A 72,089-nucleotide genomic window follows, 5' to 3' on the forward strand; every position below is an offset into this window, starting at 1 on the left:
TTTTTCATTTCACCGGGTTTATTTTCTCTCAGGTTTACACAATCAAAGGAAAAAAAATTCACCCACTTCATATCAATTCATTAATGACAAGGGTGGCAGACAAACTTGTCTTGATCAGGTACCGACTTTATTTCTTTATGTTAACACTATAGTCCAGGTAAAACAAAACAACAAAAGATCTCTGCATGTGATCAAATGTTTTTGTGGTAAGCTAAGCACTGGCATAGTTTAAGATGAACTGAAGACAGAAATTTGTTATTTTAAAGAGCTTTAGCCAGTTAACGCAACAGACTGTCTTCAGCTGTGATACACTGCTTTTACAGCCAAAAGTACCACCTGAAATACCCATGTGTTCACTAAAACATGCAAAAACCGTAACTCAACAAACCATTGTATTAAGTGTGCCTGTCTTGATGTCTGTGAAAATTCATAACACACAATTGTGAGGCTACCAATGCCAACTACTTTCTCCTCCAGGAAAAAAAAAAAAAAAAAAAAAAAAGTGGATTTCGTGCTGGCAAAGATGCCAAATTGACAACCAATCACTCTCCTGGCAGCCAGAGCATAAACAGGTGGATGTAGCTGGAACACACTCACCCAGTGACAGCTCAGAGAGAACCTGGCACTCCAACAGTTATAAGGGCTGGCAAATCTCAGAAGTAAAAATCATCAGCTTAAGTCTCTTGACTCCGAGCAAATAATCCAATGGAATAAGAAAGGTTAACAAAGTAAAATATGTCGCAATCCTTCAGAATGACGCCAGTGCTAAAATAATCACTTACTCTTCCTAAGGCAAAGTCAGCAAGGTGGCAATCAGCTCGCTCTGGCATATACACACCAGCCACAGAATGCTTCTGGTAACTAAAATACTCTGTCTGAAAACACCCTCTCTCTTTATTGCCTCAGGAAAAAGGGCAATAGAATGAATCCACTGAGAATTTATCAAATCAAGACTGAGGACTTTTCAGGCATCTTCCCAGTTTGTTAGTTATCAATACCAGCTGTCTGTGCTTGATGCTGTACAGAAGTGACCCAAGATGAAAATCCTCCTTTAATTCTAACCTAGACATGGTGCTCTGAAAATACATGATTCACATAAAAATCACATGCTGTGCAAAGAAATCCAAATCTACATGTGGAAAGGGATCTATTACATTAAATAGAATAATTACTAACTGGATAGTTATTTAAATGCCTTAGGGAAGAAGAAAAGCAGTCAAAACAGTTTTACAATAATTTGGAAAAAAGTAGCTGGTCAAAATTTTCATTATCTGTTTACCTTCAAGGCATGCTGCAAGGTAGATCTGTTTGGTGTGGCTGCTGCACAGGTTGCTTTGAGACAACGAATTAGTGAAGGATGTTTATGTTCTGACAGACATTCACTTAAATATATATCTAGTCACTCTTGGACAAGTGCATAAATGTCAAGTTTCATGCAGCTAAACTTTCGGTATTTTACTTAAGTCAACTATGTATAACCAGCACATAATTTGCAAAGTGAAGTTTAAAAGAGACTTTAAAATACTGGTTTTATAGCATATTTCCCTCTCAGGCCTTCTCTGTAAAGCAGATGTAAGATATATTACATATCCACAGCTGAAGGGCCACAGTCAGGTTGGGAGTGGACAGAAGTAACATGGAGTCTCAGCAGATATGAATTGCTAAGGAGTGTGAAGAGTGGTGAAATCTAGGAAAACATGGAGATAGGAAATCAACATTTCGCTCATTTTTGCTTCTCCCTCTATTCCTGGTTAGCATATTTCCTGTGAATAACAGCTTTCAGGAGTTCCTGTTTCTCACGCAGTTTCCCAATTACCTCTTAATAACTTGACTATCAGCCTGGGTATCCCTTGCTCCATGCAGTCTACAAAATTAACAGCAGAGGGAACGACCATTCAGCACAGAACGCAGAGAAGCAAAGCTATTGTTATGTGACAGGCAAACTAAAGACATGGGAACAGCTAAGAGATGTAATTCTACAAGATGTCTATTTATCACTAGACAGGCATAGAGACAACACAAGTAAATGCGAGAATGAGCAAAATACATGCACAAATACTCCAAAATCATAATCAACACTGGTAAGGTCAGATGCTGTTACATACTCAAGGTTTTGACTGAAGGAGCAGCCTGCTCTTGTACAGCCAAGGTACTAGTAGATATTTATTGCCTGTAATTATTTTAATAAGAAATAACCTTATTCAGAAATAATGTGTTTCTTTGCAATTTGTGGATGTCTTAGGATCAAGACAATATATATCAAATATACGCAAGGTAGAAAAGTATATTTGTACCTGTTGAGTACAGATGACCATTAGCAAATTTCTTTGCTGTAATTGCCCCATCTGCTAATGAAACACTAAGCAGACACTGAAGAAGTTGTTTCCTGCATAATCCCTAAACTCCAGACGCTACTCTTTTAGACTTGTTACTCACGTTTCCATAATTCAAGAGTATTACGGCTGCTTTGTCTTTTCTAACGCACAACTTGGTAAGAGATGAGCTCTCATCTCTTCCTCTGTGTGCGTATGCATATACAGAATTTTGTTTGTATGTAAATGCCTGAAAAATTTGGAACTAAAACCAGTGACATGTAAAACCCTGATGAAAAAAGTAGCTGCTTCTGAGAAGTGGGTTTTGATGAATTTTGTATGATCTCTTTAAAGATTCTCTAATGCATATTTCAAAAGATGTTTCAATACTGTAAGTTTCAGATCAACTCATAACTGATAATTTAGATTTTTCCAGGACTATTCTCCTGTGGTATCTAGCTTCCAAACTGAGATTTAAATGTATAGTACTTCCGAATGAAATAACAGGCAGAATATTAGATTACAGCATATAAAACATCACAAAACCCTTTGTTAATGCAAAATTAAAGCCTCAGCTAAGGCAAACTTACTAAAAGTATGTAAGAATACCAGAAATAGAGGCCTTCACTGCTTCACAGTTTTCTTGTATGACGTGTTTCTACTGTCTCTGTATAAAGAATGATCAAACATTACCAATGACTTTAGATCCTAAGACATCCAAAACCTGCAAAGAAACACATTATTCTAAATAAGCTTATTTCTTATTAAAATAATTCCAGGCAATAAATAACTACAAAATTTCATCATTTTATGGGTGTGTAGATTTTAACCATGAAACAGTTACTGGATATTTTAGATAATTTAATACTGTTAAGTGAGCTCTAGGCATTTTAGTGACACTAAACCCTCTGGGCCCCATACTGCAGCATATCCTGCCCCCTTCCCCAGCCCTCGATGCTGTGTGTCCTCTGTTCCACAAGCTGAAAACAACTCACTTCACCCCAGCATCAAAAGGGCAATTTCCTTCTGCTGCAAAACCTGGCACAAGGGAGCAGTGGCTGGAAGAGGGGTGCGAGTACGAGCTCCCACGTGAGGCAGCAGTGATTAATCAGACTGGCTGAGCTGCCTGCACAATTACAGGCTCCGTTCCCCACCCCCCGGGGATCAAGAGGTTGACCTCTTTTGTACAGTGCTTTGAGGACTTCAGATGGAAAGCACTGACTGAGGGCCATGCCTTGGTCTAAGCCCCACATTAGCATATAGTCATAGTGCAATTGCAATACAAAAAACTAAGTAATAATAATTAAAAAAGCATAGGATATTATTACCTTTGTACACAAAGAAGTTAAGGCTCAAATTTCCAGAAGTGCTTAGCTCTCATTCAGGCACAGAAACAAACGGTTTCAGCGGGAGCTGAACTCCCTTGGGAAATCCTGCCACACATGCGGCAGGGCTACCAGCAACTGAAAATCATTCTTGGGCATGTTAAAATCTGTTGCATCACATGAGTAATTGGAAGTAAAAGGGAAGTTAATGGTACCATTGCTTTTTATCTAACTCTTGTTTTGTCTTCCAGTATGACAACAAATCAGCTTCAAATTCTAGCTAACGTCAAAAATGTAAATTAGTTTTACACTCTCCTAACCCCACATTTATTCACATCACACTATTTTGATGTGCCTAAAGCCTGTATTCTCCAAAAAGTTGAAGCACGAGCAACAAAAATGACATACGGTTGAGGACAAAAGTACTTTCAAGGCATCATGGTAAATCTTTCCCAATGTCTGTCTGCACCACAGAGAACATATCTATGCAGCAGTGGTCTTAGCCATAGCATGTATACCTATTGCTTAGTCTATACACATCATATCTATTAGCTCCATTTGCTGTGCTCACAGGATGAGTGCAGAATATGCAATGGAGAGCTGCACTGCAGACAAGAAATTTCAAGCCCAAAAGGGTAAGTCTGCTTTATTTCAGAATCAAGCTCTTAGTCTCTCAGCTTCACAAGCATCTTATCATTCACTGTAATTATATATTTAAAAAATAAAAGTGATAGGTGTATTTGCTCTGTCCATTAACAAGCTGATGCTCAGAGTATTTGTCAACTATTTTAATTCACGCTTTAGTACACACAAAATCAGGATCACAAGTAAATCATAACTGAATGCAGAAATGTGTTTGTAAATCTTAGCTCCCCTGCCATGATAATTGCTTAATATCTGGCATTAATGATGTTTTTTCTAATGCCAGATAACTGACATTTAAACATATTTAAACATTAACATGTAGGCATTCATGCAGGGACAGGGGATTATTTAAACAGGAAGGAATACAGTATTAGAGACAATCAAATAAAACATTTGCTGTCCCCCTACAAAGGCCAATCTGACTTAATCAAGGTTACATCTGTAATACAGTTTCATGCTAAGCTTTATAGCTATAGTAAATACATGTGTATATATACGTATATTCAAAAGGTGAATAATTTAAAATTTAATTTTGCAAATTTAATATGCCCATACCAGGCCAGTATGTTTCACACTTTCGTGGAACATCCAATATAGTTATAGTTAAATAAATTATATTTGTTTAATTTGCCTTAGTTTCCAACATGAGTTGGAAAATACTTGCTCATTCAAGACACACCCATGTAAAATTCTTAAAGGTGAAGTGCTGCACTTGCTTCTATCGGGACATAATGTATTTTTTTAACCCTTGATTCTGTTACACCAAGATTAAGAAAAGCATTCTCAAACTTTCCTTGTAACTAATAATCAATCTTTCTTGTCCAAATGACAAGCTATTTTCTGATAACAGTGCTTGGCCAAGTTTGCCTGTCTGCTGCATGACAATGCATTGCTTTGTGGTAATGTTAATAAAGACTAAAGGATTGTGTGTTGGGCATTTCAAAGGGCTCAGAAGAAAGACATTCTTAGCTGGGGTTCCCTGACAAAGGAAGATCGTGACCCATGCAACCAGTCTCACAAAAACCATGTGCACAAGATTAATTTAATTTAATCTCATGCTCTATAGGGCCATTTATTACAGCAGACACCATGGTTCATACTGCAGGTGCTACAGGTAATGAATGTAGGAGATAAGAAAAAAAAAAAAAATTAATCGATTATATTGGATTTTACTGAAACAAATAAAGTATAAACTAGAAGGTAAACCACAAAATTTTTTCTGACCTTACCCTCCTATTTCAAGAAATCAGAAACACTTATGTAAAAGCACATAATGAAGTCATAATAGTTTAAACCTTTTTGCTTAAGCATAGGGCAAAATTGCTAAGGGACTTGCATTAGTCTCTATGAGAGCAATGGAAAAATCCCTCAACTGGAATCCACATAATTACCAAGCATAAATGGCATCAACAGGAATTTTGATCTTTATTTATTTTAGACAAGCACTTGGCCTTCAGTGCATAATATTTCTAAGAAAAGTCACCACTGCTTCTGAAATAATCTGGAGACTGTACTCACTACAGACCTAAAAGAAATACCCCATCAGAGCAAGGGACCTTATAGTCTAAAAGATCTGGCACAGGCCCTGTCTCTCAGCTAGGGGAGTAAGCTCCAGTGACTTCTGTCTCTGAACAATAATAAGGAACCAGACATCAGATTCAATGCATATTGTTTTGAGCTAATTCCACTAGAAGATAAGCTACTCTTAAGACGCAAAGCATTTTTTCAGGCAACAATATGAACATTTAATATCTGAAACTCTTATTTCCTGTGAAACCATAATACCCAATTGTTACAGCTCTGTGAGTGACTCATTTAAATTTCTTAATTATTGCAAGCAACTTTGTCAATACTATAACATTTTCAAGAGATTGACTTTTTTTTTTTTTTTTAACAATAAAAGCTTTTGTGCCAGCCAGTAAATCCTTAAAGGGTTTCATCTGTTTTGCATTACTAAATGGCCAGAGCAACTCAATTTTCACAGACAAAAATAAAATGTTTAAATAATGTAATGGTTGTGACACTGACTGAGGAAATGTGTGCAATTCTCTGTTTGCTTTCCAAGCCTCAATGCAAAGATTTTTGCATTATGTGACGGTATTTGCTAAGGCTTTTTTTACTCACTGCATGCACAAACTGCGCACTGAAAAACAATAAATTTAAATGTATATTTGAAGTGTATCCATTTCTTTTGCACACTGATAACACAGATAAGCTATGAAACATAATGTTCCTCTAAAGTATTGTAACAGCAAATAAAAAGGCTAAATCTAAAGTCTTTAATATTGCCTCTTCCATTACATTTTCTAAATATAGCTCTTCAGATATTCTGGAAAGAACAATGCTCCATGGTTGGTAGCAGAGGCAGTTTTCATTTAATTAAAACATATAACCTTTACATGGAATTCTGTTTTCAGAAAACAGAATTAAGAGTGCTTATTTTTCATCTCTCTCATCATTGCACCAGTTCTTCAAGGAAGCAGGGGTTTCTCAAGATTGCTTTCTTCTCTAGATATTGAATACAGCTGAAAGAGCTGAACAGCACCTTGGACCCAACAATCAGAAAGTTCTGGAACAGCATGCCTGCCAAGGGCATCTGGGACCTCTGAAGACTCTGGGTCCAGCCACCTTTGTGCCTTTGCCTACCAGGCCTTCATGATCTATTTTGGACTTGTTGAAATATCTTGGTTTCTGAAGAGCATACATAAGCAACTTGATCTTTTCTAGCAAAAAGCAGAGTTTTGCATGATACACAGACATTTTGCAAATATTCGTATTAATTCACTGAGCACACATGATTAGAAGTATCAAAACTTCCTTCTTTTGAAGACAAAATCAGCAATTTTTGACTGTCCTTGAAAAAAATCTCTGATGGGTGAGACAGTGAATTGATATTCGTCTGTCACCAAAAAATAAAAAACTTGTTTGGGAAATTTTAAAATACTGAGGGTAGACTTGACAGACTGTCATCGATTTGCTGCAGACACGAAGGAAGCATGCCCTAACTATGTCCCTATGTTTCAGTAAGCATATCCGGAAACGTACATACATGTAACAGAGGAAGAAAGAGACTGCTACGGAAAAACTCTTCTATTTTGCCTGCCCTCACAGCAGGCTAAAACTGTAAGCACACTTATCATATGACACAATATATGCATATACCTATACGGGTATTTCATTACATGACTACGAAAAAATTGGATATGGCATAGCTAATATACATATACAAGACATATTTTTTAATATATACAGACACACGTATGTATAAATACCTGAATAGCAATGAAATCAAAGATTTGATTTAAAATTCCATTTTTAAAGTCCAGAAATTCTAGGTTCCAATCAAAGTAACTCTTACAAAGAACTACTTCATAGAATTTAAAGAAATTAACTACTTCAAAGAAATTAAGACCACTGTGCAAATAAGAATATAAATACCATGTTCCTTCTTGATTTCAATACATTCAGAAATCCTTAACTCTATACCAGAAATCTCAGCCAAACAACCTAACATCACTGTATCACAACTTTAAAATAAATCTGCTCTTAAAAGATTGCATTTGAACTGGTTACAATTTAACAAGTGCCATTAAATTTCTATTACTGCTCATCATTCAATGCCATTGTTGATGACCTTGCTGTTTCCAAATACCCCAGCCTCATGACAATTCTTCAGCTATTTACACCTGATTACCATATGGACTGGTGCTATATAACCCCAGATTACGCAAACTAGAATATAATCTAAATTGCAATGATATAAAGCCACAGTATCCAAACCAAGCCATTCCATAATCTCACCTGTGCAGTAGAGACTACAAAAATTCACAGACTAACAAGTGAATTAATGACTTCTTGTTCCTTTTGCACAGAATGCAAATGCCCATAAACAGCAAGTTTGTGGAAAAGGAAACAATAAATTCCTTCTCTTGCAAAACAAACAGGTTCAGTCACAGAAAGCTGCTGCTTGAAATGATGCCACCATGACAGTTGGTCACTACAGTTCATCTTGAAAGAAATACTGATTAATATTAAAAACATCTATTTTTGAATTTGCAAATGCAACAGCAAGAGTGACCAACAAAATACATCAGCGCTATACAAGAGTTTGCATTAACACTATTCTGTGCTCTGCTTTCTGGTTTTGGGTTTGTTGGTTTTTGGTTTTTTTTTTTTTAGAAATGGCACCACAGTTAGGCAAACGATCTGATACTTGAAACTGTCAGAAGTTTCCTGGATCCCTAACTGAGGAATTATCGGGGGGGGGGGGGGGGGGGGGGGGGGGGAGGAATTCATCATTGTCAAAATACTAAAGTCTACCAGAGACTTAAATATAACACAGAAGACCCACTGTGCTTAAAGGCCTGTTTATTAGTCATTCAGTCTTGAAAACTGCCACCTTATTTGTAGCTTGACTCGCTGGTCTGGCAACCAGACTACAAGGTTTCCGTTCAGGTCATGTACATTCTGCAAGGAGAATGTTAATGTCTAATGATTAAACTTCTTGTCTATTCACTGCCACAGAAGGACAAGGAACAAAGGCAAAGATACATTTCCCTATTAAAGTGACTTCTAAATATTTCTATTCCTATGGACCCTCATTTAAAATCAACCTGTTCAGTTTACTGTGTTATGAATCCCTTTTCAGCTGATTGGTATGTTATGAGAAAAACTATGAATGTGTGGACAATTCTTTTATGTCATGATATTCACTAGGCTCTGACTCTCCCGTTTGTGTAGGATGTAGATCTGCTAGGCAAAAATATAATAAATCTAGCTTGCAGGTGGTTAAATAACTGAATTGATAAAGCTGACTGAGGAAACTGGCTCTATTCAGAGGTTTCACTTTTAAATCTTGTTACTGCTCATCGGTGAGGATTTGCAAACACTGTGCCTGTCAAGCTCCCTGATCAGTGATAGCTTTGAAACTGAGCTAAAGCAGCATGGAGAAAAAGCCAAAACTGGATTTAGTCTCATTTCAACAACTATTTTAAACCTGTTCTCACTCAAAGAAATAAACTTATGATATTTTCATACTTTCAGTTTACTGCATACCTTTAGCAATAACTTTTGCCTGAAAAATAAAATTCCCCAAAGCAAGTACAGAAGGGAAATGTCCTGACTTTTTTCCCCTGTTAATTTCTGGGGATTGTTTTGGGCTGGATTTTCACTGGCAATCAAGAGAGCTGAATCAGGCATCTAAATCTGGAGAATCATTATATGCATGATTTTCCATAGCATGGTCAGCCCTAAAATTTGCTGGTTTCACAGCAAACTGTTCAGACAGGTGTTACAGGTCGATTTAGCTCTCACCCTTTCCTCACATTTCCAGAGTAAATGAACGTGTCCCTCACACAAGTGTTAATAAAAAATTACTTATAGAATGAAATCTAGTATCATCAATTACAAGATAAAAAGTATGGGAGGATATGAGTGAGGAAATGTACATGCTCAAATGTGTGTAATCAGCACATTTTGCAAAAGTGTTAATTAGGATGAAGAATATTACTCCACCCCAGAGAACACTGGCTTATCCTTAGATTTCAGAGATAAACAAAGGAAACAAAATTTTTGAGTGAACAGCAGGGTTTGAGGGGTACATAATTACTTGCATATCTTAATGAAACGAGGATTCTTGAGTGCAGGAAATGTCCTATGATATAGCCATTACAGCGAAAGAAAATAGTGTAAAGCTGCTTTTTTCTGTGCAAAATTTTACTTGTATTTTCCCTGTTCTCTCTCAAAGAAGTGATGGAGACTTATCTTCAACTATAGGCTCATCCTCCTTCGGGGGTACTGGCGGAAGGGTGAGCATTTTGCTTTTCTTTGAAGTGCAAGCACACATTGGAGATGAAAGCAACTGCATTATTGTCTTTGATGTTTTTGATACTGAATTTCTCGTTTGATTTTTCTTTGTAGACGTTCAGAAAGTAGATTTACTTCCTCAATCAACCTTACCCTAAATCCTCACTAGGTACTTATTCCCTTAAATATCTGAAATTGATATCACTATTTTTAAAAGTTTGAGTTTGGAATACTTTAATAAATGCAATAAATTCTAAGTCATGCCACAACCTCTTTATTTGTACTAAGTCCTTAATCACACTACATGCTATAAAAAGAAAAGAGACAAAGGAAATTCTTATAACTTTACTTCAAGCATGTTTTTGTGACATGAGACATCACAAAAACAACATGCTTGAAGTAAAAAAGCCTTATTCACAGCAACTCTTTATGCATAGCTCTTAATGTTTGGAAAAGTGTATTCATTAGACAAAACTAAAAAAAAAACCAAAAACCAAAAAACAAACCAACAAACCCCACAACCAAAAGCTGCTCTTCCCAGCGGTCAAGACTTAAAAGATAATTCCTTGAAAATTATATTTATGCCTCAAGTGGATCACTCAGGTGAGTAAGGACTATCTGAACAGTGGGTTCTAAGATTCCTTGACATGAATAGCAAGAAACAAAGGACAGCTGTAAGGAAACGGATAGCAGATAGGATAAGGATTCATATGATATGAGAATTCACATAGGGATTGCCTGCATTGCATGTATATCTGGTTAGCACCTTTAAAAATCAGAATTTTCTACTTTCGAACGAGAATTTTACACTTTCAACTTTGTTTCCTGTAGATATATTCCCTTTTGCATATATTTGGAAAGGTAGTTGAATCTTAAAGCTGAGTCATTATTGTTTCTTTCAAAAGGTATTTTATTTTGATGTTGCACACAAATGTATCAAAGTGGATGAAATTTTCCATATGATTTAGCACCTCCTACTTCAATTTCATATTGGCCAGATACATTCTCCCAGAAAGTAAAGAAAATTTAAACCCACATGTAGTCACACCTGGTTGAGAAAAGCCTGCCAAGACAGTTGGCATTGCTTTTCCTCTGTGATCAGAACAGAGTATATCCTGCAAGTATAGCAGGAACAGGAGAATATTTAAAACTCCAGTGTGCTTTACCTCACTGACTGTAATTTGAAGGCACAAGAGGGAATCACACTACCTAAAGACCAGCGGGAGAAAGAAAAAAAAAAAAAAAAAGATGAAAATATTAACAGCTGTGGCAGGAGCTGGCAAATAGAGAATTTTTGTTATGAAATACCCTACAGGACTGTCTAGTTAACTTACGATATTTCTAAGTAGCAATGCCAGTGCTATACGATTTTTACAAGCTCTTAATATAACTGAGAAATAACATGAAAGTTGTAGTTGAGGATGTTTTCATCTTTATGAAAGGCTATTTCCAAATTACAGATTTCTCAGATAAAACTCTGTCTCTAGTGTGGTGTATAGGAGCTTTGCTATTGACGAAGAAGCTGGGATTTCATATTTAGAATGAAAAACATTACAACAGAGAACTGCCCAAAAAAGCTATCTAATATTTTGCTGAAAATCCTGGTCCTTCCTTTCAGAACTACACAGACCTCCTCATAAGTGCTCAAGCCTAGGTAACAACTATATTAGCTACTTACACAGAAAGCTAATTCTGTCTGAAAGTATTTACAGGCAGTTCCTACACCTGTGTTGTGCTTAGTTTGCTTATGCTACATAAAGTTCAGAGTACTTCTCCTTGTCTCTTTGAACACATTGTTCCTATCAAACATTTGTAATTCAGGACAGGTGCTAAAAGAGTGACTCAACATTAAAATCTGCCTACAGTAGTTCTCTCCAACTGGCTCTATAGATTTAAGTCAGCAGTGGCCTCAGTCTAACTGGATCAGACACATTCGAAGTCCACCACCAGTAAGGAAGACAGTCACCATCCTCTCAAAAGCTTCCATCACCTCTGACAACTGACTTGCCCCAAGTTCTGAATGCTCTTCCCTGTCAAGGCAGTAGGGAATAAACAGCCTCCGTAAGGGAGCTGCAGCCTCTTTCTGTAGCAGTACAGCTTCCCTCAACCAACTGTTCAGACACTGGATTAACTGGGCAATCTCTTCACATCATTTTGGACATAACGGAGAAATTGTTGGTAATCCCAGAGCACCTGCATACAGGGAACTCTGTGATTCCTTCCACTGTGTGGGAATCCTGTGCCAGAGCACACAGGAGGAACTGGCAGCAATTTCTCTGTACCGAACAGCAGCTTATCCAGTGAATTAATAGTTTGTCATCCTGGACTAAATGGAGATAAAGTAGAAGCTAGTTTTTAAACACAACTAGATAGATGTGTAGAGAGGAAAAGACTGCCAAAGGAATTGAGACAAGACAAGCAGTCTACTGCAATTCATCAAATGGCTCCCAGTAAAAATACAAGTACTGAACATGTTTTGCTGAAGCATCAGTACAAGGATGCAAATGTAAAGCAAATATGCTGCTCCACAACTCCCAAACAGACTCTGGGTGTACAACAGTACAGTCAATACTGCCACTCGCAGTGGTGCACTGTGCAACTTCGAGATGGCACAAAGCTTTCTCTGACAAGTTCTAAGTTCTCAGCCATCCTAGCTTTGGATCAGCAAAAAGGAAGGCTAAACACATCTTCTACTGCTGCCACCTATATAGTCTTTCTACTTCTTCTGCCACACAAACTGATTATCTGCCCTGGACTGCACTTCTAACATCATTTAGCAAGCAAGAAGCTAAGGAGAAACACTAGTTCCATGTGACACATTGAAATCCTCTTTTCTGGATCAGTCCATAGGAAAAAATATGCTAAGCTTAATGCCATATTTTATTACCTTTTCAGGATCAGACTTAAGAGGATGCAGTTTTACTGACTGAGGAGCTGTCCCTTGAATGTTCTTACATAAAACTGTATATTGTACAAAACAAGAAAGGTTCCCAGTAAAACCAGGGTAAGGTATGTGATTAACAGGACAAAGTTTTTTGTTTATTTACAGAAGATAAGCACAGTTTAGTTTCTTTATCGTCTCTTATTCTTAAAAGCTGCTGAATTTCAGATTGCAGTTGTACGCGCATACAGCAAAGACAACAGATATAGAGTTATTGGCCCTTTCAAGAACCAAAATGTGATAAATTATTTAAGACATCCTTTTCTGGAGACAAACAAAACTTCCTCTTTTATCTTGAATCTGCCTTATATAAATACAGATCTGATATTTCTGGATCTATGTCTAAACCACCATGTTGTAAACACATAGTCATATAAATATACACAAACATATTTCCACCTTTCCCTAAATATACAAATTACAAGTCTAGTTCCTACTGTTTCTCATTACACATTCTGTAACCAAAGCATTTTAATAATTTTCAATACTTCACCTTGCATTCTCCTCTATACTCAGTAAACCACTCTGGAGAACTCCATGCTCTTTGAACTCTGTAATTAAAATTCCTTGTATTTATTAAGAAAAGTGAATTATTTGAACTCTTAATTGTGAGCCACAATGATGTTAGTTAACCTTGACTTTATACGAAGTCTGCACCTTTTAAAGTAAAAGGGTACAGAATAAAACTTTTAAAACATCCCGGACATGGGTATTTAAGGGTGTGTCTCGTTGTCTCCTACCTGAAAAAAAACCCCACCACACACTAAACTACTGTTTTTTCAATGGTGGTGAGAAAGGACTCAATTGACACTGGATCTGTAAACTATATTTAGTACATTGCTTCTCTCCAATAATTTGTACTCCATTGGCATCAGGATAAAGATACCACCCTCTCAATACAAGAAACACTGGCTAAACTGGAGCACAGAAAGGAAACATTCTATTTCCAATGTCAAGAGACGCTGACAAGGTGGCGTAGCATGCAAAATGCTTGTTACCTCACTTCTGCCCAACATGACTGCTGCTATCCAGCAGAAACAACTGAATATGTGAGTGCATCGCCTCTTCGTCAGTCAAATGAGAGACTTCAGCTTCAAATCATGGGGAAAACTGGTTAAGCTAACCTGGCTGACATTGCACTGGAAAGAACTGGAGAATGCCCCCCTCGCCCTAACAATCAGATGAATTAGGCAGGATGTTTTCTTATGCTAATGGGTTTAACTGATGCAGAAGAACATGGCTTATGTTTGCAAACAAAGGTTTGCATTCTTTTCTAAAAGAATGAGCAAGCAACTCCCACTTTCCAAATTAAATATGCACCACAATGGCAAGGCATCAAGTGCCTGCAATGAAAGAAAACAGTAACCATCATGTTCTAAAACAAACTAAACAAAAACCAAATCCAAAACTCAACAAGAGAAAGCAATACTGTGCAAAAATCACTTCACATCACACCAATCTTTAATCTGTACTAGAGCTGAGCTACGCTTTAAAAACTGAGCAGCAATTCATTGAGAGAACTGCAACCTAGACCTCTACGACATGTTGACCACTCCAGTATTCAGCTACAGCCTTCCCAACGAGGACTGCTTACATATTCATTTCAGTTACTATTTTCTGACAGCTACTGAAGAAAATAGAGCTGAATGACAATTTTTTTCCTAAGACATGAAATAGTAAATGTTATGTGACATACTAGATTAATGTTGTTAGTAAATCTGCCAAAATCTGGCATAAAGAGCCCACAAAGTAAGTATTTACTAAAAAATGACAGAAGTTTTCTTATTGTCTATTATAGTTCTTCACAAACTTCAGAAACTGCCCGAAATAATCTTCTTGAAATAACTAAGTGTCTGGTGACTTTAGCAAAATTTTCAATCCCTTACAAATAGCATTAAAATAAATTAAGACTATCATTGATGTGAACATCATAGTGATAAAAACCAAAAAGCTAGCCACATATATTGGCAAAAAACCCCCATGTACACTTGCCAGCAATGAATGCAAGTGAATTAAATGACTGAAAAGAAGGAAAAACAGAGCAAGACGAAAGGGGAGAGATGTAAAGAGGCAAAATGAGGACAAGCAGAAAAAGATTAAGTGACAACAAAGAAAAATATAAAACTGGTAGGTGGAAAAAGAAACATAATGAAGGCAGAACAGAAATTTAAACAGTGAACACAGCCCAGCATACACATGTAAAAACACAGCTAAATAAACTGTGTTAATAAAAGAATTAGAAATAGAATGAAAGGGGCCAAAAAGTACATTCCTTTTATGCAAAATTTATATGAAAAAATATATGTAATATAGGAACAACTATTTAATGCCCTAGAGAGCAGTACATGTATGCTATCTGACAAACAGATTAATTTTATTTCCCTAGCTGACAAAAACCTGCTTTCTATGTATCTTATGTATCTGACTATTTCTCCTACCTTTTTGGGTGTGTCCCCCCCCCCCCCCTTTAATCCTGATAAATCATCCCAAGTTCTTGATTCTTTCCAGACCAATTAAAACTCTTGGCTGGGTGCAGACCTGGAAATAATAGTCTGGCTCTGAAGCAGATCTTCTTCTTCCTAATTAAAATATGTGTTTACAAAAAAGAGATTTTCCATACTTTATTTGTTATTGTATTCAGGCCAAATTGCTTTGCTATGCAGCTTCTAGAGTTAAATTCCTTTATTAATTTTCTATTCTTTTTGTAAAAAAGGAAAATGCAGCAAAAGGGCAAGAGAATTGCACATATCACTTTTTTTCTCCTCCGTTTCAACCTTGAGAGAATACAAGAACTCCCTTGGCTTTTGGTGCCTCTCCTGAGTGATGATAGGCAGACTAGACAAATCTCTAAAAGAACAGGTATGTTGCAGGATGCAAGACTCACAGATGCAACTCGATCCAAGCCTAAAATTACTTTTTGCAGCTCACTGGAAAGAAGTCAGAAAGTTTAAGAGAGGTCCCAGCCATGTTCCTAACTTCTTCTGTACACGCTTCTTGCACTTTCAGCTAGGTCCCAAGGAACACGGCACTTCAGTCTCTCATCTGTCTGCTACCACTGTGCGGTGACACTAAGTCCGTTTGGTCCTTAGGGTCTTTTCTCTCCCCAGAGAACTGGAGAGTCTGTATTTCAGAAACTGTTCATGCATACATATGCAGTCTGCCCAAAATTCCAGCATGTGGAGTACATAGAAGAAAAATTCTATCACGGTAAACTCCTGCTTATAGCAGAGCTGTTCTTTGGAAAACGATGGTTTCAGCATAACACAGCCCAATTGTCCCTAGTTTGAAAATGAAGAAGATATCTCAATGAAAAGAAACTGTACACACATTATTGTTAATCAGTTTATTTTTTTTTCTTTGGCAAACATAAATGCGTTTTTCACAATGAAGCTGAGGGAACAAGCAAACTTCTAAAACTCTCTTAAAGTAACAGCCAATTTGATGTGGCGAAACCATTCGAGTCAGTCATTTTACTAAGAGCAAAAAAACCACAATAAACAAAAGAATTCTTAAAGAGCTGCCTGCCTTCAGCTTTGTTAAGCTCAATGAGGTTCGTTTCAAAACTTTTAGCCAAAATTGTTTCTGCGTACGGAGGTCCTCGTTTTTCCAGCTTATTCCAATAAATTAAGGGAGTTATTTCTTGTCTTTTAAAAGTACAGAGACTGGAACTAGAACAAGCTATTGCTCACAGCAGGAGCTCAAAATACACCCTAGGCACAGTAGAGGTAGGACCTCTAAGGGTCTGAGTGCTGTAAAGACAAAATGAGAGCTACATCTGGGGAAGAGGTAAGAGAGACAACACAAGAAACTCCTATGAGAGCACAGATGAATGAAGTCCCACGTGCCTATGCACAGAATGGGATCTCCCATCATTCTACCCACTCCTGGCCATTTCTTGAAGAAATTATTTAATAGTTGCTAAATAGTCACTAAAACACAGAGGGATACTGATGCCAATTGGATACACCATTTTTATTCCCAAGTTTAGGAATGCTATTGGTACTACCAACTGCTAGTTAGCACTTCCACTATCCCCTTTCTTGCAGAGGCATAAGAGGGTGACAGGAGCTACTCCCAGTAACTCTGTAATTTACTCAGAAAAAAATTACCCACTGCCATTCACAACGCTCTGTTAGGCTTTCAGTCCTAACAAGCCCTGTGACAGGCATGTTACTGTTTAAACTCTTAACATCTCAGTGGGATTCAGAGCTCTGTATGGAATAACATCCACATATAAAAGAATAGAAACAATCTTCCTTGTTCAAACATACATGATTTGTGCTTAACATAAACCAACAAATAGATAGCTTAACAAGTACTCTAAATAAGTAATGACTAAATCATACTGGCCTTTAGGAAATTGGCATTAAACACTATCATTATTATAAATGGAATTCAATAAAAGCAATTATTCGATAGAATTGTTTTGTTTGGGTTTTGTTCTCTTTTTTTTTAATAGAGATCTCAAAATTAGACACAAACAGAATTGCATTATGAACAAATCACAAACTTTCCCGCATTAATATATTACTGATTACAGGTACCCTGAAATAAAGTAAACCATGAAACTTAACATTTCAGAATTATCTCTATAGCGAGGTATTTATTTTTAATCCATTAAAATAGGCTATTTCTTTTTAACATTTGGTTGCCTTACCAATATTTACATTTGAATTCTGCACAAACTTCCTGCATAGCTTATCTAAATACATTTAATTGCTTCAGCTGCTGGACAGTTACACTTAAGATTCTTTTTCTTAACACTCTCTCTGCTTTCTAAATAAACAAACAGTCTCTTCCCCCAGTAACTACTGGATAATTGCCAGCAGAGGTGTTAACAGATGAGCAGCCATGCAACCAGCTCTTCCACTGGGACAGACACTTGCCTCACCACTCCAGATCAGAGTAACACTCCCTCGTATCTGCCAGAGAACTGCTCGTCTGTGTATTCCATAACCTCTTAATCTGTAACATGCAGGTTATTTTAAGCAGTTTAAAAAAGAGCTCATTTTCACTAAACCAGATCTTTGTACTCAAATAGATTAAGGAGAAGAAATATAAAATGCTCTGCTGTCAACTGTCAGAGAGTGATAACATGTGGCATGTGGGAAAGGTTGTTTCAGCCTGTTCTGGAAAAGACCTGCCCATAGTTTAAAGTGTTCAGAAAGAAACCCAGTTCTGCAATGAAACAGAATTTTTCATTTTCTGTAAAAATGAAGGGTGTATTGGAAGACACTTGAAGAGTTAATACAAGTAGCCCTAACGGCACCTGGCAGTTGACTGAGTATTAGGAGCTAATTAATGCGTTTTTTAAAAAAAATTCCTTTTCCTGGCAAGATATTTTTTTACACAGCTGATTTTTAGCACCTTAAACCCCACCATCTATATTTATCTTTTCCAAAAGGTAAATATAGTTTTATCTGAAGAAAATCTTTCCTTTAAAAAAAAACCAACAAAATCTCGCTCAATTATTGCTGAAATATTTACTGCCTTTCTAGGCACCCTACTCCTGCCTACGTTGCATTGTGACAGCATCACAACTAGCTTAATCTCAGCTCCACGGAGGGGAAAGCAAAGCAGAGCTGGAAGTAAATAAAATTTCTATCTGTGCAAGAGGAGGGCTGGCCTGCTCACACTTATCATACAAATAAAATTTTGCTTGGACTAAAAGACAAACAGCAAAGAGAAAAGCAGGCAGAGACAGAAAAATTCAACTCCATTAAGAAGAATGTGCTCAGATGCTGGGCTTGGAGCCAAAACCAAAGCATCCTGCAGCATGGAAGCCCAGCTCACCTAGAAACAGTGAGGAAGGGAATAATCTCCACAAAAGCAGTGACTGGAAAAAGAGCAAACTTCTTTCTGAAGATACTCTGCCTTCAAGATACAGAACGGCAGTGGACTAAAAAAAATAAAAATGCAAGTCATCTGAAATATCATACAAGCTTTTTCAAAGAGTAATGACAGGACGATTTTCCATGCATCTTACAAGAGCTCAGCCTGTACTGAATAAGCCATTGCCACCAAAAGTCATCGTTTCAGTTGCAGTTTCATACTATTCTGAAAATGGTGTTTGTACAACCTTCATGGAAGCTTTGAGCCTTCACAAATGTTAAAGAGAGGGTGAAAAGCATAGGTCAATGTCAAGCTCCTTTATTCTGCCTGACTTGCAATTTGTTATGCACAAGACTGATGCCTCCCCTCTCTCTACCCGCCCTGACCCCTAGGATGCTTCTGACTGAAGAGGATCACTCTGCCTGAGAGCAGAGAGGAACAGGTACCCTGAATCATGTACAGGAAAGATGGGGAAGGACTCTTGATCAGGGAGGGTAGGGATAGGATCAGGGGTAAAGGTTTCAAACTGAAAGAGGGGAGATTTAGATTAGATATTGGGAAGAAGTTCTTCCCTGTGAGGGTGGTGAGACACTGGCTCAGGTTGCCCAGAGCAGCTGTGGCTGCCCCCTCCCTGGCAGTGCTCAAGGCCAGGCTGGATGGGGCTGGGAGCAACCTGGTCTGGTGGGAGGTGTCCCTGCCCATGGCAGGGGGGGGTTGGAACTAGATAGTCTTTGAGGTCCCTTTCAACCCAACCATTTTATGATTCTCTGAAGTATTAAGCTGCCCTTATAAAATCTCACCCTATTAGTGCTTGAGCATCTCACCATTTTTGCACGTTTGAATTTACACCAAAGCCACTTGATATGAAAATGCTATTATGAGCATAAGGTAGTACAGCACAGAGAGACTAAGTCCTGGATTTTAGTCTTGGAGAAGGAACTCAACCTAACAGCCAGATCACCCAGCTTTTGCATGAGTGTTCAACTGTTTAATATGTCTTCCTTCCTATGTATGAGGTTGGAGTAAATCTTTTTTCCTTCACACCACCGATTTCATTGTTGGAAGACCATTTCCTAGTAGTATGATATTTGCATGATTCATTAAACTTTTCTGCAAGTTATATTTCAGGAATCCCTTTTTCAAGTTATTTGAAAGTAAGCAAAAATTTACTTTAGCAAAGTTTGTTTCTATAACTTCAAAACGCAAAAAAAAAAAAAAAAACAACCTGAGTTCAGAGACCTTAAAAGGTGTTTTCCAACTTTGAAACCTAGTATTGTTCATTAAAATGGTATTTGGAGCAAAGTTAAGTAATATTTCTGGGGTTAAATGCTGCAGTTACTAAGCAGAGAGACCAGGAAGCAAGCCAAGTTTGGCTGATTTCCCCAAATGCATCACTCCGACCATCTGTGAGAGAGGTAATGTTCTCTTAAGAGAAGAAACAATTATCGAAAAATGGGTTGTGGGATTGTCTTGATACGTATTTTGTTGTTGTTCAATTAACTCCTCATTTATAGTCTTCCCAAAGCACCAAAAAACAGATGAACCTAAACACTGTTGGCTCTGCTAACGTGCGAAGTTTTTTTTAGATGCGAGTACACACACGGTGCATTAGGGGAACCTCCCGTAACTCACCACTGTTAGCATGTTGCAAACCTTCTACTTTGCAATGTTTTATCAGCTTTATAAACAGAATGCTGGTCACAGGTTTTTTACAAGCACAGAAGTAGTGCACACCTAGCTATCTTATCCATTCTATGTGCATAACCAGGTATGCCTGCATGCTGCCTAAGTTAAACTGAAAAATGAAATTTTGCTTTAGAAAAACAAAACTAAAAACCATCTGTAAATTCTGGGCTTCCATCTCAGAAGCACACCTACAGACATTAAGAAAAGTGTCCATTTTATTACGACGATGATATCTGGAAAGTCAGATTTCATTTATCCTTTATGTTATTTCCAGAGTCATAAATCACTGACCCTGAAGGGTAGAGGCTTATTACTTGCTGACTGCTCCCATCAGCTGGGGTGGCCACTGAGACACGTCACATCCCTAAAGCAGTCTGAATTTGCAGGGACTACTGAACAGACTGCTAACTGGCCTTGCTATAGAGTACAGAGCTATAGAAACAGGTTGTTGAGGCCCCTTTCTCTATGAAGTCACTCAACCATTCGTACAAAAACACGTTAAAACAATTTTGAGCAAATCATACCATTTCTTTGCTTTTCAACTCAGATTTGAGCTTTCTGCTGCATGTGATCTCGTTAACACAGCATTGGCAGGGGCAGGGCCTTTGCTAATATTAAAAAAAAAAAAATCACCTCAAAACATAGTGGTTTTTAAAATTCTCAGAGCTGTGCAAGCTTATCTGTCTCCACCCATGTATACTTCTGCTGCCCTTTAGCACCAGATACAATGTCCTGATTACTTTATCTCTGTAGACATACTAAGGTATAGTTAGTCTAAAATAACTTTAGAAAAAATATTAAAGAAAACATACTTATTCAAATATATTTTTGCTATGATGCAGAATATTATAAAGAAAGCAAGGACCATAGAATTAACCACATGAATCTAAGCATTATTTCTAATGCAGACAGCAGAAGATATGATTACCCACCCTAAGGCTCAAATGTTATTACCCACAGAGATATAGACATTAAAAGTAATCACCAGGAAAAATGTTCTTCATCAGTTATTAAAATACATTGGACATGGACACTCCTCGCTATTTCTTCTCAGAAAAGTACAGAAGGAAAGATATTTGTAAAGTGTCTTTGCTTTTTCCTATTCTTGTTCAGTGTTCGGGGTGGTTTTGGATACTGACTGGAAAAGTACAATCTAAACACTAACAATTTATTAGCTTATTCTCAAGTATGTTCTTTATTTTTCCCTTATCTGTATTTCTCTTAATGATCAGAAATAATTGACTCTATTAATTGATTAGATGTAAAAATACCATTGAAAAGATAGCCCATAATTACAACAAATTACTATGTATTGAAGTTTTTATATCCACTGGATTTGAATTATATGGGGCGAATTTTGAGCCACAATTTCCCAAAATTTACATTATTGCACATGGAAAGATGTGTCAGCTATGATGCAGTCATGACTATTCTCTCAACCCACTGATAAAAATCGGTAATAATGACTGCAGGGAAATTAGATAAACTTCTATATAAGAGTATTCTAAAAGCTCTGGTTAAATACAATCTTTATGATATACTCCCTGAATGAAATAAGAAGATAAGTAATTCCCATTACTCACTGCAATCTTTTCCTTTTATTAACAATTATTTACACATATCCCTAACTGCCAAGAAATATGAGAAAAATCATTGGGACATTTAGAACCAATAGAGAATTTGGGAACAACAAATAACTTTCAATCGGGGATAGCTCAATTAATTTGTTTTGAGAAAAAAAAAATCCCACTGAAACATGAAATTTAATCGTGTAATGTTCTGGATTTAAAGTTTATATTAAGTTAGGCAAAAAGAGGGGAAAAAAAAAAAAAAGGTTTTCACTCATATTAAAAAGACCCATTTTTTTCCTTTTTTGGGCACACTTGAACTGTAGTCTCTTGAGATGCTTGTCTGACCCAAAGCAGAACAACTGCCAAGACAGTGACACAGAAGAGCGTGGATAAAAGATAGAACATAAAAAGAGTGACTCAAAACAACCATGAAACGGAAGCATTTTTGCTTTTCCTGTCATAAAATAACTCTTATTCCATAAAGCACCTCAAGATATGGTGACAGGAGAGGGTAGCAGGGCAGCAGGCTTACATGCATTTATGCCCCCACCTCACCAGCAGTGAAGGCATGCACAGACTGCGCCTGATACAGGAGTGAGTGACTTTATGAGTTATACATGGTTTAGCAAAAGCAAAGTGAAACCAATTAAGTGAAAGTTGCAAGGAAAAAAAAAAGATCCTTAAGAATTAAGGGCGGGGGGGGGGGGGGTGGTGATGTGCCTTCCTTCCTCCTTTGTAATGCAGAATAGTCTGTGCAGATACAAAATGAGACTCATTATACTTTAAATTTACCATGATATAAAATTAGAGGAAGCTGTTACAGAAAGCATCTTCTCTGTAACTTAAAATACATTGTCCCACAAAGCTTTGCTCACATGCACAGACGCATTTATTCTTTCCAATTTATGCTAGCTCTCATTTTGCCTACTGCCTACTTTCTTTCCAACTATCGTGTATTGTCCTCCATATATTACATACATAATGAGGCTGTGTACGATTGTCTAATGCTATCTTTTGATGCAGGCTGGTTTATAAGTTATACAATAGATTGCTTGATCTTCTCACACCTTAAGCCCATTTCTTTATTTGCATACTTTTAGACAGCAAGTTTCAGCTATTATCAACATTTTTACTATGAACTCATTCTAAAAATACGTTAGCCTGCATGAACACATTTTGTACTATTTTCTTCTTGTGTTTATGCTACAAACTCGTAAGCTGTATGTTTCCCTCTGCAATGGCATGAAGCTGGCATTTTTAACCAGAGTGGGATTAAATTTTCTGTGTGATCATGAAGCATTAAAGCTTTACCACAGAAGACAGTCCCCTGTGACCTCAGCTATAGAAATGGAATAACTTTAAGCATGCTCTTCCTAGGAATATTCCCCCACCGCTCTGCTTCATGTCCCTCTTCTGCTACTTTTAATACTGCCAACTGCTTTATACCTTGCTGGATCATTATTTGGTTCTCTGAATGTTCTAATGATGCAAAGGTAACCAGACAAATCAAAGCAACCTCTGAAAATTCAGATATTTGATTTGAACCACTGTAGGCATAACAAAAGCAGCCTTAATGTCAGATCATAGAGATGGGGAGTTTCTTTAGACACTGAGCAACGTTAACCTTTCATTATTTCTTGCAGCACTCACGTAACTCATACGTGAAGTATGCAAAAAGCCTAATCATTTTCCTTTCTACATTTCTATCCCTATTTCTCTATATCTAGTATTTCAGTTTTATTTTATCTTTTAAATCAGAGGTACTAACCCACTTCTGCCATCTTCTGAATCCAAGACCTAGAATTTATGCCCCAACTTTCCATCTAATTTCAGCTTTACAACCTAAACTAACTTCAGTCCAGATGCTCTTGCAATGTCTGCTGCACTCAAGACCGTCCAGTTCTTTTGGAACTCTCTCATCTTTCCTAATTATTCTCCTCCCATGATGTTGGGAAAATGTAAAATTCTGCCATTGCTAAAACTCTAATATGATAATCCCTGAGCAGAGCATGCAGCCCAGAATTAGAGGATGATCTCCAGAAAAAAAGTATATAGTGAAAGGCTGACACTTTTTGCAAAACCTTGGAATTCTAGTAACTGTAAAATAAAAACTAATTCTGGTTTATTTGTAAGGGAGAAAATGACATGCAGATATCCTACTCGCAGCTCTGTAGGCTTCATCAGTTTAAAAAAGGTACAGAAAGTCAGCATGCTGTATGGGCATAAATATATGAGTATACAATAGTGAAGTCATGCCTTTCCCATACCCACCGTCCTGTTCCAAAATCAGCAATCTCTTATTCTTGTAACTAAGTTTCTATACAGGTCTGCTCTTCGTGAAACAGAAATGGATGGGATAGCACATCACTATTTTGATACACCGCACTTACACACAGGCATCAATTCTGCTAAACCCACAGCTGAGCAACATGGGGGGCAATTTATTTTTGTGAAACACCGCCAATGTTTAATTCTTACAAGTGAAGAGAAGGATGGGAAACGCAATGAGTATTTCTGTATTTCTTCACCAACACAATGACTTTCCACGGAAACCTGTATGAGTATTAACAATAACAAACTCAATATATCCAATATTCTCAAGACAGTACATTTTGATTATATGCAAAACTTGGAGAAAAATGTGTAATGACCCCATCACATGATTCCTTCCATGTCACGTAGAGTGCGTGATGATGAGATGTAGCCAGTGTTATTTTTGCTTCATATTTTCTCTGTATGCTATATACGGTGAGGAAGGGTTATCTGAAACTATTATCTGCATTTATAAAATGCATATAAAATCTAACTCTCAAACAGAGAAAAAAATCTGACCAAGATATGAAGAAAATAGCTCCAAATCTTGATAAGAATCTAACCAAGTCATCTACCAATCAAACCAAATAACAAGAGTTTTACAAATACTAAGTAATTAGCATGTGACTGCAATAATTTTTTGTTGTTTCTAGTGTTCAAAGGGCGATCTCCTAGACATGTGCAGAACATCCTAGCCGTGTTCTGAAAGCAGCAGAGCCCTACTCATCCAGGCAGAACGTCAGCTGATGCATCTGTACTGCTCCTTCAACCTGAGCCAACATCTGCCACAGGGCTGCAGTGGGACATATGACCCACTCTGTCCAGCACGATGCTGCAGCAGGGCCAAAAGCACCATGTACTAATGAATAAGGTACCTTATGATAAACCAAAACAAAGAAACAAATGTGAATAGTTTATTCACTACTTTGAGTGACAATTACAGTATATTTGCACCTATAGAAGTAATTCCCATTCAAATTTTTCAATTGAGATTATGCAGCCCGATTTTAGGCATCATTGACTTTTATGACCTGTTTCAGGCCTTTGAAATGTTTTGGTTTTTACGAGTTTCAGTCGCACTCACTATAAAAATGTTTAAATAAGCTGTAAAGACAGCATTAAGAAATATGTGAGAAGTCTATCTTCCACATAAAAATTGAGCAGTCAGGCACAGACTAAGTCACAAATAAACATATGAAAAGTTAAAGGAGAGAAAGCTATTGAAAGATAAACATCTGATAATTATTTTATTGTCTCTGTCCTATCGGAACAGATTATTTTTTATATATCTATAAATCAGTCTTCTGCCCTCTGAACAGCTCCATTATGAGAAATTAGTATCTGTTCACCAAATTTCTACATGTTATACTTACAGAACAGACAATGGGCAGCTCATAAGCCTTGCTTAAAAAGCAATACAAAACAATTACTAATTTTTTTTAAAAGACTAGATAAAAAACCAAAAACTTGTTTACCAGAGTCAAAAGGAGATCTTAGAGAAACAAGTTCAACATCTCCATAACAGCACGACAACAGATAAGAACATGTGGTCTGGATTACTTTTTTTGTTGTTGTTTTAATTGTCACTTTAATACAAATACTCCACAAAATAAACAATGTACTGAATTATTTGTGTGACAATATATTCAAACATTTGACATTTACATTAATTGGAGGTAATGAAGAAAATATTCTTGTTGTTCGCTGGATGAGACTAAATGGGCTGGAAATTCAAATGAATAAAACATCATTACAATATACACTGTACACCTGTTCATAGCTCTATAGACATCTATATTAGGTGCATGCACAGCAATACAAGAACAAATGACCATTTTCACATTCAGATGACAGAAGTAAGCAACCAGAGCTCAGTGTGTGAGGTCACTTAAACCACAGAGCTATGACAAGTGCTTAACTAGCCCCAAAATGCCTCCACTTAGTCATGACTTCTAATTTTATAAATTATTTACAGTTTAGTAGGTGCAAAGCTGGTGGAAAATGCCTTTTCTGGTGGCTTGATTGACAGTGTAATTACACTGTGTTTTTTGTTTTAGCACTGTTATGCAGAATCATAATGCCATAAAAACAAAATATGAATGTTATGAGCTTTTAGCTTTGACAAGGTCATTCTGAAGCCTACCAAAGAGATGTCATGAAAAGCCATAGCTGTCATTAGCCATGTCCTGTAAGAACAGCTGTACCTCTAGTTGTATTTTACTGAAACTAAATACTTATTTCCATATAAATTTTAAGAACGTATGTTTCGAAATCAAAACAAACAGAAGAAATAATATTTATTTACCCATTTTAATTAATATTATTTCTTTTAAGGAAGAGCCCAGAACCACTACTGACAAGTTAGGACCCCTCTGTGCAAGGCTCTATAATGCAGTTAGTTAATGCCTTGCAGAAATTTCTATAGACTTTCAGCTGCAAAACAGTGCAATTCAATAAAAGTGAGACAGCCCTATAGAATTTACCTTTTAAAATACCTTTATCTATGGTTTATGAAGATTCATGATTATTACAGACTCCAATGAGACAGCTGAGTACTCAGATCTTCCAAAAAGAAAAGGATACATATTATTTTAATCTCTTTTAATTTTTCCAAATGTGAAAAGAATCTAATTTGAAAATACAAAAGAATTACACCCTATAAAAGCTAAGGATTGGCTTTAAATTACATAGAAAGCTCACGCATATCTAGTTAGGACAGGCAGACTTCCCATAAAGAAACCATTTTCCAATTTGCAAGGAAAATCCTTCATCCTGTAAGGTGTTAGTGTTGAGCTGGCCAGGTTTGCCTTGCCTGCCCTGATCTTCATCTGATATAAGAAATCTCATGCCAAGCTATACTGAAAAGGTGCTGCTTTCAAAGTTTTAGCTAAAGGTTTCGATTCCCTTTGGATTCCAACATGGGGGGTTCCTAATCAAAGACAAAGCCATCAGGCTGCTCCTTCAAACTCAACGCAACTAATGGCGCTAAACCAGGAAAGAAACTCTCAAAAATTGCATGGAAGAATAAACACAAATCCTTAAGAGGCACACCATATTGCTGGACCATGTTTCTAAGTATTACAAACTATACCATGGGGCTCCAGTTCCCATCATGCAGCAATTAAAGAACAATAGAGCTTCACCCTGTCTCTTAACTTCCCTTTTGTCTGCAGCTTGTAGCACCATGTCGAATCAGATTCTTCCATTTGCAAAGGAGAAAGCAAGCAGCTGGCAGAAAGTCAGCTCAGCTGAGTGAGCTTACCAATAATAAAACTGTTGCATATCCCTTCCATGCTAGTCAGGCCATCCTAAGGAAGAAGTCAGATTGCCACAGAACTGCATGACATGCCTTAATGTGATACAATGGCAAGTAAGGACTTGAATTCCACAACTGCTATTGTCTGAAATAATTAAAATAATATGCATTCTAATGCACAGAGGATGTTGAGAAAGGCTTATATGCACAGCACTTTATTTGCAGGGTCTATAACCGATGGCATACATCAGCTCTAACAGGAATGTTACTTTGGGGGAAAAGAATAAAAGGCTACAAGAAACATTAACCTCCAATTGGTCTGACACCTTCAGTGGATGGTCCTCATCAGCCTCTTCGCTGATATTTAGCCTGACGCCCAGTACTGATATTATTGACAGCTGTTGTAGTGTCCTCATATCCATATGGCTATGCTGTTGCATAATATCAGCATAGAGATCAGAAAATTTGTTTTACCACACTCAGCTGATCCCCCACTCCTACTTTATGTAGGTGTAGGACACTGAATGGGGGGGCCACCCTGGAAGGCAGACCGGATTGCAATATTATTCCCCTTGTATGCTGGTCACAACACATTGGTCCTTCTGAGCAGCGGTCAGGGTTGCCTAGTGCTTTAGGTGTCTTAGCCTTCCTAATACCAAGGGTCAGACATTTGAAATCTCTCTACTATGCCTCCGCTGACAGCTCTTAAAGCTTGTATCCAGTTCCGTGTTTGTCCAAAGCCTGCGTGGCAGAGCTTTGTGCTTGCTGTTCTCATACTGTTGTTTTCACATTATTCTCATAGCCTTGCACTTGCAAACACCAGTTTTGTTGGGTAAGTTTTTCTGCCTTATTTTATTTTTCTTATGAGAAGCAGCAACCATCGTGTGAGAACCACCCCTCTTCTCCTTTCATTACCCCTAACTTCGTAGGTTTTAGTTTGTATTAAACACAAAACTTAGTCCTAACAAAGTAGCGAACATTAAGTTTATTAACTGTAATTAATCTGATAAGTACTATCCAATACCATATATGCAATGAAGCTTGAAAAACAGTGAGCATACAACACACTCAACTAAGCAAACTCCAGTCAATGCCAGCATCATCATAACTAGGTACAAACAATGGGGTTTGAGCAGGTCTTGATGAAAAGTATACAGTAGTAGCGACAAAGCATGAGGGAAGTCATTGTCATACTCAACCACCTGCTGCACTGGAGAAAACACCCAGACAAGGACACTTGTCTGCAGTTGCTCTTATTTCTCTTCTCAGCCAGCCACTGGAGAGTTTTACGCTTTTCCGTCTCTCGCTCTCCCCTGTGTTTGGATTTTTGGTTTTGTTTTCCCGTGCCTCCCTTCCAAATTAACTCTCACTGTTTACGAATGCCACCAGCTACAGAAGCTATCAATAAAGCCTTTCTCAACATCCTTTGTGAAGCAATATAATGGCAAGGTAACATACTGTAACACAGCATTTTCTTTATTTTCTACTCATAAAAAGCCTGTATTCAGATTTCAAGTTATTTTTCAACTCTTTTCTTACTTTTCCTCCATTTTCAGCATTTTTGTTGGAAAAAAAAAAACGTAAAAGCTAGAAAAAATATATGACAGCAACAGTTTTAATGCTATTTTAAAGACTTGAAATGCCTTCTTCTTACTCCTATCCACGCATGTTCTTATGCATATTTTCTATTCAGGCATCACCTGCGGGTCAGATTCATTCTTCGATGCATTACTATGGCACGTTTACATTCAGTAGGTATCTATTTTTGTGCATCTGTATTCCAGGGACCCAACACTTGTTCTCAACTCGCTCTGGGAGCAAATGAATCTTCTGAAGAACAGGTCTAATTTATTCCTTATAGCAAAGGCTACTAAGAAGTGAAAGACTTCAGTGGCATGTCTATAAAGACGAAACTCCAATAATGTTATACGAAGTTACAAAAGGTTAAAGAACAAGAGTAAGGTCTCAGTGGCTGGCAGAGAAAAATGGCTGCAGTTATTAGGTGACCAATAATTTCCTGCCTAATGGATTTTCCTGCTTGCTTATTTAATATTGCAACTTCTACTCATGCTGGCAATCCAGGAGAGGACAACAATGAAGTAAATACACTGTTATCCTTTTTGCATGATTCTGGATCTATGTCCACAAGGAAAACTGCAGTAACATCTGATTAAAACCAAACACTCTGCATGGAAACTTACTATTCTAACGCATGACCAAAAGAGCTGGACACTTGTGAAGATACAATACTAAACTGTGTGGTGCAACCAGGGTCACACTTTATTCGTCCATGAGCAATATTGTTCAGCTCTTTTTCCTTGTTAGGAAAGATTCTCATTTCCAGTCCTGCCTGATGTTTTCACAGAAACTTGGTATCTGCTCTGTAGCTGTTAGTTCCCCTCTCTTTTTTTATTCTCTCCCTTCTGTTTCTTCTTCTTTACATACCTGCCCACATGCATCATACCTAAAACTGTGCTTACAATAAAGCCTCTAAAAGAGTATCATCTCAGCAGTGTCAGTAAAAAAGAGAAACAAATACCTTCTACTTTAAGATATCTTATTTCTCATTATGGCCAAAGGGTTAAAAAAAATATTCTTCCTATCCCCTCCTCATCAACCTAAGCACTATTTTATCTTTCAGAAACACTGCAGGCAAAGTACAAAGGAATGAATACGCAAGTGATATCGGTAGGACTCAGCTATCAATTTGGGCTTCCCTGTTGTCTTGTTATAGACAAAGAACTGCCTATAACAGGCTGGAATGAATGATGGCTCACCAGTGCATCTCTTAAACCATTTACTATAAGGTAAGCTGTTCTAAAAAATGACCTCTTCTATTATCAGGTACCCAGAAAAGCACTATTTCAACTTTGCTGTGACAGGAGATCCCAGATTTCAGCCTGATACTGCAGTCCGTTAAAGGTAAATCTGACAGTTCACATAGAGGTTTCCACAACTGTTCCGTAACTGTTTGGCTTCACCCGCTTTGACAGTTCTGCAGAGAACCCAACTCCAGTAGTAGACAGAAATCTCATAGACAGCAGATACACTGTGCCTATGCATTATATTTTCAGGCAGAACCACATTTTTGTTAATAGTTATGATAGATGAAGAAGGATTAGTATCTAATATGGACAGAAATATTATTTCTCATGTTAAAAGCAAATACGGAATACAAATGTGTATAATACTAATATCTTAAAAAAGCATACTTACTGTAATAATTCTAATAATATCCATGAAGAAGAGGTGCACATAACATTTGTTGTTGTTATTAAATATTTTATTCATGACAGATTAGGGAAAACCCCCACCTGCTAGGCACTTCGTCTTCTCTAATTCTTAAGAGTAGATCAAACTCGGGCAGTCACCTTTACTTGGGAAAGCATACACCTTCCTTCACTAGGAATATACAGTTTAACGATTAATGTAATACAGCAACAGAGGGACAGGTCTTCTCCCAGCATACTGTATTCTTTAGAATTCTGTTAAGCAAATACCAGAAAGGCAAAACTGGAATGATTTTAGTACTGACCCTGAGTTTCACCTCAAATACAAGCTGCATAAGCTGTTCTAACTTTCTTGGTACAGTATCATGCTGCTAGTAGGACATCCATGGACTAAACCTGACTAAGTATAAAGGATCTTTTTGCTCTCTTCTGCATGCAGATACGTTACAGAAAGAATGCGTGGCCTACAGGCGTTACAAAGGAAAGTTTAGATTAACACAATTCAGCTTAGTGGTCTGTGTACCACAGCCTAAAACATCACGCCATGTGTGAAATAAGACGTGCAGGAGACCTCTCAAACCACCTCTGTATATGCCTGTAAGCTATGCACCAGTTCCTACTGGAATAAGCTATATCCCAAGTGCTGTCCCTTGCTAAAACCAGGGAAGCATATAGTCACAACTCATCTCTTGGTAGTACCAGTCCCGGTCACTTAAATAACTGCAATTACAATCATAAACTGATGATTTCATAAATCAATATATACTCATTTACGCCTATTACCTTCCTGCTCCTACTTATAGTGATGGTTATTACGGACTTTTTCTCAGAGTCATTAGATAACACCTTATCTGAAAACATCAAGCTGCTCTGCCAAAGCACACTCAAACTAACACAAACTAGTCAGAAGCTGAAAAGACTTTTAACAAATGACTTCAGACTATGCAACAAAAATGCAGATCCAATGCAAGTTAAGCTTTGCATTAAGATGCAAAAAGCGTACTCAGTGATAGAGAAAATAACCCCTATCTATCATTGCTATTATGACTGTTGGACTCTCACACTGTTTTATATGTTATTTAAATTGGAAAGAATAAATTGGGGGTAAATTTTCAGAATCACATGTGTTACCCTGTCTGCCCTTATGCAAACCACAGCATGTTGATACATGCTTTAAGCAGAATAGGGATATTGCAACTATGCACACAGAAATTTTTAAATCCTTAAATTTTTATTTTTCCTTCACTATTCCTCAAACAGAAATGCAACCTTTTTTTCTGTGCAAGATATAGGTGAATGCAACGGTACCAAAAAAAACAACTAACTTTTACATTTGCCATATTGTATACAATAGGAAAAAACCCTACCACTTCAGTCTGCCTGATTCCTGATGCAGTGTCTTGAATCTTGTCTAAACTGAGAAGCAGGCCTTATTTTCCCTTCCGTATTAGCTGCTTTTAGCACAGAGAAAATGCAGCCTGTGTGTACCACAATAGAACTGAAGGTCAGGAGGTTATTCAGCTTGCTGTGGCAAGTAGTGTTGATCTAAACCACAACTGCCTGATCAGCGCTACTCGCACAACAGGAAGAAGTGGAAGGGAGGTTGCACAAAGGCAGTATCACGTTACTTCTGTCTCAGTCTCTGAAATAATTTTCTTACCCCTACAGCTTAGTTCCCTGTATAATGTTAAGAAACTAAACTGCCAAGGGAGGGGAAAAAAAAAAAAAAAAAAAAAAAAAAAAGAGCTAAAGAATGCCAAGAAATGGCTTAGGTGTCTTTCAGTAGGTATATGGAGGACATCACCCCATTCCAAATAATAATCTAATTGAAAACGGCTTCCTAAGGCATTCAGATTTTCTAGCTAATGTAACATCTTAGTCCATAATCAGTTTAGTCTGGCAAACAGCATTAGGCAGAGGACTGATTCTGCTCTTCTTAGCCAAAGACAGTTGGTTCTGCTTCTCCTTTGCGGTGGAAGTGCTCTTGCAGCCACGCGGTGAAGCAGGAAATGCATCTAGCTGAAAATCGCAGCAGCAGAAAACAGTTATGCTTGGGCTGGATCAGTTCACAGACTAGGGTTGTCATGTGGCTGTGTGCGAATTTCTGTAGCACAAACACAGGGTGGGAAGAATGCCTAGCAACATAGGGGACTGCAGTGGTTCCTGCTGCATTGAATTGATAACGGAATTCTGGTGTGACGTACCTCCACCAAGCCAGGCCATAGGTTAGAAACTAAGCATCTTTTCACGAGCTTGGAGCGAAGGCATTGAGGGTAGAGCAACAGAATCACTCTTTTAGATAACTCATTCGAAAAACAAACATCCTCACCCACTCCTCAAAACTTCAAACAAATAAGTATGACTATGCTCAATAAATAAGTAAGAGTGATGAAGGTTGCTCTTATTTGAAAGAGGAAAGACCCTGTAGGCAAGCCTGCCTTGAGAGACAGCAGTGCATCCTAATGCAGGTAAAGGTCAACAGCTTAGATGAGTCACATTACATACCATGGCACTCAACCAGGTAAGAATTTGGGTTTTTACAGCACATACACAATGAACTGTTCCCCTGAAGTTTCACCTTTGAGGTAAGACAGTATAATTTACATATGTAGTAGCAGACAGATCCAGAGATATCTATTTGCAGTATTTTACGGAGCAATAGTATAAAAATTTGATGAACTATGGCCTAAATTGAGGAAAGAGGGAAAAGGTCAATAAACAGAACAAAAATCTCCTAATTTGATCCATTTGCTGACAACAAACACAGATTGGGCAAACTACCAGGCAACTCCAACAGAACTAGCAAGGTTAATGGAGCTGCTGCTCTAACATATTGTAGATCTAGTAGTGTCAGTGGCGATAGTGGTAATGTTGTAAACACAGTTTGTTTTCCATCTGCTGCGTGGTATATGCCCTTGATAAAAGGGTGCTGCATTATGCATTTCTTTTCTCCTAAATTTATTTACTCCTAAAAATGTATAATGATTTTAACAGCCATATAGAGAAACAGAACTTCTGTTTTTAAAGAACCGTTGCACACAATTTCCTTAATGAGGTTAAGGACATTAAATCAAAAATATTCTCATAATAAGTGTGGCTTTTTTTTTTCCTCCCTTAAAAAAACCCAGTCCAACTACTTTGGCAGTTAAATACCCTCAGAATAGTCAATGTGAATGCTGCCTAAGTCTGGAATGGAGAATAAAAATATTTTTACATTTATATTCTTCCCGAGCACTTTACAAATTACATAAAACATAATCTTGAATGCATTAATTAAAACTATAAAAGATGTATGTTCCAAGGCAAACTGAATCAATTGAAAGTCTTACCTTCATTGCAATTGACTTCGGATCAGGCCTTGAGAGATCACTAATAAAAAATAAAGTACCTTTCAGTAGCACTTCATGTTGACATGCAGTAGTTGTGAGTCTGACTGAACTTCATCCTTTACTCTTAAGCATATACACTGCTGAGCATGTAGTTTTAATTCTCTAAATCAATGTTTTAAACTAATATTCTGTTGAAGCCTTGGTCTGAAATATAATCACTCTTTTCATCAAAATATTTACAAGAGAAAATGTGGAGCCTTGAAGATTCATGTTTGAATTGTGCGTGGTATCTATGGTTACAATGTATTATAGATGGTAAGGCACAGTAACACACCATGTGAAATAGAAAGAACTGCAATCAGAAAGAATGTAAAACAGCCTAAAGGCTGAGAAATGATGTGTATATTAGAGCAAGCTGATTAGCGGGAATAAAGCAAAGGGGAAGGGAAACTGCATGCAAATAGTCATATGCTAGTATTAAATAAATAAGAAATAGAATTTCTGGGATTGTGAAACGGCCACAGGGTCAGGCCTGCCCAAAGGTGATGGCCTATTTAGGAAGGCAGGGGAAGGTGGCTTGCCATTCCCTCATGATCCATTCTGCTACCTTTTATGTCTGACATGATGAATGTCTTCTCCCTTTGCTTCCGATGCTAGCACAGGTACTGGATCAGGTGCTATTGGAAAGGAATGGTTGTCTTTGTCACTGAGAGAGCTAGTCTTGTCTGCTGTAAATCTTGTTAGCAAGACTGCGAAATTGCCAACAGCAATGACTAACCAAAATGTCTGAAATTTGCTGTTAAAGTGTTCATTTGACATCTACTCTCTGTTGGATACATTCAGTACACAACTGCATATAACTATCTGTGAAGTCACCAAGTTTTAAGTACTAGTTTGGTTTTAACTTCTCAGAGCAAACACTTAGTTCTGCTGACAACCGTTTTAAATAAACTATACTGAATGACAGTTCACCTGTATTTCATGGATAATGCCCACTAGTGCAAGGGAATACCTGTGTTGGAGTACAAATTATGTGTGGATTGTTCACAGACAAGAGAAAGGGACTTTTTATAAGAAACTACTGTAAAATCTTATACTTTTAGGTTTATGTAATTCCTTATGATACCTGTGTACTGTAGTCCAGCCAGGCTGCACAAGTTCTACAATACATTGTTTCGACAACTAATACTTGAGGAAGGTGGATGCGCTGACTATAACCACAAACTTTGTTCACCAGTCTAGGGCCTGTAATGGGCAAGCAGGAGACTGCCACATATATACTGCTGCTAATGCTACACTGGTCCCTGCTCTAACCCTCAAACAGCTTCACAAAGATGGCTTCGCTCTACCTTCCTCTGATGGTTTTCTCTAATTTAGAATGGAAATCAAAATCTCTGCTGGATATTTTGCTCAAAAACACCAGAGAAATTATAGAGAGACAAACAACTGAGGAAAGGTCAAGAGGTCCACAGGAACAGGCATGGGAAGGAGGAACAAGGAGGAGTTTTCCCAGCTACTGCTTCCCTTGTTTTTGCAGAGAAGGTGACACTTAGCATGCACAGGATGTTTAGCAGGATCTTCCCTGATTAAACTACGGAAGACTTCATGTAAAGGGCAAAGGATATCACAGCAGGTCCTGTATTTTATGTTTTCTCCTTAATCTGAAAAACTATTTCTTCTTGAACTTTGAAAACCCAGAAAAATGTGACAGTAATTTGTGTATATGGCAATACATTTGGAGAAGTAGAATCCTGGTTTAAGTTTCAGCATTTATGTCGCCAAATTTATTCAATACGAGTGATGGACAAATTAACACAATAAAGGTAAAAAGAGCTTAACAGTGCAAAGATTAATTCCATCCAATATGAACTACTAGCTGTGGCCTATGTTACCTCCAAGGTTGCGCTGCAGAATCATAATGGACTTGCTTTAAATGCAGACGTATACATTCAATTTTAAGAGCTGAGTTTTCACTCAAAACGATTGAAACATGAGTCCAACCACTTCTTACACACTGGGATCATTGAGACAAACATTTCTGATTATTAAATGTTCGCGCCCAAGAAAGAAAATACTGATTTTTTTCTGAGATAGAGATTTGTTGACAATTTTCTTTTTTCAGAAAAATGGAATCTCGATTACACCCTACCCCTGCCAAGCATTTTGTTATGTAGTAGCAGTAGTAAAATCCTAACTTTTCTAGTTCTACGTTCTACATTTACCTTCTTTTACGCCTCAGGGAAGCAAAGCTGAAAGAAGAACAAGTTTCAGAAAGCAAACATCAGTCTTACTAGCTTATTTTTCCCACTGGAAAGGTGAAAAATAGGAGTATGAAATTATACATAAAAAATACGTGAGCACAGTTGGAAAAAAAGGGAGAGTTAAAAAGGAGAGAAAAGCTGACGTTAGAAATTTCTCAAATATCCATATTCAATTGGCAAGAAATTCAAAACATTCAGTGAAACTGCAAACAAAACATGTTTGTGTTCTCTCAAACACTCTGAGCATGAAATAACAGAACAAGAAGAAAGTTCAAAAAATTCAGTTCTATTTGACGATACTTCTTTTGTTTTGTTCTGGTTTAGAGGAGAAAAATTCAAATATGGGTTGGTTGTTCACTATATATCTTACCACACAGAAAATACTAGAACTGTTCTGAAGAAGCTTTTGAGAGCAGAATTTTTTGGAGAGAAACCACTTCCTTAACTGGAGAACCTTGATCTTGCGCTCATACTCCAAACTCTAAGTAATCTTTAAATTTTTAAGAAATAGGCTATACTGGCTTGTTTAGCTGACAGGTTGAGTTTTCCAGTATTTAATCCAGATTTTTAAGAGAATTTTTAAAATACTCCATTATAACTAATAGACCTAATGTAAAAAGAGATGTTCTACTGAGAGGCTGGTATAGGAAGATAATTTCTCAGCAATGCTACTCAATGTTACTGACAACAGCACACCCCCTCTTTTTTTTTTTAGAACAAGTTTTTAGATTATAGCAAAATAATATGAATGCAAATATGGTGTTCAAATGATAATATAGTTTAAGCAAAAGTATTTACAAGAAAAGCACGCTATCCATCTCAGACAGATATCAGATATACAGAAGACATTTAGGTTATATGAACACCAAATTCTTTGGCTGTTATTACGTAGTGGTTACACTACAAGTGCCAAAAGTCACCAGCAATGATTAGGAGTATATGGCTATTTAAGCAACTACGATAAATACGCTCATTGTAATAGGCTACTGTTCACACACAAAATATGCATTAGCTTTTGACCTGATAAGCATGTAGTTTAAAACAGTTAAGACAGAAATCACAAAGGAGAAGATGTATTACTATTATTATTACTACACAGCAATATGATGCTTACTCAGTTACAAGACCCTGACAAGCACAGGAGATGAACCCATATTACCTGACTTCATTAGTTCTTTTACTGACTATGTTTCTCTAAAGATATGATTACACTAAATTACCTCGTTTTTCTCTAGCTCCTTGTCATGATGCACTATCATGCCCTTGCCATGCCTGATGCAGTTGGCTAGGATACCATCCTTTTTCCTTAAAATCCATTTTTCATTCAGTTCTCCATTCCCCACTCCTGCTTTTACACAGAAAATCGACTTCTAGCAATGTCCAGTTTGTGTGAAATCAGCTATTGGAAAACAATTCCTGGTATCAGTGATTTTTTTTTTTTTTTTAAATCGAGAGGGAAAAGTAAGTTGTTTTAATTACCTTAGCAGTAGGAAATATTCCTGTGTATTTAAAGTCTCTAAATCTGAAGTATATAAGATTGCTCATTACTTAAAAGACTGAGAATCCAAAAGAGTAAAATCATTACACGACGCGGGTCTTTAAAAGCCATGCAACTCCAAAAACCTCCATGGTATTAAACATGGTAACAGTAAAATCTGTTGTCTGTCTACAGATTAAATTCTTCTGGATGGAAAATTTTTATGCTATGTATATACAGCACCTGATACAATTTCTACTGCTACAGAAATAAAAATATTCTCTGTGCTGAAATACAAAGGGAATAGTGTAATAAGTGATTAAGTTAGGTTACGTTTCTCACTACTACTTATTTAACACTAATATTTCACACACACATTAAAGATTCTAGGCTCATAATAGTAAGGAGTAGATATTTGTTTAAAGCTTGAAGTTTAGAAATGAAACAAAAACCTAGGGATATTCAGGAAATCAAGATTTTCACCTTGCAGTACATTCACAGCACTCCATGTTGGGATTCGACATCTAACGTACGCCTAAATTCAAGTGCATTTGAAATATTAGTTCCAGCATTCCTAGTAAGAAAGTCAGAGTGCAGTAATTGCACTATAAAACATGCCCAAACTACAGCTGCCTATCACTGTTGGATTATTATACAGTTATATTATATAGCACAGCTAACTATAATTTATAAGCTACATATTGCTGCATGGAACTGGGGCTTCCAATAGACAGTCAATTACACCTTTGCATGTGAACAGCCTTTTCACTTTTGAAAGTCCCAAGATTTCAGAAAGCCAACACAAGGTATGCATTTCACTATGTAACTTCAGTTGTATCGCTTCAGGAAGCAGGTAGCAGACCCTGCACTGCTGCCAAAATGATGTCATTGCAACAATAAGAATTCTTTATTCACAGGTTATCTTAGAATTTCCCCCAAATTATTTCCAAGAGCAAGGACTGAAAAACAAACCTGAAATGTTCTCATGCTTTCATCCTCTTTTTACCAATAGACTATTTCATTTGTTCTGTTTGGTACACACTGATTTCCCTTCCATCTACATTTTCACTTGCCTTCCAACAGCTGCTCAACTTGAACTAAACAAGAGGGACACCACCAAACTAAGTTTATGGAAATCTAAATTACTGCACCTCATGCACTCCATCTTCCCCATAAAACTGTAAATCCGCATCCTATTCCAGGGAAACTTCTTCAGCAGAAGGATGGAACAACGTTTTTGTTGGATATTTAATGTTCTGTAACTCTACTGTAACTAATGGAAATCCTCTTCTCGGAAATTGAATGGGGAAGACGTTCCTGTACAGTATGTGATTTCCAGACAATCTTCTGTTAATTTTTTAATGCATCTCTGATTTATAATTGTAGTGAAAGATATTTTATTAATCACTTTTCATTTATGCTCTCTGTTACGAGGAAAAAAATCAGCCATAGCTCTTTAAGAGGACTATTTTCCATGCATTTATTACTGCGATGCATAGCATTACACAACAAAACCGTTCTGCCTAGATTAATCAGAAGTGTTATCTGTGATGTGGGAAGCGTTTATTTTATACCTTGTTTAGGTTAATCTCATACATTCTTTAACCTGAAATATTCTTTTCTTTCACTCTAATATTTTGTCACCTGCATTTTCATTGAAACTTGACTGGTATACATCATGAATGATTCAGCTGTAAACAACTGTGGATCTCGTACTTAAGAATTCTTCAGGACAGAAAATCTCACAAGTTTGATGGAACTTACCAATTAATTATTAAAATTAATTAATTTAAATCAGTAATATGTGCATTTTGCCATTGACTATACTGGAAAAAAGACCACAGTAAGAGATGTGTGTTCTCAAAATAAGGTTTCTCTTTTCAAATTATTATATTCCTTTCTTTCTTCTTCCTTTAATTTTAAATGAAGTATTTAACTACTCCTTTAGACTACAGTCATTTGTAAGGCAGATAATTTCCAGAATATTTCTTTTGTAAATCCCAGAATGTTTCTTTTTTAGATTTCTACTTTTCTTGGAATCGAGTAATGGCAAATGTTCTGTAATATACATTTTTATATATTTACTTCTCTGTTTATCTCTGATTCATGGATCAATAAGAGAGTTATTTAATGAAAAACTACCTTAAATAAGAACTATCTGTCACAAACCTGTCCAGACTCATATTTAACCATATTTTATGCCCTATGTAGATAATGTCAGGGCTTGATTTTCCAACACTCCTAATAATCTTAAAGATAACACTGAAATTTACTTGCTATCTTTGCTGTGATGACCTTGAATAAAGAAACGGTTATGCACATTGCAAGCTTTTGCCTGCTAGACACCAAGATAAAAAAACACTGTCTGTGTAGTTTGTAATCATCATCTTGCTTATTTATTCTTAAATATGCAGTTCTTGGAGTTTTGTGCTGCTCCTAGACCTCTTCAAATAAAATGACTGTATTAACATCACAATGACCATACTAAATTTCCTTATATGCAAATGTACTTAAACATAAGTATCCGACAAACAAATGTCCAAAATGCAAGTCAATTTTGAAATGTAAATAAAGTATCCAAACCACACCTTTTTTACTCTGCTTGCAAAACAGTAAATGTGAGGATTGCTAGAAACCTCAAGTCACCTTTATGACACTAACTTACCTTATTAGGTGATTGAGTGAGTGAAATTGCACCCAATGATATCTGAAGTACTTAGTAAGTGCCACTCATCAAAGGAAGATCACCATTTATACCAGTTATATCTACTGCCAGAGTCTGATTAAAGATAAAGCTAAAATTGTATCTTATAGAAAGCTGAATCATAGAGGCTTATGAACTAACATTTATACCATAATTCAAAGTTTATTCTTACTCGGGGAGAAGTTACCTGGATTCTGTTGACTTCAGAGCATTTTGGGGAGCAGTTCCACAATAGGCTCAAGCTGATCTAGGAGTACCCAAAGTTGCTGTTCATCTTCTGCTACTCCACACCTCTCTCTCCCCCTTGCACTGGCAATACTGACTGCAGAGCTGCACAGTAACACCAATCTCAAAAATATTCCTAAAGGAATATTTTTATTCTTATGGTTTCTGAACAAGAGAGTTGTCTTGGGGCGGGGGGGGGGGGGGGGGGGGGGTGGGTGCGGGGCAGTAGTTTGGTTTTTTTCGTGGGTTTTTTTTTTCCTTCCTCTGATTGGGCTACTGCACCCTTGCAATTGCCAGTATAAATACGAAGAAGGAATATGGAGTCAGAGGTAAGAAAGTCAAAGCTGCCATTCTCACTGCAGCACAGGCTCAGAACAGTCTCTGCCAATCTTGAAACTTCACCTTAAGATATCTCTGCCAAGATATTCATGTGTTCATTTCCATATATCATTTGTATTGCTTTTCTTTTAAATGATTTTTGGATATTATAGAGATTATTATATATATAATTTATTAGATATTAACAGCTAGCACACCACCACCATATGAAATGTTAGAACTATTAGAAAATCAAATAACAAACAAACAGAACAAAAATATGAACTTCAAAGGTTGGGCATGGAATAATAAACACGGGAAATGGTATTCTCACCCTCTTGGTGTTTCAAACATGCTGTTTTCCAAAGGCAAACACGAGAAAGAAAGGTCAAGATGTTCTGACCTCAATGGTTTTTCATCTATTTTCTCACATTCCAGAAGTTTGTGTCCTCACTTGCAGAGTGTGGAGTGTCATATTCATTTATTTTCTTATTATTAGCAAATATTAAGTATTTCATAGAAACGGCACCCTATCCAACACTAGGGTGCACTCATCTCACCTTGTAACACTAAGGGTCAAAAAGGCACTTCTAAGAGATCGGAGAATGAATTTTTAAGCTTCTCTCTGCCTACTTGAAAGTAGGGATTTAAAGTCAAATCTGTCATAACTCTTAACCATTGCAGAATATTCTGCAGTACAGCTCCTTATTCCATCTGCTGTGGGAATTCAGAGGGGCTGCATCTGCTGTACTTTGTACAAAGCACTTCATTTGGAACAGGAATGACTGTTACTCCTCAAATCTGTGCACTGACTTTCGAGCAGTTAGATTGCGCCCAAAGCGGGGTGCAAGAGATAGGGATTTGCCTGGGATCCTAAGTCTCCGCTGTCAAGTCCTGTTACTAGGAAATACTCTTAGTGGGTGACATCTACCAACAAGAAGCTACTGGATCCCTTGGCTGGCATGGATGGGTTCTGTGCCAGAAGAACATTCATAGTCTCAGCCAACAAATTTAAAATGACAAGTGTCTTGAAATTCTGTTCTCTTTTTTAATTAAGTTTCACGCAATGGTTTGGAAAAAATCAATAATGCTACATCTTTATACTTGTTGATCTCATTATAAACTGATGCCGCAAAGACTGTTATTACCAAGTGTAAGTGCCTCTTTTCTGCAAAGGCTGAACTTCATAATGCATTTTGCATCTAAAACCAATCTCCACAAACAGAAAAAAAATCGTCAACAGAACACACCAAGAAACTTCGTGTCTGTATGTGCACTGAGTGCATCACAAAAGCGCTATACTAAAGCAGCAAAAATAATTTTTGCTGAACTGTTCAGACGATCAAATCAAGCAAGTACAACTCCTCTAAACATTTTTTCCTTCACACTACACAATCGGCACACTGGATTGAAAAATAAGTGTCCTGCTACTTACCAGTCTTTTCTTCTGCTCTCTTCAAGACTGGCAACTGTTCACCCATTCAGTAATTCTAAGAAAGAAGAAAGCAGGAATGCTTATTTCAGGTATCAAGGTCAAGTTTCATTTGATATAAGTATCCCAAATTCAGCACATTTCACATACATTTAAAGATGACATATTAAAAAAAAAAAAGTGTTGAACAGTGTTCTACAACTCGCTACAAGTTTTCCCGTAACCAAAATCACAGCAATAGATTTGAACACGTCTATGTAAGAAAACATCCATTTCTCCAATCCTCTTTATTAAATCTCTCCAGACCTTACGTACAGATTCATCTACATGTCTTTTACTTATGACCTCAAGGTATGTCTCACAAATTACAACTGTCTACAGGTTTGTATTTCCAAAATTCCTAATAATGGAATTAAGAGTTCAGAGAATTCAAAACACGAAGGATCATGACTGCATGTATTCAAAATACTCTTATGCCAAGTATGTTTCTCTGGTGCTTTCTTCATGAATGTGGAAGATGCAGCTCCTGTCTAAGTCAAAGAGACTCTGACAGTTACAGACAAAAGACATTCATTTGAAGATTAATCTTGAAAAAACCTCAGAACACAACCCACATAAAAAAACACTATATACATAGCTTTACAGAAAAGTCAAAAATTTTTTCACAGTTGCTGCCAAAATGTCAAATATATATAAACAAATATACATATACACTTTCCTTATACATTTATTTTACAACTCAAAACTTTTTTTGTTTTCTTTTCTTTCATTGTAAAATTTCATTACAGAATTTCAAGCATAAGTTCATTAACAACAGCTTCATACACAGCTTAATTTAACTTGGATTTAGATTGCACTAACTATCCTAGCTACAAGGGCTTAAGGGAATGGTTTGGGTTGCTTTTTAACCTCAGTGCTCCTCACAAATGGAGAGCTGACAGAAATTGCTTTCAGTGACAAGGAGGCTGGCAAAGCTACTTTTATTTCCTACAGAAATTAAAATAGCAACAACAAAGCACAGCACTTAAAGAGTAAAATGAATTTGTATACAATACTCTGTTCTGAGGCAATTAAGAGTTTCATTTACAGCAGCTTGTTACCAAAGTAGTGCCAGCAGTGTTTATTAATTAAAAGGTGTTTTTTCATCCTTAGCTCCTTTGTGAATAAAGTGAGAATTAGCCTACTGTTTCTGGGGAATTACAGTTTTCTAATCATTTAAAAAATGAGGGTGACTAGTTCTGCCACCTATTTGCCCTGCAAACATTCTGCCTCTTACATACGTCAGAAATCTGACAGCTCTCTTTCAGAGGGCCTATATACTACTTTAAATATTTCTGTACAGATTTTGAATTATTTTGTACATCAACCAAAATCTGCGCTGGTGTTCTTTTAAAGCAACTCTGCTCTCACTTTCAAAAGAACATGTTGTTTCATTCCCCTAAAGAAGCTCAGAACATCAAGGAAAACAACATCAAGTGATAGTGGGTTCAAACGTATTTCTAATCTTTACAACCCTTCAGTAGTTACATTAAAAAAGTGAGGCATAATTTATTTCTGATGAAACAGAGTTGCTCAGCTTTCTGCTAATAGGATCCTCAGGGCAAAAGGGGTAGAGAAAGCACTGATAAAAGAAGAGAGCTTCATTTTACTGTTTTTTTCTAGTCTGGAAACAATAAATTAATAATAGTGTTTACTCTGATTATCGTTGATTTAGGATAAATTGTTCTCATTTAGCAAACGGGGAAATGAAACTCAGTGCCCAAGGACTGAGAATATAAATCTATGCCAAAGGCTACAGTTGACGACACATTTACAGACCCATTCTGAATTCCTGGATTAATTCCAGTCATTGCTGATTGTAGGGAGGCTGATATTCTAGCACCATTTACCAGTTTAATGTTGCAAGTTGGCACTCTTTTCCCCATCCTCTCCTCATGGCCCTCATGAAACTTTTTTTTTTTTCCTAATCCTTAAAGGGTCACTAGCTTTCAAGTTTCTCCTCCCTCTTCCGAAAAGACAGTACAAATCTTTCTCAGCATCACATGTCTATGTTCTGACACTGCTCAACCAAAATTACTCTTCAACTAGCCAATTCTTGTTCAATTAGTTACAACGAAAATTTAAGAACCTTAAAATGGCACACTGTCCTATTAAAAAAAAAAAAAAGAAAAAAATTACTTCTCAGGAAAAGCATCATGAAAGCAATAGGGACACCATTACTAAGCCAGTGAGATAGCTTGGACTAAGTATACTATTAAAAGTGCTTTCATTTCCTTAAAGTGCTGTATTATCATCACACTTCCTATGCTTGAAAATAACGAAAGAAGATACATAACATAGCACTGAAGCTGATTGCATAGGCAAAAGCTTGACGCTAGTATTGCATTTCCACCTACGGAAGTATCGCCATTTATTACCACTCATTAAAATGCAATTTTATAGAGCATCTTTAAAACATTTTTTAAATGGGAGCATTGTAGTCAGTAATACAGACTAGTTAACCGCCTTGAGAACACAAATCTTCACATATTTGTTGCTCTGAATTATTAAAGATAAAGCATAAATCTGATTGATTAATCTTTTTTTTGAAAATAGTTCCTTGTTTTCCTATTTAACTAGCACAGCCATTTGTTTTGTTTTCTCCTGATAAATACCTTGATCTTTAAAGTGACATTCTGTTACCAAGACGATGTTTGACTATGCATTCACTACCTCACATTGCATTTACTATATTCTGAGATGTCATGTACCTTAATGTTTTAGCCACTATTTTCATAGGTACTACATTTATCATTTAAACACGGTGTACGGAAGCGAAGAACTACATCTGCAAAAATCAAACCAAAAACTAGTTTAGAAAACAAAAAATGGATACCTAGATTAGCCTCCACAGTGCCCAACAGTCACATTTCAATAACATATTCATTATTTGAATTTTAATATTCAGTACAATTTGATGGTGCTTCAAAACCCATTCTGACAAGCGTTTGTACCAAAATGGGCTTAGCACACCACTATTTACAAGTGTGCAGGGTATCGCTGCTTCCTACATTAGCTACCAATGCAACTTAGAGATAAATCAAATCCATTTTTTTCAAGTGAAATTGAATTACAAGTACATAGAGGATCAGTTTCAACCCTTAAAAACAGGAATTCAAACCTGAAACTCAATTTCTTTACTGCTAGTTTACAGACATACTTGTGACCTATAACTTGTTCTGACAGCTTCTCCTTGTTGGGATGAAGACTGTGCTCACTGTTTGAATGTTGTCAATGGCTTTTGGCACCCTCGTTTACAGTTTTTAAATGATTAAAAATGACACAGTGGGATAAGTTTGATTTACTCCTCAGTGGCTATGTTTTTTACTTATAAATTTTCTGACATTCTCTTTTGAAGGGTTTTCCTTTTCAAACTTGGATGCTTAACAAAATGATGCAACTGTATGAAACATTTTTCTCATCCACACTATTAACCATAAAAGAGTCGAACACACATTGTTATTCTCTAGATGAAATACTGGCTATGACCTAAAGTAAACAAGTATTTGTGCTATGCTGCTGGACTGGATAGTAGTAGTCTGGAAGCCTTTGTTTCCACAACAGGAAAAAGGAAAAAAGCCAGAGTAAGAGAGACACACCACTGTCACAGAATAAACCCATGGCTAGAAGATCTGTAAATTCTAACGTATGACTCCTATTTCTTGTGCCTCCAGTGGCACACACTACCATAGGAATGTTCTTTTAAATATTCAAAGATCAGTTTCTTAAAATTTCAGGATGCATTTGCAAATATGCAAATAAAAAACCAATCATCTGTGTTCGGCTACAAAGCCTTTTTAGAGTCTTATTGAGCACTAATTCATATCAGGTAGATTGAAGGTAACTTTCTAAGACTACAAGTAAATTGCTTAAGATGTGCCTTCATCACCTTCTTCACCTCACCACAACTTATATTTCAGAGGGAAAGGGTAGTATTAACAAGATTAAAAGAAAAATAAATAAAACTGAAAATAAAGAACTCCTACTATCAAATAGAGGCTTCTTTCTAGGATACTCAAATCAGATATTTAGAATAGAATGTAATAATGAATAATGGAAACTAAAGGACACCAAGATTGCAAGGTGTAGATTTAACCTTCTTCTCTTTAATATGATTAACATATTTACAACACACTGTTCAAAGACCTCTCAAAGCAGAGAGACATCTGTAACAAACGTATGTTCCTAACTTTCATCTACTGGTCTTGAAAACACCTGCTTAGCTCTAAACTGCATGCAACTTTTATTTTCAATTTTCCCAAGGTTTTAAGCAGATACTTCTGTGTCACTAACTCTCAAGATTTGGGCAGGACTATAGAGTTTCAAATCTTGTACAGGTCTAAACCAAGCAGAAATTAAGGGTTCCTCTACCCAAGTGTTCTCCGAAGATCAATCTAATACTTTCAGCATAGGCTTCAGTCAGAGTTCCACATAAAATGTTTTAGCAGTCAACATTTTTTTTAATGCACAGCTAGAGAATACCCTGAGAATAATACAGTGTAGCTACCAGTTGGCACACATGCACAGGGCACAGGACGCCCGGATTAAATAATCTGTTTAGACTGACCAGATTCAAACTCCAGCTATCAAACTGCTCCCAGCAGAAAGAACTAACAGGCATACGAGCTATTCTGATGGTGAACACCTTCAGTACTTGAAACTGCCACGGGTAATGCAAGATTCAGTAGGACATGTGATTTGTCTTCTACTCCTTGGACTCTTACATTTTATACTGAAATTACAATGGACTTGGTGTGAAGTGAATGCTTGAGGCAGGCATATTAAATAGACACATCCTACTGTTAAATGGCATCTGTAGATGCAAAGTTTGCCTACTGTGATTTTTTACCTTGTAAGTAAAGATAGAAGTTCAAAACCTATGAGAAAATCTGCTCTAATAAGAAATCCAGTTCAGCAGAAACACCAGATTACATTAAAAAAAAAAAATTTTTTAATATATTTTTGAGACCATAGGTTTTGGCTAAATTGCAGAGAAACATCCAAGCAATTGTACCTTTAGATATCCAATTATCATTCTGAGTTGTGCCAGAAAAACAGTAAACTTTAAAAAAATCATGGTATCTTATTACACAAATGCTTTCCAATATAGTTGGTTGAATATTGCCATTCTGGTAACAAGCATCAGCAACAGCCTGCATATAATGTATCACCAACTTATAAAGTACCTCTAAAATTCAGAGTAGAAACAGATGTAAACCTTATTCCAGAGGAAAAGTGAGATACAACGCTTTCCCTGAAATGTTCTAGTTTTCAGTCTGTCATTCTAAAGAATAATCAGGAAAGACTGCAGTTCAGAACGAGTCTTTTTGGAATTCCTCCAGAGCAAGACCTTTATCTGCACCATGACATCCGAATGTTCACACAGCAATATGATGAATGTATTTGACTCTAAACTCATGCCCTCCATAAGGCCTCCAAAGTTCTTTCAAGGTACTTGCTTTCTACTAGTAGTAATTCCTTGACAGTATCAGACTTATGGTAAGACACGCCCTCCAAAGACTTTGAAAAAAACGTTTATACAATAGCCTCTCTATACAGAAAGTAGCAAAGCCACACGAACACTGACATCCCCAGAGTTTTTGCTCATACCATTTTCTGATGACCTTACCTATTATTTTCATAAATTCTTTTAAATATATATATTTTACAAGGTCTGTTTTTAACTGGGGCAGCTGGTCATGGAGGGCATAGCAATAGGAAGCAACAAAAATATTTATATCAGGAAGCAAAACATCCTTTCAGGTGCAGTTTGCAAACTCACCCTTGCTTGCTATCTACTGCCTATTTTTTAAATAATGCACAAATCATCTCCAGTACCATGGAAATAATCAACAGAGAATCAAAACCTGGAGCTTCTACTAGAGCACAAATCAAAAGCTGTTGGAATCCAACAGCTGGAGCCTGTCTCATTATTTCACCATGCTTTGATGTGCTTTTCAGCCAAGCATCTTAGAGAATTACTTGCAGATATGTCTATCTACAAATTCTATATTGCTTACCCATTATAGTTTCCAACAGAGATAAATACTGTAACTGAGTTCTCATTTTCAAAAAAAAAAAAAAAAAAACCAACCACTTTTTTCATCTTATCTTCTATTAAGCATAAAATCCTGTAAATAGAGGAATTGAAAATCAGCTGCATCTAATAAAAGAATCAAGTTTGTTATTGACTTTGAGCTGGTAGTTTCCATTAGATTATCCATCATACTTTTATTATGAGATCAACTGCCTAATTAATTTTGTACTCGTGCATTTAGGCAGAATATTGTACATTTCAATGGGGTTTAGTATAATCCTGCACCTGTAGCCTCAGATTTAGACAGCTCTCTATCATAAGTTTCTACTGTGCCTATAATCACGTCAGCTGGAGTACGGTTCCAGCTATTCAGTCTGTTGAAATCTAACAGTATTTCATTTCTGAGGCACGTGAAAATTTGCATCTGTGGTTATGTGTCTTTGGACTTTAATCAGATCAAAGTCACTGAGAGACATTAAGAGAGTTAGATATAATATTTTGCTCAGACAGTTTTAGTGGATAAATCAGACACTGTTTTGATTTTCTCTGCTTATCTAGTAATATGAACAGATGCAATCATGCTATTGTGTAATGAATGTTGATTGCCAACAGTATTTGATTTTGCAACCATTCTGTAGTGATAATTAAAGATAACTTGATATCATATACAGTGATAGTTAAAGATTGCTTTGTGTGCATTACTGCATAAATAAATGCCATAGAGAATGAATGTATTCTCTGTAACTTTATCTAGCATATATTTCAGGGCAGAAAATAGTCACAAGTCTTGGTAACAAAAATATTCAGATACAAATTAAAGTCTTCATTCCAAAATTGCTGTTATTTATCCTTTATTTTCTTCTGGTTTGTGGCATTTACATTAAGTGAAGGTTTACTACTTTATGATACATTAATTATAACTTCTATAAAAAAGACAAGAAATGAAGTAATATGGAAGCTATACTATTATCTACTGATCACACCAGGTCTGCTCTAAAAAGCACTGTAGCCAATGTTAGTCTCTTCTGTGATTACAGTAAGCCTCAGATAAGGCCCGCATGCAGGAGCCACATTTATGCTTATTACACCACTCAGAAACATTAGGAACATAGGAACATCTAAATGTACTTTTTCCATTAATAAAGTTTTCCAAAATTCAGAATTTCATAACTACAGTTTTGGCCAAAACTCAATGTTCAAAGTAAACCATACGTTAAATATGAGATAGGAGCTGAGTTGGAGTTGTCCCCTTCCAAGTGCTGGCCCAGGGAAAGCATGAATAGGCTCAGATCATAGAGATTATTTTATTTTATTTTATTTCATTTATTAGACATAATGATTCTACAGCTCTTCTCCTGCATAGTGGAAGAAATCTGCCACAGCCTGGCAACCATTGCTTTTCTCATACCTAACATGTTCACTGGGTAGAGTATATGCAAGATGACACAGAAATGTATCTTTATTCACTCAGGCATGCAACACACTGGCACTGTATCCTCTCTGTTCACTGTACACTCAGCAAGGCAGGAAAGCAGAAACACCTTCCTCTGTACTCCCACAATCAAGTGCTTTTCTGACTATTTCAAATATGTACAGCCTTTTTCAGAAGCCTACTTCAGGAGCAGACACGGCCTTAGCCCAACAGCCATCAACGTTATGCCCCCCAACCTTACAAACAGCCACACACCAATTTGAATCTGATTAAGTTTCCTTTGGAACAATCATAGAATCACAGAATGGTTTGGGTTGGAAGGGACCTTAAAGACCATCCAGTTCCAACCCCCTGCCACAGGCAGGGACACCTCCCACCAGACCAGGTTGCTCCCAGCCCCATCCAGCCTGGCCTTGAGCACTGCCAGGGAGGGGGCAGCCACAGCTTCTCTGGACAATCATTTGTGTATATAAGCATTAGCAGGATCACGATGATAGCACAGTACATCACATAACACAAGTAATGACCTCTATTTAACAACCATCTTAGTGCCCAGACATGCAAATATTTCCTGTACTCCTTTAGTAACTGCTTCAGGCTGCACTGTTCGAGCGTCATGGTTGCTATATACAGCACTAGGCAACTGACGTGAACCTCCAATGCCAATATTGTGTGTTGCTTTTCATCTCTAGAGTTTTATTTTTTGCTTTTAATCATAATTCAACAGACAACACAGCCAGCTTCTTAGTTCACTGGTCAATACAGTTAGCAGGTGAACTCCTTCTATACGACAGAAGCACTTTCATTGCAGCAGTTCTTCCTCTTTTAGACAGCATGTGACAGGTGTTGAAACTTGCCAATTAAATTATCTTCATTCTTGACGTGAGCTTTAGTCATCGAGTATGTTGTGAGCTGTGTTCTCCCCCACCTCCCCACCCTGTAAGAACTGCAAGACTAACTCCTATACAGTCTCTTCTGGACCACCGATAATTTGAAGCTGATTATTATTTCTGTTTTTCACTAAGAAACAGAAAGACACCTGTGTGTCTAATGTATTTCCACTGTGTGTCATTGTATATGTCAGAGAGATATCCGTTTCCTGCGAACTAAGAAAGCATTTCTGCTGACACTCTTCTTACGACTTTTCATTACAATTTATAAAGTTACCTGTTGAGGAACTTTGATGATACTATCTACTTCCTACAGAGGCTAGCACCTAAGCCTTGATTAGTTCACAGGAGATCAAACTCCCTAACAAGTTACTGTCAGTTAGAGTTTTAAGACTAGAACTAGGTCAGGTTTATTACCTACATCAATTCTTTCATGTAGCAAAGCAAAGACAAAAAAGGGATTGGGGAAAAAAACCAAAGGAAAACAGGATGGAAAGTCTAACTAACAGATCTAAAAATGCTTCTCATCTCAAAAGAGAAAGGCCACAAATAATTTTTAAATTACCAAACCCCGAAGGCTGAAGCCATATAGTCTCCAGCTTTGTCTAAGAGACCTAACAATATTACAGTAGGTTTTTGTTAGAGGTGGCATATGAGCAGAGTAATTTCTAATATGGAGTCCCTTAGGTATTCATTCAGCAAAAGCTGTGGAAATTATTTGTGTTCTCACAAAGACAGAAATAGATTCTGCACAATACTGAACTCTTCCAAGTGTTGGGATTATTTTCGGTAGTTTTGGGGGAGCTACGCTGCAATAGAAACAACAGTAAAAGCTGTATAAAGTTGTTTTCAATCATATTTAGTCATTCTTCATCACAATCTCATGATAATACATGACTGTATGGAATCCTTGATGCCTTTCTACAACTAATGTCTATTCAGCATTATCCCTTTATTTCAGGTTTTTTTTTATTTCAGCTTCTGCTAATCTATGGAACCTGGAAATGCAAACACACTGCAAGAGAAGAAAGTATGGTTTTGAGAAGAAAGTACCTTTTCAAAAAGTTATAGCTTGTGATTAAGTTCCAAAGGTTTTCTTTTATTCGGACTAAACTGCCAATCTGTATGCTATCACTAAGTCCATGGCTAGGAGCTGAAACAATCATAAACACAGAAAATCACATTTTTTTAAAGAAAAAAAAAAAAAAACCACAAACGTCTTTTGTTTCTTTTAGGTGCAGGATCAGTGATGCTCACGTTTTTCAGGTCATTAGCTACTCACTGCTTAAGCAGATAGAGTAAACCTGCTTTTCCAAAAGCACCAAGGGAAAGAAAATGATGGCTATGACTACCACAGTCATGGTTGTAAGGGAGAATTCTAATAAACCAAAAAGGTACTAAAATAGAGAGTTTAAAGGAATGAATACAGGAAGGTAAATTAAAAGCTGCTAAGTAACCAGAAGTTCCTACTGTAGTGGTGAAATAATCATTATTAATCCTCCTGCTTGAACCCATTGAGTTTGGGGATAAGCCATGGCATTAGACACAGATGTTATTAAGATATACTTTGCAAGAACAGGCATCTCGGGAGAGAACATGACTTAAACACATTTTTGGGTCATGTCTCCTCTCCTGTATCCTCCTTATTCCTGCCAGTACTAATTAATGTACAAGCTCACACAAACATTGCCAGCAAGTGTGTGACAAGCAGCCTAAATGGGAAGCTTTTCTAGCATTAATGAAACACATGGGAAGTGGAATGAGGTGTAGCCAAAGTATCATCACAGTGATTTTGCCATCTATATAGTTAATGTCAAGTGCAAAACCTATAAAAATCAAGGAAGATGCTAGATTCACAGTTTACTGATGCTACAGTTTATGAAAAAGTTAGAGCAGTCTAAAGAATGTTTTCCCCATTAAAAAGAAAAAAAAAAAGTTGTGTTTACATTTCAAAGCCCTTTGAGTCAGAATGCTCAGACCAAACACAGAATGCATGTGTAAATGTAGTTTACAATATCGAAGGACTAAAGCTGTGCATCGGTGTCCAACTCCACACACGCCAGCAAAACCAGAATATACCCGAAGGTATATTCTGGCCACAGGTCCTTTTCTTTAGCAGCTCCAGGCCTACTATTGACCATCATCTCCTTCCTCTTGTGAAATAATACAATACGAGAAGGAGCAAAGCTCACTATTCGCTTTACTTAGCAACATCTGAGAACAGAAACTTAGATATTTCCATTCTCAAATCTCTTCTTGAATAAGCTACCTGCTTACCTTTCAACCCTTGCTAGCTTTTTCTCTAAGTTCAGAGTTTCAAGAAGGTGGACAACAAGACCCCTGAGCTGCCAGTGAAACTTCTCTGAGGTTATATACCCTGTGCCCTCGACCACAATGAGGACATCCTTGAGGTAAGATTAACCTTTTCAAAGACTCTTTGAAATGATTTCTTCGCATTTTTGAACAAATACAGAAAACAAAATAGAGAGACCCAAAATGTAGGAGACACCAGCTGGTGCGATGAGACTGTTAGGCGACTACTCTGGGGAGGGCATCCCACAGAGAAAGGAAAGAAGAGAAGAAGAATCTCAACAGAGAAAGGAAACAGGGCACTCAAACCCATGAAGGAGAATGCCAGACAAGGGGAAGTTCCCCTAACACTCCTCTATGTATGGTAGATTAAGACTTTCTCACAAAAGCGAGGTTTTCGGATTACCTTTCTGAGGATAGGAAGCAGTGGGGACTAAACAGTGCATTGTGGATTGTCGCAACAGAAACAAGTCCTAGTTTAAAAGATACTGCAGTGACTTTGCTGGAAACAAAAAAAAACACCCAGGTGGGCTGGATATTGCCTACTTCTAACCCACAGCAACATGAATTGAAGAGATGCTTTAAGTTCTTCCTTATTAAGATAAAATACCTCAGACTTCTAATTTCCTACTTGGAGGCAAAGCTCTTGCCTAGGGGGAGAGGGATCAAATCAATCTATACTCTTAAGCATGGCAAGCCTAAGGATAACAGCAGAAAGAAGCTGTTTAAAAAACAAAAGCAAAACCCCCATATGGTTATAAAGTAGAATTTGTGTAGAAAAGAAAAAAAAAACAAAAACAAAACCCCAAAACATCCAGCCCCTATCCCTAAAAAGAACTAAAATAACTCTTTAGAAGTCCAAAGATGTTTCTACACCTACAGACCTTTAGCTCTCAGAATGCTTTCTTGCTTGTGCAATGTATCTCTACTGTACTTCATATATATTGCATCTGTATTTACACTGATGCACTGTTGCACGTAAATCACTCCCAGACCCCTCCTCCTCCTGTTTTTCATTGAAAGCTTGGAATCCAGCCTTGTATGAGCCTGCAGCACTCCAGATGGGTCAGAGAGGCTTGCCAGCAGCCTTCCTCAATACCACAAGATAATTTTACAGTTTTCTGTTTAAACATTGTGCAGTGAATATGATTTCTGATTCAAAATAATAATGGTGTATGGCACTGCTTTAATAGCACTGCCATTTTGGGTGGAGTGCAAGGGTTTCTGGTGGGGTTTTTTTTTAATTATTATTGTAACAGACTAGCTGCATTAGCTAGAGCAAATGGACAGCAAAGAGTAACGAGGATAACCTATTGAAAATGGAAGGTTTGTGATAAGGCATTCTGTGCAAGTTGGCTAAACGATGTAATACCAGGCGCAGGAGTTCAAAGGTGTGATGAGATGGCAAAACTTTATTAATTCAGTATCTCTTTAAAATGTCAGATGTATGGCCGTAGAGGCTGCCTGACTCCCCTCCTTCCACTTTTTTTTTGGCTATCAGAATACTTAATTGGGAATTAATCCTTGAGAACCTTCAAATTGTTCTGATAAAATTGAAGCACAAAAGGATGGCCAGCTGAGTACCATTTACAACTGCAACTAAAGAAAAAGAAAAAAAAGGAATCTTTGAGGAAGTTACAAACAATAATTACAGTCCAGTAATTTCCAAGTGATATTTAGATTACCAAATAAAAATGAAACAACTGAAATTTCTGTGTTTATCTAAGGCGAGAAAGAGGAAGGGCAGAATGACTGGTCTGTCATCTTCAAATTATTTTTCCACTTATGGAAGAATACGGGACAAATCTGTCATTAAGGAGGAATCATAGCATTTAACAAATACTCTGTAGTAACTGGCTAACTAGAGATACAAAAAATGTAAACACAGTGTATCTTCCAGCAGTACTAAGCATATGACAGATATACAACCTCTTGTTCAGGAATCCATTTGGCCACACATTGGTGGAGGCTGGTACATTACCTGGAAAATCACTTCACTATGCATTTTTAATACTCTTTCCTTAAGTATCCTACATAAGTTAGTGTTGAAGAGAGAATATAGTATTAAACGAATGTTTGAGATTACTGGAAAGGGCTGGTCTTTTAATCTATCCACTCTCATATATATATAATTTTTATTATGATGATTTTTTTTCATTATTGTATCACTAACAATAATTTTTCTGTCCCTACATTGGTCTCATTTACCCTATTTGCTCCAGTGCTCCTTCCTAACTAGTGCATTATTTAGTCCTGCTGTGAAAGTGTACTTGAGGTTCTAACCTCTTCTTCACTTTCTTCATTAATTTTCATTAATAGACTATTTCATTGGTCCTATTAATAACAACTATCAATATTCATTATAAATTTACTGAATATTTTTATAAAACCTATTCTACTTAACTTTTGGGTTACCTACATCAGTCTGGTACTTGTGCGACTTGAAATTGTCTATTTATTGCACATAACATCCTCTGAGAGAGACACATTATGCAAACTTTTCATCTAATTCTTTATGATAATTGAATTAAATGTAGTAATAATTTAGAATTTGCTAAAGCACTAAATCAAGAAGCTACAGTAAAACATAAAAGGTTTCTGAATGCCGAGGACAAGTTTCAATCGTCATATCCATATCCATGCATATTTTAAATAAGTTTTTTATTTTATAGTCCGTCTCCCCTCACTCAAACAAAATTATGAAGAATTAAAAATTCTATACTGTTGTACTCACAGTAGTTCTAGTCCTTATTTTCTCTTAGTTTTCAGGCTATTTTTCCTTCATCCGCCAAAATATAGTTGTACTTCGGGCAGGTTTCCTACATTTGATTTAAATTCCCTTTCTATAAACTCAATTACTGCACACAACTCCTTTTATCATTCAAACAAGAGAAGGAATTCAAGTGCTTGAAAGAGTTATAAGACAGCAGATCAACACATTGGCAGTGGGTGACAATTTCAGATCCTCAATCCCACACCTGAAATTATATGAAAATTATTTTTCAAATAGTGTAACTGTATAACACAGAAATATCACTTCCTTCCTAGTCTGACAAGGAGTGACTTATTCTTCAGCCTTAGTTGTAAAACTGCAAGTCTACACACATACTTTCACTTAGCTCCTTTCCACTCTTGTCATTAACCACCTAGCATTCAAACTCTTCACCTTTTCCCTGCCCTGTTCCAAATCCATCACTCCCAAAATTAAAATTGTTCTAATGCAGCTTTACTAGAACCATGGCTATTCAAGAAAGAAAAGATGACAGCAGTAGTTAAAATAATCAGAAAGTTAATTCAACTATCCTTTTGTTAAAACCCAGTTATGTATATCATCACAGTACTTGCCTGTGCCTTACAAGAAATCTTGGCAGAAAGGTTTTAAATTTGCCTCCAAAGAATGAAGGTCTGATTACGTTGAATCTGAAAGTAGGACAGAATTAAGAAATGGAACAAACTGTCTAGGAACCAACATAGTGAGGATGGTTAAAATTAAAATTATATTGTCTTTTATATGTATTTCATATGTATTTTATGCTGTCTCATTTTGAAACTATGGAACAAGAGCACTATTCATCCTTAGTTGCATGACACTAGTAAATTATTACAGAAAATATGGAGTGTAGGAAAATTTACATTACTGTTAGGTTCATGAAGTCCCTCAATAAATCAACATCTGCCATTCACAAACTGATGGAGATTGCCTTGCTGTGAATTCTAGCAACAGGAGCAATCGCTAACAGATTGTCAATAGTTCTTGTAACTGCAGCATGCAACCATGTCTGGAAACAATACATTTTCAAGGGTAAACAAGTTAGTGCACAGCAAATTAATTGCAGTATTTCTGCTGCCAGTTTGCACAGTGAACTTGACTTATTTCTCTTTGTGTTTGTACAGAGCTAGTATTGTACATATCATCTTTTCTTAACTTCAACCGCATAGCTAAATCACAAACTCTTCTTCTGAGAATGCAGTTTTATTAGACTAGGCAGACTGTCCTAATAACATGTTTCCAGATACAAACTTTTTCCTGCTGTTGCCTTATGATGGCTACACGAACCTTTCTACACTGCAGGTACAAATATTTTAAGAAACACACAGATTGAAAGGAGAGATAAGAAAGATTTGCTGTCATCTTAAAGAGTGACTTGTGTCACAGGATGTTCCCATATCATATGACATAGCCAGAGTTATGGACTAAACGGCTGTGTAATCAATGGGCATTTGAAAGATGGGATTCACTTAGGAGTCTACATTTGAGTATTTTTTAAGTTTTCCTTTTACGTAATATATTTCTGGTATATTCTACTGACAGTAGAAACAATGTTTAAAGACAATTTAATAGATACACAGATTAAATTGGCTAATATTACTGCACATTTACCTATTAATACCCAGAATCAGGTTTGTTTGCATTTACCAGCTGCAAGAGAAACCACACCAAAGGACGTTGACCGTAACACTATGATCAGGTTTTAGCATGAAGTATCACATTAATACAAATGGTTAACAAAGGAAAGTTCATGATAACTAATGGCTTAGAACTTCAGTGACTTACTATGTTCCAATGAACTGTGTACAGTTAAAGGCATAATTTCCTTTAGCCATTCCTCAGATTCACTCTGCTTCTTTGTAAGGGTAAAACTTACAAATGCACCACATATGATATCAACTAGTAAAAAAAATTCAATGTGGGATAAGGTGATTTCTGTAAGTTATTTGCATATTTACACAAATAAATAAAATACTGAAACAAAAAATAACAACCTTAATGGCCACGATTAAAAAAAAAAATCAAGAATAGATATGTTATTACATTTGTTACTTCAACTACAATAGCTAAATAATGCCAGATTACACAGACCTTTTAACATAAAGGATAGTAATTCTTCAGATCTGGAAGGACACAAACAGATTTCTATCCTCAAATTACATATAACCCACTCTTTAAACTGATTTAGACAAAAAACCCACAGATGTAATTGTGGAGTCTGAGAAGGAAAAAAAAAAAAGATGGTGGAGACAGAGATATTTCAAAGGAAAGTGAAAATAAAAAAAAGGCATCCTGATGAGCTGCAGAAGACAAAACTACTTTCAGTTCCTCATTACCAGTGCAATGTATTACAGAGCCCCCTCCTCACGCAGTATTCAGTATTATGGACACATTCCAACTTTTCATTTTCAGTGAACAGTGTGTTCACTGTAACAGCATGTTGTGACCCTATAATGGAAAACAAACCAACGCGATATAAGGGGTTTGTCTACCCCACTTACAAGTTTTGCCCTCGATAGGTACAGGGAGACCAAAACGAACCTAGAAGTACCTTTTGCCTTGTTTCTCAAATGTGGATACTTGCGAGCCTTGACAATACTGATTGGGATGATCCTATCCTCCAAAATGCTTTTGTTGTTTGCAAGCATTTTGACCAAGAACAATGATCACCTTAATTATGCTTGTCCAGGAAAAAAGCTGCCCCTGCTCTCTACTCAGTGCTTTTTCAGTTCACTCCGTGTGTCTACCACAGAACAGTGCTCTGCAACTCTCCCACTTTATCAGAACCTGGTACCACAAACACTACCTATCAATAAGGCTTCCTCAGGTCTAGATGAATGAAGTCTTGCACTCTTTGGAGACCATCGTAGATGGTAAACTGGGACAAAACACCATAGGTTCAGAGCATTACCTCTTTCAAGCTCACTCCATCACCTTCCCCATTAGAAACAGAACTCAGAGAAAAGAAATGAGACTAAAAACTATACTTTCCAGTCTGCATGAACTTGTCTCACCTGAAAGGCTTAATCACCTAACAATAAGCTTATCGGATTTATACTTCCTACTGAATCCATACACCTGACTTCCATACCTCTTTAAAAACATCTCTCCAAGACTGAACTTATCTTTTGAAATCTGTGGGCTCTCTCCCATCTTGATTCTCTCTATCAAACCAAACAGCTGTAGAAAAGGAGCTTCTCATAAATCCTCTGCTTTCTTTACTGTCCAGTACTGCATCAGTAATCTTTAACAAAGCCGAACAGCATCCACAAACTGTGGGAGAATTTTCAATTCCTGCACAGTGCTGTGAGTGATCTTAAAGTAAGAAGAGATGGTGACCTATGAAGTAGAAACCTTTCAGAAATTGGGTTTTCCTGTTTTCCTTCCCTGCAGCTTACACTTGAATGGATTGCTCATTTAGCAGCATACCCATAGAGTAAACTTGAATATTTTAAAACCTTGTTCTTGAGAACTGGCTTAATACATATTCTGTCAAATAGCTACTGCTCTTGTGACTAGTATGTGCAGGGTACTGTCCTCTGAGCAATGTTTAACTAAAATGGGAAATCCTTAGAAACTATTTTGCTTTGTTTCCAGTCTGTAGCATGCCTTGCTTCTGAATTCTACAGAGGCTTGAGAATAAAGCTATATGATCTACTGTTATTCCTCAGAAGTATTAAAGCATAACATCACCATTTATTTTGAGTTGTAAGATAAAGTAAATAAGAGATAAAATGGACCTTAATCTAAATAAAACTTCTTTTTACTTTTACTAAAACTTTATCTCTTTAAAGAGGTTATATACAGGTTGGTGACAATTTAGGGAAAGAATTAAACAGAGCACCTAGGGTAGTTTGCACCTATTTCAAACAGCTATCATCAACAGAAAAAAAAAAGTGTTACTATATGCTTTTTAAATATATTGTAAAATTACTGGAATCATTCCAATGTCAGGATGAGAGCTTAAACTAGATGTTTGCAGGTGCAGAAATTAATTAATCAACTTCTCTCATTGGATTAGAAGTAGTCTTTTGCTCTGTTTACTTTAAAGGAAGAATGGGAGAATATACAAAGCAGAAAGAAAGGAGTGTTTCTATAGGGAAAGGCTGGTGCTCCTCAGCACTTCACCTGTCACACAAACTGTGTTTGGAATGCAAAGACAAGGTCCGCAAGAAAGAACACATTACACTAGTCACTGGTAATATACCCTGATGAATGGCGATGGAAAGACAGACATATTTATAATGCATCTTTAACTGTGCATAACAGTATGATTACAGAAAGAGAAATTTCTGTTTTCTCCAGGAAATTTTCACTAAAAGGCAAGTTTTATTTTTGTGGAAAACTCAAGTTCCACACTGCTCACCTACAGAACTGTTCTGTAAAACAAGTCTAACGTTCTGCATATCCTTTAACATCTTTCATCTTTCCCACATTCAGAAGCACTTAAAGAATAGGCTCCGCTCTCCTTGTAATGACCAGGACAATCTAAACGTCATCAGGTAAAGGCACAGTCATCTGCACTCTGTGGTTCTGACACTCTCACAGATCATGAGGACTAGGAAGACAAAGGAAAGAGTTTAAAGATGCAAAATCTAAAACCAATCATCAAAAGAAGTTTAAAGGTGTCTACAATCTTAATTTGGTAATATTGGAAAAATAAATTAGAAATACAGTCTATCTACTTCATCCAGTGAAAGAGGATAAGGGCAAAAAAAATGTTAAATAAGAACTGCTCTGTAATGCATAGCTATAAGGAAGAATCCTCTGGATAGCTGACACTGGAATCTAAATGATCTGTATGTTCTTTTAAATCAGTCTTTTTTAACTTTCCCCCCCATGATTTAATATAAGCTCCTCTCCAAATAAAAATAATTCTCTGCAGAATGATATTTGATAATTACTTGGTTCATCAGCAGAGACTGAACAAACCAGCCGAAGAAACAAAATTTCAACCATCTGCTTTCTTCCCTCTTGGTCTGAATTAAGGGTGAAAATACAAAATGCACTGCTCAGCTGAAACCAATAGTTTTGGAAGCACAAAAACATTCCTAATAAAAACCAAATTCCAGAAAAGCCGATCAGGCTGTGCTTTTCTATGTATATTCCCCTTTCTGATTTCCTCTCATTCCTCTTTGAATCTTTGTCCCTGTTCCCTCAACACACACCTCACTTAATATCCTTCTCCTTTCTGCTATTGTCCTTGTCTGCATTCGAATTAGTGTTCCAACACTTTTCTATTCTGTTGAAACACCACGTAGATGAAATAAGAACTGAAGGAGACATTTTTTCATTAGTTCTAGCACCAGCACACAGAAGGCTTAAATAGCCAAGTGGACCAAAACCAGTTACAATTGTGTTAAGGTTTAATTTACAAAACAAAACCAACAAACACCACACACACATGAAATCCCCCACTCAGTAAGTTTAGGCTCTCTGAATTCTCAAATTCAGGTTCTTATCTAAACTGTGATTTGAAGATAATTTGGAAGCTGTAACGCCCGTGACCATACCAAATATAGTTACAAGTCATAGTAAGTATTTTTGGGTTCTCTGTATAACTGGAGACAAACCAACATGTAATCAATGTCTCTAGTGCTATATTCCTAGATTAGTAAAACAATATGATTAATAGGGTTTGCATACATCTTCAAATCAGCAAAGAGGTAGATCCTGCACAGTAGGACAAACTGATCCACAATCATTTCCAATTATCTGGTACACCAGCAGCTATGTATACTCACTCACACTTTTCAACTTCTTAAATAGCTAACAACTCTGTGTCAAATGTAGTGGAGATAATCTCCCATTCCAAACAAATTTTCACTTATTTATTTCAAGAACATTGCCTCTACAGTGAATTTTTTCTATGTAACCAGAAAGCTTCAGGAAAATAGCAGAAATTAAAGCCCTTAATCTGTCATTTTAACCTACTGGATAAAGAAGGTGAACACTTTTAAATCCTTGTGGTTTATTACGCACTGAAAGGTTAGTGACAATTTTGGTGTGCATCATCTGATTCATTTCTGAAAGTCTGAAAGACTTTACTACACATTTGCAGTCCTTAACACACTCGGGTTCTGGCAAGTCACATTAGGGTGGAGAGCAGCTGGACATGAGAGCCATGCTTCCTTCCCAGCTATTACAAGACATACTTTTACATCGACTGAACAGTATATGAAGAATAGAATCTGCACAAAATGCATACCATGCACAACACATCCAACCGGTAGCAGGCACCATGTCATACCAAGTGCCCTTTGACAAAGAAACCTCCTTACAAGAAACTGCGAATAAACTAGTTCAAACAAAGATATGTCGTGGGGCTAAATCTTATATTTCAAATGTTGCAGGAACTTCTTGAAAGTTATCAAGATAACAGGTTTCTACTGGTTCAGCTAACGTGCAGTTTTACAGGCACTAACATTTCTATAGACTTCTTAAAAATTCTTCATTTTCAGATGCTTCATTTTAAGCGAAGTGTCCTGTATATATACAGAGATTGCATTGAAGGTCTGATACGGTTGTTCTAGGTTACAGTCTAAGATGTGCCCAAAAAAAGTATTCTATTACCATCTTCAGGAGCTGTTGAGACCAGGTGAGGCGGTGCTCCCTGCCTCCCCCCTCTGGACTATCTCCTGTTAATGGCCCATCAAGGAACTGCCTCACGACTCCGCATCCCATGGTGAGACGCTCCGCCCAGGGGGAAGGAGCCAAGCAGTCCATGCCAAATAAAAACTGAGATCTCCAACACCCTAGCAGCCTTCTTCCACTGGATTCCCAGAGGAGTTTTTCCCCCACTGGAGTTCCAGAGGACAAGAGCTACCTACCTACCACCGGACCTTCGGAGGAAGACCAGACCCTTTACAAGATCGCTGCTTCCACAGAACTACACCCATCGCTTCAGGAGGAACCGCAGCCACATCTTATCGGACTGCTACTGCCACCCTAACAGGGTGTCAGGTTGTATTTCTGACTCTGTCAGTGTAAACCAGTGGGTTGTTTTTTTTCCCTGCCTTGTGTTATATATATATATATATATAAGTAAAGAACTGTTATTCCTATTCCCCATATCTTTGCCTGAAGGCCCGTTAATTTCAAAATTATAATAATTTGGAGGGAAGGGGGTTGCATTTTCCATTTCAAGGGAGGCTCCTGCCTTCCTCCGCAGACACCTGTCTTTCAAACTAAGACAACGGTTTTGAGGGGTTTTTCCCCCTTTGTTAGTATTTCATTCTGATACTATTTACTACAGTTGCAACTAGGCGGTACACTAAACTGTACCTTCTGGCAGAACACAAAACTCACTGACATCATTGTTCATCTTGCTACTGCACAATTGAGAAATCTATACCTACTTTTGTGAGCAAAAATTTTGCAACCAAAACTCTTGATTTATGCAACTGTTGAACTAAGGTTTAGTGAATAAAGTTCTACGAAATATTCGTTCATTTCATGTATGAGTATCTACCATTGCAATTTACTGTCTGAAATACTAGCTTGCAACTGAAAGGTCAGTGATCGATTTTCCTACTAATTCCTAATTACAAATTTAAGTACTAGACAAAAGACATCTACTAATTTCCACTGGCATCTACCAGTTATCCTGTTCCTTTGGAAAGAATGATGATCCACAGATTAACATGCTAATAAATTGTCACAAAGTCTTGAATTGTGTTTCTTGCTTCACCACAGGTTTCTGACATAACCTGGACAAATCAGAAATCATAATCCTGATTTTGGAGGATTTATTTTCTCAAAAAATGAAGGCACTTCACAACAATGTCTGATGCAAAACTCGAATGTACACAAAATAGTTTTCTGCACAAAATTCAGACTTCTGGTCATTATTTGTACTACCTACGGTGCTGGAGAATTAGAATCTGTTTGGTTGCAATCAGCGAATTACAGAGCACAGAGGACTCTGGCGTCTGTCCAGTAATCCACTATGGTCAAAGACGACTTCGCATACAGCAGTGTCCCATAACAGAAAACTAAGGAAGATTATACTATTCATTGTAGCACTTGCTAAAAAGAAAATCTAACATTAATCCAAGTCTCTAGTATATGTCCTGTTCTCCTCTAACAGCACTTAGGCTTTTAATACGTTAAACAGCTTCCATTACTGAATTTTCACTGTATCAATCCATAATTAAATCTGTACTAACACACATGTGCATGTATGAATTCAAGAAGAATTCCACAAGATATGGTATAGCACATTTACATGTTTTCTCTGAACTGAATTATGTATCTCAGTATCTATGTATTCACAGACAAGCATTTAAAAACATAAGCCTGAGGAGTAACAGGAGGGAAAAAACTAGGGAGAAAGAAAAAGAAAATGAAGAAATATAAAATTATATCTATTATTTGAGCAAAATGTCCCACTGCACTACTAACTCTCAATTAGCTTTGTGCAATGGGTAACAGTAAGGAGTGAGATGATAATGGCCCAAAGCAATTTTTATACTTTACAGATAAGAATGATAGTATGCCAGGGACTAAACTGTCAAATGTCATCTGTTCATGGTGTTTTTAACGCAAGGAGCTCTACCACGCGCAAAAACCCCGCACAGTACAGTAATAATAATGTATTTTAGTCTAAGAAAGATACTAGAAAGAAGGAAACTTATGCACAGTGACTTTGGTTTCTTTCTCTGATCTCCATATATCACATCACCCAAGCATCTGTTGCCTTTATTATGAATCAAGTGGCTTGGTTTTAATGGAACTTAGTGTTCATAATTTTCAAGTTAATTTCCAAGTTAGAAAACTGCTATTTTTTTCCCAGTGTGGGACAGCGCACTTACTTGCTTCCAATATCTTATTTAACGCACCTTGAGGTGGCAATACTTTTGTATTAGAATAGAACACAATGGAATAGAATAGAGCATTTCAGTCGGAAGGGATCTGCAACGACCACCAGTCCAACTGCCTGAGCAGGTCAGGGCCGGCCAAGTTAAAGCCTGGCAGTAAGGGCGCTGTCCAAACAAACGCCTCTTAAACACTGACCACCTTGGGGCATTGACTGCTTCTCTAGGAAGCCTGTTCCAGGGTTTGACCACCCTTTCGGTAAAGAAATGCTTCGTAAGGTCCAGTCTAAACCTCCCCTAGCGCAGCTTTGAACCGTTCCCATGCGTTCTATCCCTGGATACCAGCGAGAAGAGGTCAGTGCCTCCCTCTCTGCTTCCCCTCCTCAGGAAGCTGCAGGGAGCAATGAGGTCGCCCCTCAGCCTCCTTCTCTCCAAAGTGCACAAGCCCTAAGTCCTCAGCTGCTCCTCATCGCACATTCCTTCCAGCCTTTTCACCAGCTTTGTTGCCCTCCTCTGGACACATTCAAGGATGTTCATACCCTTCTGGAATGGCGGGGCCCAGAACTGCACACAGTATTCAAGGTGAGGCCACACCAATGCTGAACACAGCAGGATAATCACCTCTTTTGCCCTGCTGGTTATGCTGTGTTTGATGCACCCAGGATGCAGTTTGCCCCCCTGGCTGCCAGGGCACTGCTGACTCCTAATGAGCCTGCTGTCAACCAACACCCCCAGGTCCCTTTCTGCAAGGCTGTGCTCCAGCCTCTCCCAATTTATACTTGTGCCCAGGTGCAGTATCCAGAATTTTGACTTGTTAAATTTCATCCCACTAATCATTGCTGAATGCTCCAATCTATCTAGATCCCTCTGCAACGCAACTTGTCCCTCAAGAGAGTCAACAGCACCTCCCAGTCTGGTATCATCAGCAAACTTGGTAATGGTGAGTTCAACTCCTGCATCCAGATCATTGATAAATACATTGAATAGCATTGGCCCTAGAGTCAAGCCCTGAGGAACACTGCTGGTGACTGGTCACCAGCCAGATGTAGCCTCATTCACTATAACCCTTTCAGCCCTGCCCTTCAGCCAGTTCTTCACCCAGTGCACCCTGAACCCGCCCATCCCACAGTTGGACAACTTGTCCAAAAGGATGCTGTAAGGGACAGTATCAAAAGCCTCATTAAAATCCAGAAAAACTACACCTACCATCTTCCCTTCAACCACTGGGTGGGTGACCTTATGGTAAAAGGATATCAAATTAGTTAAACAGGACTTTCCCATTGTGAACCTACGTTGACTGCACCTGATTGCATTATTCTTTAAATGCCTTTCAACAGTACCCACTAAAATCTCCATATTTTTTCTAGGAACTGAGGTTAGACTAACAGGTCTGTAGCTCCCTGGGTCTTCCCTTGCACCCTTTTTTGTAAACTGGGATAACGTTGGCTAGATAGTTTTTATGAAACTAAAGCAAAACCTATGTACCACACAGGACTTGAATATAAATATAATCTTTTGAGAAAGGGCTACTACATATTATGCAATTTATATAGTGCCAGCTACATACTAGCTATTTTATCCAAAAAAAAAAAAAAAACGGGGGAACAAAGAAATAAATTTGCATACATTTTCTTAGGCGTGGTCCTTCCTCTTCCTTAACCTTATTTTAAAGTTTCCACTGTTTGGCCCTCACTGAAAGTTCACATATTAAGCAAGATGACAGACAGGCAGACAGACAGCTAGGCAGATAAATGGCTACTTGAGTCAACAAGTCAGCTGCATGGCCATATATTTGTACATAGCACAAAACTAAATAAAAAAAAATTAAGCGTGCACCTGGCATGCCAGTTATTTCAAATGACCTCTTAGTGGTGCAAACTGCAAAATTTATCAGATTCAAACTCATCATGGCAAAACAAGAAAAATGAATTTCACTGTCTGCATCATGCTGTTTCAGACTGTGGAAAAATGGGCTTTAAAATAAGAACCAATTTCTTTACTACATCCAGTCATTTTAATTTACAACTATAATTCACATTAGTCACACCATCAGTACTCAATCAGCCCAATAAAAAGATTTTTCAAATATTTGTATCATGTTGAACTGCATGGGTCAGGAAGGAAGGGGACAAAAAAGAAAACCCAAGAGAAAACATTGTGGGGAGAGAAAGTCTGCAGAGTAAGAGTGCCAAAAGCTCTCATGGAAGTACAAGAAAACAATCAACACTGGACAGAATTTCAAGGGGGCAAAGACAATTCAGCTTAGAAGCAATACAGGAAGAACTCATTTCCACTCACATAAAAGTAAATAGGTAATGTCAGTTAAGTACCGCAAAACAGCAAGACTGGGAAGTGAGGTAAAAAGGGAGCCCTAAAAAGTGAGAAAGCTATAGACTGAACGGAATGCACGAGCATCTAGAAAGAAAAGGTATAGAACAGAAAAATAAGGTCATTAATAGAGAAGAAAGGGAGAATAGGTAAGAGATGCCTGTATGAATCACTTCTTAAAAAAAGAATCTTCATTCTAAACTTACTATTTACTACCGAAGAACATGACAACAGATATAAAACCGAGTTCAGTTTAACTTGCCAAGATGGAACTTTCACACTGCTGAAAGCAAGAGTTGATTCCTCACTTAACACTTCTATCAGAGTTATCTTAAAAATTTTTTATGATAATCACTTTTGAACTTGTCAGTTTGTGGAAGTTATATTCTGAATGATCACTGGCTATTCAGTCACTTTACCTTACAAGCTCAATTGTTTATCAATTTCCTTCCACATAACATGAAGTTCCAGATCAATGTTCACCCACTGGAAAAACATGGGGTTTTTTTCACGGCAAAATGAGGCAGTGGGGGTTGGGGGACAGAAGTGCATTTGAACTCAGAAAAAAAAAAAAAAAAAAGCTTTTCAAGTGTCAAAGCATTTGACTTGCTTTTACTTTACCTAACTATTAGAACTCACTCATTTTGGAAATACCTATAAAATTTAATATATTATATATATGTAATTTTATTAGATATATTTATTATAATTTTTCATATATTTTTAATTTTGTTTATATATAAATATATATATTTTTATAGAAAATATATTAAAATATATTTAAACATTTCCAAAGACCTAGACCTTCCCCAAACTTTACATTTTCTACCCTGTATCAGCAGTTTCATTACAGATACTACATATGAGCGCTTGCTGACATGCCACCAGGTGTCTCTTCCTGTTGACGATTCTGACCTTTATTAATTCAAGTCTGTGCAATCTTCACCACTGATCTGTCAAAACTGACACCTTGTCACACTAAGATTTTGCAGGGAGCATTCTGAAATAGTTCACAGGGCATTACAGTGAATCTGCCTGGTACCCAGAAAGGAAATTTATGGCTTTCAGCTTTTTCTTTTATATTTCTGTGTTAGGATGGCCATACATGTCATCATAAATAACCAAAGCAGATCAATACTCCAAAACACGATGACCAATCCTAATCAGTGGACAGCTGCATTATTTTCATTTGCTTTTATAAAATAATTTTTAAATGCAGGTTTTGTTGTCCTGCTCAAAATGTATCCCTAATTTTAGTAATAATAAAACAATATGTTTCTTAACATCTTGAAGTTGAAACAGGTACAGTTTGAGGCCCTTATTTGTAGGTTCGGCATATAAATATGCTTCACAGAAAACAAACAAACAGACAAAAACCAAAAGAAAAACAGTATAACTTAACACTGGCAAGTATGTCTGCTATTAGTATCGTCATTTGGAAAAGATGATGTGGGGAAACCTTTGCCTCCAATATTCCACCACCTGAGCTACTTTACAGGCAACAGTATCAATAGTCAGCTGTGAATCCGAGGAGCTTCAAGACCCTGAAATTTTATGGAGTCTTTATACCAACTCCTGTAATAGAGCAGACAGTCAACATCAAAATTCTAGTGCACTTATAACACAAGTGTGCTATTTTAATAACCACGTAAAGCCAGCTTAACACAAAAGCCAATAACCAAGAAAATTTCTTCTGTGCATTACCAGCTTCAGTTTGTATACGAATGTAACAAAAATCAGTTTTGTCTGGAAGTTACTGAAACCTTCTACTTTGGCAGAGGTGGAGGATGTTTAATTTATCCTGTCTCTTATGTCAAAGAACGGTACACACGTTTTGCAGTTATAAACTGCCTAACAGGAATAAACATAGCACAAAAATGAAGAGATGATCCTTGCTACTTTCTGTTAGTTGAAGAACTCCTGCTCGTACTCCAGAATGTCCAGTGAGCTGACAAATTTTTGAATTTGTAAAAGACTTGCAGGTATTAAATACATGTGTTACTAGCTTAGCGTATGGTATCACCCTACAGAAATGCCACCTGATTTATTCAAGAGACTTCTAGACAAGAAGCTTAACCTCTATGGAACAAAGTACTCCCACTTCAACCATTCCTTCATTAGGAGATATTCCTGACCCAGGAAAAGACAGTTTACCTCCAAGTTTATACTTTCTGTTTCAAATTTCTCTCATTAATTTTAAACTTCTGGTGTTGTTCAAAAAAGATGGCAGTATTTCTCTCAAGAAATGATCTGCTCATAATAATAGGCAGTTATATTCCTTGCAATAAAATAGGAATAATCACCCCATAACACGTTCATTGCAGTTATTGATATACCATTTCTATTAACCCTATTTAGATATAAAAGGCATCGTTTATCAGTTTCCAAAGACAGGAATCTTATTAGATAAAGAAGCAGTACCGCTCTGCAAAAGTCACAAAGTTTACCCCTCCTAACGACAGCAGAACTGAAAGTATCTGCAGTTACTTCCTAGTTCGTAGTCTCTTTCCTAGCATAGCCTGAACATACCTTCCCCCACAATGGATTTTCTTCTTTTATCTAAGACATATAGTTACTTTTAAATATATCTCAGTTTGGCAGCAAGGGAATTTTATGCTTGGTAGATTTTTCTGGAATTTGAAAACACAGGGTTTCCAGTAATCAATACATATAATTCTGTGTGTTGTGATCAACTGGCGCAAACTGTTAAACTTGATTTGCTTTGAAAAGCTGTGATCGCTCTGATAAAGCGCAGAATTGTTTCTCAGATCAAACAGATGCAAGTGAGATTTAGTACAAGATATGGGTATCATTGCAAAGATAAACTTGTTTAATTTCGCTTAGTATTTCTATTCCTAAAAGCTCACCAACTTTCATCTCACTATATAATTGCAATGAGAACTAAGATATTTAATTTCCAGGTATTTGCCACACTTTCCTTCTTTATGGCCTTCCCCCTACCAGTTTTAGTCTCTCTGGTGGGGATTTTACTTAAGGGTGGCAGATGCACCCACCCTGACAAGGACCACAAAGACCCTGGGGCCTTGCCAAAGACAAAGATCAGATTTTCAGCTGTTAAATCCCGGTTACTGGGTTTACTTGCCTTTCGGCGCGCTTGCGCCAGCTGATTAGAACTGACCCCAGGTCAGACTCGGTTGGGATGAGCGGAGCCCCACGGGAGAGCCGATGGGAGCTGCTCCCCCTCGGGGCAGCAGTCGGGGACTCTCCTCTGGGGTTGGGTCCCGCCCAGGGAAACGCCCCAGGACTGAGCACCCCCACCTCACCACCTTTGGTGAGTGAATACCGCTGGATATATCCTGGAGGGAGCCCTCGCCCCTTCGGGGTGAGCGATTCTAGTTTCTGGGTACCCTTGTGTGGGCGATTTTGCCCCTTTTGTGAGTGGGTGTACATTTTGGATCATCTTGGTAAAAGTACTACTGATAGGAATTCTTAAGTCAAGTTGTGTAGTATTATATTCCCGCCTGACATCCGAACTTGTGATTTACTTTGGTCTGTGGGAGCGCTCTCTAATTTGGGATGGAACACACCTTCATTTTGAGTAGCTGCTCTGTCTGTTTTGTGGGTACCTCTGCCTGGCACCTGGGCATGGTGTTTGCTTAGGTTTGTCAGTGTTTTGAGTGACTACTCTCGTCTGTTTTAAGCAGGCCTCTGTGATACTCAGCTTTAAGTGTGATTTAATTTAAAGATTCAGAGAGCATCCTCAAGGGAACTTGAGGTCATCTGCTCTACAGGGGAGAGACCACAGAAATTTAATACACAGGAAGAAACCAAATACACAATACCACCTACAACAGAGAAAAATCCCACATTTCACAGTTACAAGAACAGGACCAGTTGTGCATTTTTTTGAAGCATGTGGAGAAACATATCTCTTACACAGCACCCAAACTCCTTAAAATAATTATGGAACGTGATTAGTTAAAACAGAAGACATCTTTAAGATAATCACAGCATGAATTTTCCTTCATTCCACAACTAACTTTGAAAGAAATGATATCTCCCTAAAACTATGCACAGCATATTCACAGGGTATGTATTTTTCTCTCTGGAATAAGAAAGTGAAGTTTCTAAACCTGAGATGTGAAATTCTAGCCCCAGCACAAGTGACAGAAGTCGTCCAACAGATTCAAAAGAAGGACAGAATTTTATGCATGCAGATTTCAAAAGATGTCTTTAACAGGTGATAATCCTAAAAACTAATTTTCATTTACTGTAGCAACATTTCGGTTCTCCTGCTGAAAAGTGACTTGCAGTACAAACACCTCCATCTCTTCAATGACTCAGTGGAACCTAGAAAATAACCCATGACAAGTATACATCTAATTTTAGAGGAGGTGTATAGGCTGTTGTGCCTCCTTACTTCTTTGGGATTTCTTGAAGTAGGCCAGATTCTCCTGTGACATCTTAAAAATTATTCAAAGGATTATCAGCGCTCTCCTGAATTTCAACATTTAATTGAAAGTCTACTGCTTTTAATTCTCCGACTCTTCCATTTTGTGGAAGATGAAGTGTTACACAAATGGCAGATATTCTTGACTGCATAGTATAGACTGACACAAGGAGAGATGCTGAGATTTAAAATTTTTACTATACTTCTGTACAACTGAAGCAGCCTTTGAAATCTCAGAAGAGGTAATGAATACAATCTGCCCTTACTTGCTAATCATTTCTGCTAGTGGGCCCTTCTTTCATATACACATTAGTTTTCAAGAACAGGCTGATCATCAGAAATAATACACATACATACCTCCCTCTGTCTGGATGATACTACTGAACATGAACTA

The sequence above is a fragment of the Leptosomus discolor genome, chromosome 10, assembly GCF_034619465.1.
Source record: "Leptosomus discolor isolate bLepDis1 chromosome 10, bLepDis1.hap2, whole genome shotgun sequence".
In the NCBI taxonomy this organism is placed as follows: domain Eukaryota; kingdom Metazoa; phylum Chordata; class Aves; order Leptosomiformes; family Leptosomidae; genus Leptosomus; species Leptosomus discolor.